The sequence below is a fragment of the Vulpes vulpes genome, chromosome 9 (assembly GCF_048418805.1).
Source record: "Vulpes vulpes isolate BD-2025 chromosome 9, VulVul3, whole genome shotgun sequence".
NCBI lineage: Eukaryota > Metazoa > Chordata > Mammalia > Carnivora > Canidae > Vulpes > Vulpes vulpes.
In genome coordinates this window covers 1,760,425-1,830,622 of record NC_132788.1, presented here as the reverse complement: position 1 = coordinate 1,830,622, position 70,198 = coordinate 1,760,425, and the positions used below count along the sequence as shown (strand labels likewise).

Sequence of the window (70,198 nt, the reverse complement as noted above, 5' to 3'; positions counted from 1 at the left end):
GCTGGCTGTACCCCTCCCCCCTCGCTGGCCGGGGGGGCGGGCAGTGTCTCCCTCAAGAGGTCCACCCTCAGGGGAAGGGTGATGATGGAGGTCAGGCGGGGCTGGGCTGCTGGGGAGGGGGGCCGGGGGTGTCACAGCAGGGTGACGCGGGGGGAGGGGGGTGCCTGCCTCTCAATTCTGGAACATAAACGACCTCGCCGCGGTGTTGGGATGGTCCACTCGCCAGGTGTGACCTTGGCTCTCTTACCTGCAGGTGAGCAGGTGGGCAAGCCTTTCTCGAAACTGCCTTGTGGTCTGGGTGACCCCCACTGAGGGTCAGCCTGGCTGAGGTGCTGGGCTCGGGGCCGCAGCGCGGGAGACTGGCCACATGTCCTCTCCCCTCCAGAAGGAGGAGGCCCCCGGGACACTGTACCCGGCCCCCAGCTCCCGGGGCGCCAGTGTCCTGGCTGCTCCTGCGCTTGCCGAGTGGCTCCCAGCTGAGGTCCCTGGGACCTTGCCCGCCCGTTGCGGTAGCCTGGGACCCTAAGGCTAGCGGCCACTTCCGGAGACGGGACATGGGAATGGGACTCTGGAATATTCGTCGATGGCCCCGCGGCACCTGGTTGATGTGCGGCCTGCTGTGGTCTGGGCATGGGAGGACGAGGTGCCCTCCCGGGGCAGAGGGCAGGGCAGGGATGCGCCCTTGGGGGCAGGGACCCCAGGGCCCTGGACACACTGGGGGTGGACAGGGGAGCGGGGCCCGGTGCACCCTGCGGAACTGTGGGTGGGGCCGGCGGGCGGTCTAAAGCCCGTAGGCGGCCTCGGGTGCATGAGCCACGCTAAAGGGCGGAGGGGAGGAGGGCGTCCCCCCCTTGCAGAGGTTGGGGAACGCGGGGGAGAGGCGAGCAGAGCTCCAGAACACCCATCCCCGATCCAGAGCCTCACCCACCTGCGGGGCCTCTGACCTCCGTGCGTCTGTCCGTGCTCCCGGAGAGGTGTCAGCACACGCTGCAGGGTCCCTTCGCCTCCCCCCTGCACGGTGTCTGAGTGCCCCCTGCCTCCGTCCCTCCGGGGCGCCCGTTCCCCCCAGGACCAGAGGGCGATCCCGGCCCTCAGGACAGACACCTTGCAACCATTTGACTCTGAAATGCTGTCCCCCGTGGGAGGGGAGGGGCGGGCAGAGGCTCCCGTGCAGGGCTGAGGGCACCCGCTGGGCCACAGCCACTAGACGTGCGTGGAACAGATTCGTCTGTCTCTGAACTCAAAAACCACCAGCCCTGTCTCCGGGTCGGGGTCACAGCAATAAACCCAGGAAGTCACAGGGCCAGGAGGACAATTCTGTTCCCCACCCCCCACCCCCACCCCCACCCCCACGCTGCAGGGCCGAGGCGGGGAACCTGCCACTGCCTGGAGAAGTGCATGCGGCTGCTGTCCTTCCGGGTGACACCAGGGTCCTGGGAGCACGACCCTGAGGGGCTTGGGGCTTGTGACCCCGAGGGCCCCGCCCCTCCCTTCTCCTCCCCTCCCCCTCCCTCCCTCTCTCCTCCCCTCCCATGCCTCCCTCCCCTTCCTCTCCCTTCCTGCCCTCCCCTCCCTTACCTTCCCTCCCTTCCTCCCCTCCTACCCCCTCTCCTCCCCCCTCCTCTCCCTTCCCCTCCCCTCGGTGGGGCTCCAGGCCCAGCACAGAGGAGGCCTCGAAGGGAGGGGGGAGCAGGCCTCAGAGCCCCCGAGGGCCCGGCCTGCGCCTCTGCCTCTCCGGGGCGTCCTCGGGGGCGTCCTCCGTCGGGCCGCGACCTTTCTGAGATTCAATTCCACATCTTCACAAGTGGGACCTAATAACATCTCGGGGCGATGCGATCAAGTGAGGTTTGCTGGATGCCCGTGTGGGGCGCCCTCCGAGGAGTGGGAAGGAGCGGAGACCCGACCCCAGGCGACCCCAGAGGGTCCTGTCCCCTGGGGCAGACAATAGCCTTGCCTCCTGTCCCCGCGGCTTCTGTCTGTCCGTCCTCCTTTCCGGAGCGTTTCTCTCACCCCATCTCAGTGGCGGGTTGTGCTCCGTGTCACGCTCTGCTCTCACTGGCCCGTCCCTGCCCCTGCCCCTGTCCCGGGACTGGCCCCCTTGCTGTGTGGACCCTCCAGCCCGGGGCATCGCCGCACAGACGAGCCGAGGGCCCAGCTCCACGGTCCTGGGTCTTGTTGGCCACAGACTTTCTGAAGTAATGAGAGGACGAGCCCGGGGTGACGAGCATCTGGGAGGAGGAAGCAAAGCGAGCGTCAGCTGGGGGCAGGGGCCTGCCCGGCCGACGCCGGAGTGTGGACGCCAAGAGCCACACAAGTGCTTCTGGACCCCGCGTGCCCTCGGTGATGCTGCGCCAGGCACCGGCCCTAAGCGACTCATCTCACGCTCCCTCGCTCTGCTTGGGGAGATACAGACCTGCCGTGTGGGTGGTGGGGAGCCGAGCAGGGAGCTCAGGGCAGCTTCTCGGGCCCGTCCAAAGGTCCCCGCCGGTCTCGGCTGTGCATCGGGACGTCCAGCGGAACATTCTCAGGTTCTTTCTCAGGCTGGAGAAACATCTGCCTGGCCCAGGGGGAGGTGGGAGCAATCAAGAAGTCTGCCGGGGCCTCCGCACAGCCCACCGCGCCCGGGCTGCCCTCGGGAGCTGACGCCCGTGCAGGGTGGGGGCACTGGGCCCAGGTAAGTGACCCATCAGGGACACGGGGTAGCTGGAAAAATGCAGGCACCCCGCCCCCTGGGTCTCTGTCTCCCTATTTCAAGCGGAGGAGAAGGAGAGGCGGTGACACCTCGGGGAACCTTCTGCAGCGTCCCGCTCGTGGAAATCGCTGAACAAACGCTTCCCGCATGAACGAACGAGCAAGACCTGCGGCTGTTGAGCTGGGTGGGACCCGAGGGAACACAGGCGCCCCTGGCGTTCCGTGGACGGTCCGTCAGGTCAGGCTCAGAGCCGGCGAGGGCAGCGCCGCAGACTCCCCGGGGCCGTGGGGACCCACCCGGGAAAGCAGTGGCCTGCGAAAGACGAGCCCGGCTGGAGCCGAAAATAAATATGAGCTCAGCAAGGCCTGCGGGGTGCGGGGTGCGGTGCAGAAACGGGGCCAGCGCCACGGTGACCGTCAGGGCCATCGGGTAGAGCCCTCCCCATCCAGCACCCGCTGGGCCTTCATACCCCCCCATCCCCTGCAGCCCTGGGAGGGGACCTGTGCCCACCCCACCTGCAGACGAGGAGCTGGGGCCCAGAGAGGAAGAGTGACAGTCCCCGAGGCCAGAGGACAGACCCGCATGTGGGCGCAGGCCTCTGTCGCACAGCCAAGCTCTGGCCCCCCAGCCCGGCCCCCCTGCCCCCGGGGAACCAGACCACCGACCCTGCATAGAGTGTCCGCCCGGACCTGAGGCCACAGGACCCAGCGGGGACGCTCGGTGCCAGGGCCTTGGGTGTGACAGGGACCCAAGCGGGAGCTCCTCCTCAGCCCGTGAGAGCCCTGAGCCCACCAAGGGATGCTGGGGCCGCTCAGGCTCGCCGGCGGCTGGCAGGGAGCTGACCTCGGGCTCCGTGTCCCCAGCAGGTCCTGTGTGCCCTGCCCCGTGGCCCCCGCCAGCCAGGCCCCTTCTGCTCTGATTTAACGGAGCCTCCAGCTCCCCCCCCCCCGGGGCCTCTGAGGGTTCAACGGGGAATAAGGCCGACCCCCACCCCCCCTGGCGTGCTTGCTCCGTGTCACCGTCGCTCCTCGCCTTGGAGCAGACTTCGGGCTCTGTCCCTCCCAGGAGGACGTCCCCAGCCCTGCGGCCCAGGACCTCTCACCCGCCGAGACGTGCCCTGAAGGTCCCCCGGGCACGGTACCCGGCGCCGGGAGCGCCCCAACACCCGTGAGCACCACAGTGGCCGGGCAGCATATCGGGCCTGCCTCGCCCCCCGGACTCCGGACGCTGGGTCTGCACCTCCGGGGACCCCTGGCGCCCGGCTGACACTCGGTGCTCTTTGCGAAAAAGCCGCAAACCACACTGACACGCCATTTGGTGAAGCAGCAGCATTCTGGGTACGCCTAAAACCTTGTCCCTCTTTCGTTATCTTACATCTCCTTTGGGATCCCCGGGTGGCTCAGAGGTTGAGCACCTGCCTCGGCCCAGGGCATGACCCCGGGGTCCTGGGATCGAGTTCCGAGTCAGGCTCCCTGCAGGGAGCTGCTTCTCCCTCTGCCTGGATCTCTGCTTCTCTCTCTGTGTCTCTCGTGAATAAATAAATAAAGTCTTTTTATTCTTAAAAAAATAATAAAAATAAATCAAAGTCTCTGGGACACCCAACAGCTTAGGTCACATGCAAGTACACATTTGGGATGTACCGTGTTGATGGGGCCCCGGGCCCTCGGCCACAGGGCGAGGAGGTCCGGTCTGCTTGGGGGGCGAGGGAACCGGTTCTGCGGGGCCAGCAGGCTGTGCCTCGGGGGGCTGGAGAGTGCACTCCCCAACCCCCAAGGGGACACTGGCCTTCCTTCCGATGGCAGAAGGAGAAGGAAAAGTGCCTTTCTAGGGCCTGAGAGACGGGCGGGAAGTGCACAGTGGGCTGAGCCACGGCTTCAGCTGGGTGCCCCTCCGCCCACCCCCCCGCACAGCCTCTGCCAGCCCCGCAGCACCCTCTGCACGGCAGCTGGAGGCCCGGCTGGAGGCCCGGCGGCCGGGGGCTCGGGGCAGACGTCGGGCTGGCTCTGGGCTCGGGTGCTGGGCCTCAGGGTTCCGGAGCGGCTGTGCGGCTGCTCAGGGCCAGGGCCACCAGGCAAGTCCCCCCTGTTGCCGTGAGGGGTGGGGGGCGGCTGCGTAGGCCGTTGCTGCCACGCCTGACGGAGCCTGGCCGTCCCTCCTGAGGGGCCTTGCTGAGTCTGGTCAGCTGTGACTGAGGGTGAAGCTGTCGTCCGGGAACAGGTGACCCCAAGGACGCTGGCCTCTCTGATTCACTCCATCCTGCCCGCAGGTGCCCCTTTCCCGGGGTCCTCGTCTGACAGCCTCGTGGCTCAGAGCAGACAAGACAAGGGACAGAGGCTTAGGCCTTCCCCTGGCCGTGGCGGCAGCAGCTGTGCCCTCCGTGGACTTCCCACCCCTGGCTTCTCTCTGGTCCTGGGGCAGGAGGGGGACCAGGCCGTCAGCTGGAAAGAGCCCAGAAAGGCCACGCATGGGAGCCCGCAGCCATGAGTGACGGCATCGCCCGAGCAGGGAATGCGACCCTCTCGTCCGTCCCCAAGCGGAGCCGTGGCGGGGGCCGGCCTTGGTGGACACGTGCCGTGGGTGTCCTCTCCGGGCAGGCAGGAGCCCGATGCCCCAGGGAGGGTGGAGACCACGAGTGGGCCCGGCTTGGTGGGCATCCCAGTCGAGTGCCCAGGTGGGGTGTGAGGGGCTGTGTAGGAGGCCGGCCCCGGAGGAGGTGACAGGGTGGACGGGGGCTGGCCACACGGCACGGAGGGAGAACTAAGAGGCGAGCATAGTGCGGCCGAAGAACATTCCGTAGGGGCAGCCCCGAGTAGGGGGCCGAGCAGCGGCGAGGTGCGGGCACGATGACAGCACAGCCGCGGTGGCCTCTCAGCGGCGAGGCACTGGCCCTGGGGCTCCTTCTGGGGACGCAGCTGGATGAGGTGCTCACTGAGCACCCCCGGGGCCGGCGGACAGTGCGAAGCGGAGATGGTGGCGGGCGGAGGTCAGCAGGCGGTGGCGCACGGAGTCCTCCCGCGTGGCCACCGGGTCGGAGGTGACCCGCCTTCGCCTGCCCTGTGCCCTCAAACCTGTCTAGGCGGTGGCGGCCAGCACCCCGACTGGCCCCGTCCTCCACCCGAGGTAGGCGCCTCAGACCTGCCTCCCCTGGTGGGCGCCCCGTCCCGGCATCGCCCAGTGTCCTCGAGAATCCCGCTCAGTTAGCTCAGGGAGCGGCCCCCACCCTCCACAGCTGGCACCTGCTGCACCCCACCACCCCAGGGGCACCGATCTCCGGGCCCCCCTCCAGTGGGGGTCCCGGCAGCTGGGTGAGCCAGGACCCCCGTGCTGGTGTTTCCTCCAGTGATTCCCTACACACTCAGCCCCCACACCTGCTCCTTGGCTAGAAATCCCCCCCGGCCCCCCTTGCTCTGGCCGAGGGCTCTTCCCCCTGTTGCAACACTTCCTGAATAGAACCCGGTTTCCTGTCCAGCTCTGGGGTTTCCTCAAAGCCCCTTTCAGGGACGGCACGCGGGCCTGCACGTCTGCCAAGTGCCGCTGTGCTGGGTGTGAGCGGCTGCCCTGGTGGCCCTGGTGACCCGCACCCCTGTGCGCCGACCTGTGGTCCTCACTGTGGACCGTGAGGAGCCCAGGGCCGGGGGCTGCCTGTCGCTAAGTTACGATGAGGTCATGCCGGAGTGGGGGACCCTGAAGCCAAAGCAGAAGCCCCTACGAGGGAACAGAGTGGAGGTCGGGACATAGGGACACACAGGAGAACCCACGAAGACAGGCAGAGATGGCAGGGATGCCTCCTGAAGCAGGGACGAGCATTGCTGGCAACCCCGGGAGGCTAGGAGGGCAGGCCACGTTCTCCCTCGGAGCCTCCAGAAGGAGCCAGCCCGCAGATGCTGCGACTGCAGACCTCTGGCCTCCTGAAGGGTGAGGGAGCAAATCACCCGCCTTGGTCGGTGGTGAGGCAGCCCCAGGATGTTGACACACCCCGGCGGGGATGTAAGGGCTGGGCCCAGCGCTGCTGGGGACTGAAAGCCTTCGGCCCTTGCTCCCACGGCTTTGCTCTGCGTGGAGTGAATATCAACAAGGTATCTAATTTAGTATTTGGTAATGTCTTTCAAATTTGCCAGAAATCCTTTTGACAGAGGCACGAGCCCGGGCGGCCGGGGACGACCGGGGAGGGAAGGCCCAGGCCCGGGCTCAGGCTCCGTCCGATCCCAAGGAAGCAGACAGGAGGCAGCAAAAACAGAGAGAAATAAACGCGGCTCCCCAGCCCCGCGACGTTGGGAACCCCCCCTCCAGCGCTCGCAGGGGCCCAGAACCCCAGACGCAGAGGATGTTGTGCAGGAGAGACTAACCCGAGGGCGGGAGCAGCTCGCTCGTGCTCAGGCTGCGCAGAGGGAACGTGGTTTGTGCGAGTCCCCGTGTTTGTTCTGAGTAGAGCAGGATCCTCACGACCCCCCGACCCTGACCAGACATTTAGCAGGTTCCCTGCCCCGTCCCTACAAAAGGGACCCCAAGCACCCCCGGACGCAACCCCGGGGGGGTCCCCTCTCCCTCGCGGGAGCTCTCCCTGTATCTCTGCTTGACAAACCTCTGTCACTTTGCTCACTTCCTGTCGCTGGAGACTCATTCTTGACTCCGCGGGACAAGCATCGGGCTGTCCCCTGTCACTTTTAGCACAATAAGCCTTAAAAAGTACACGATTAATGAAAAACTCTACCTCATTTGTTTCTCAACTAAGTGGATAATAAGCATGTAAACTGCCTAAAATCTGTATCAGCGTCTTACCACCATGGGACCTCGGTGGTAGCCCAGAACTCACAAAAATGAGGAGACACAAATCTGCCAGAAAAATGGCCACATCTACTCTAAAAACTAAGTTGTACTTCACATAAAACTGTGACCAAAAATCATAACATCACACGTGCATATACAAAAGGTGGGTTTGCGTACTCTGGGAAGCCTGACTTTTCATTTAGATCAGTTAGTTTTTCTTCTAATGTGTTTCGCTCACCCCAAACTCTAGGCTTCGCATGCGTGCAGGGCGAGTGAGGCGAGAAGTTGCTCCTGACGGCTCAGCTAGCAGAGGCTGCTCCACAGACCATCTAATTAGCGCCATTGGATGCTACAAGCAGCAAACCCGGTGTACTCACTCCAACACAGGATTCCAGTTTAAAAAAAAAAAAAATTAATTTGTAGAATCAAAGAAAAGCCTTCAGATATTCATCCTTTTGAAAAGTAAACATTTATTCCTGTGAATGCAATTCAGTCAAAAAGCTGAACATTGCAATAAAGCTAGTTGTTTGCAATGATGACACCGTTTGGTGGTAAAGTAACATTCTTGCTAAATTAAGGAGCTTAGGATAGAAACCTGGCTTTGGTTATGGTGCAAATATAATTCATAATTTTGTCGAATGAGCTATGATGGTCTACCAACCATAATGGAAGCTACAGCCATCGTATTTTATGGTATTATGTAGGTATACATAGGACGTGTGTACGCATGCACACACACAGAATAGCTGAACTATAGAACTTTTGTGGTTAAGCTCGTGTTGAATAAAAATGCATGTATCAAGGCTGCACTTTTTTTCTTTCTTCAGTACCTACCATGAATTATACTTTAGAAATATATGAGTTCTGCAGAACCTAACGCCCTACAATGCTATTGATAGCACTTTATTTTAAAAATGACATTTGAAATCTTTAGTTAAAGTATTAACTGAGGAGAGTGTCAAAGAACTTTAGCTTTTGAGGATTTTGTCAAGCACAATTATTGAAAACAAAGCCATAAATAGGAAGGTGTTGAAACTCAACTAGAAAAAAAAAAAAAAAGGAAAGGGGGAGTTTCAATCATGGAATACAAATAAATAAAATAGTAGCTTTTATTGCTCTGATTCTCCTGCCAGTAGTAATTATAAAAGCTAAAAAAAAATCAGTTTATAATGAACTTTTTCAAGGTATTGGAGAGAGGCCAAATCAGGAAGAAACTAGAAGGTATACAATCCTTGAAATATGAGAGAGTATGCTACAAAATTTCAACTCTTTAGAGGAAAATAATGTCTTCCTCGAAGTCTTTTTTTATCCACAGACAAGAAAATCAAACTCACCAGTGATTCAGATAACAGACAAGGTTTTTAACCTAATTGGTTATATGTTATGATTAATTGTATAGATATAATTAATGTGTAAAACAGAGGGTAGATACTCAAGGTGGAGGATGGAGTATTTCTTTTTTTTTTTTAAGATTTTATTTATTTATTCATGAGAGACACAAGCAGAGGGAGAAGCAGGCTCCCTGCAAGGAGCCCAGTGTGGGACTTGATCCCAAGACCCTGGGATCAGGCCCTGAGCCAAAGGCAGGTGCTCAACCGTTGAGCCACCCAGGCATCCTGAGGATGGAGTATTTCAACAGAGAACAGAAATCTATTTTTTTAAAAAAATCAGACAGACATTCTAGAAATAAAAAACACAATACCTAAAATGAGAAATTTATGTAACGGATTTAAAAATATGCTCAACAGTGCAGAGGACAGATAAATTGATAGAAAATACCCAAGATGGAACAGAGAAATAAAAGGGAAAAAAAAAAGAGCAGAATCTGAGGGCGACGGAATAATAGTAAATACTCTAATGGAAGCTGAATGACCGTGGAATCATATTATTAAATGAGAGGGTCAGGGGTGGGGGGAGGAAATCCTGCCAACCTAAAAATCTATATACACGAGTCTTTCCAAAGTGAGGGTAAAATTTATGACATTTTTGGAAAAATAAGAGCAAAAAGAATTCATTGTCAGTAGACCCATACTTCGAGAAATACTAAAAGAAGTTCTTCAGACTGAAGGAAGACAATCCGAGCTAGAAATAAGAACTGCAAAAAGAAAGGAAAAGGGGGGAAATTAGAGAGGAAGACAAACCATGACAGACACCTAACTCTGGGAAACACACAAAGGGTAGTGGAAGGGGAGGTGAGTAGGGGGGCAGGGGGACTGAGTGACGGGCACTAAGGAGGACACTTGATGGGAGGAGCGCCGGGTGTTCTACTACATGTTGGCAAATTGAATTTGAATAAAATATTTAAAAAGAACGAAGAAAGAAAGAAAGAAAGAAAGAAAGAAAGAAAGAAAGAAAGAAAGAAAGAAAGAAAGGGAAAGAACCAGATAAAAGACGAATTTTTTTTTAGGTTTTGATTTTTATTGGAGTTCAATTTGCCAACATATAGCATAACACCCAGTGCTCATCCCGCCAAGTGCCCCTCTCAGTGCCCATCACCCAGTCACCCCAACCCCCGGCCCACAGAAAAGACAAATATTGTATGTAAATAGCAGAGAATATTAGTTGTCTAAGGCAACAGTAACTTCTATGTTTGTCAGGCTTACACGACAGAGGAAGGGTTGGAGGAAGAGCAGGACACAAGTGGAATTACATTCCTGGGAGACTCTCCTGTTGTCTGTGCTGGGACCAGGAGGCAAACACCAGAACTAAGATTTGCAGAAGATTCATGAGGGACAGCTGTGAAGGACAGAGGAGCCGGGCAGCAGGGCCCTCAGTCGTGATGCTGGCTTGACCCTCGTGACAGAGCCAGGAAGGGGAGGACACGTAGGAGGGGCCTGGACTGTGACACAGCCTGCCAGCTGGGCACCCAGACGGCCTGTCAAAGGAATCCTGTGCCCCGGAGGGAGATGACATCGCCCTCCTCCATGTGCCCTCCCTGGCTGGGCGCAGCCTGGGCACAAGACCCTGGTCTCGGTCGGATGCCAGACGCTGCCTCCAACTACCTTCCCTGCAGCAGGGTCTCTGGAACCCCCAGGACATGCCCCGGCTGCTGTGCTTATTTGCTTTTTGGATGTGGCAAATGTTCTACGTCACGGGGGACCGGGATAAATCAAGGATGAGGATGCGTATTACGATCTCCAGGCAACCTCCTAAAAGGAAAACACAAAAATGTAGTCTAAGTATCTGTAAAATTAACCATCATAAAAAGCACTTGGTGAGTAATATTTTTAAAAGACAGTGAAAGGGAATAAAGGAGCAAAACAGATGGCACAGAAGAAGCAGCAAGATTAAAATCAATTTTATCAGCAATTTCATTAAACGTAAATGGGCCAAAGTCAAAGAAAGTCCTGAGCCATTAAATTGATAAGAGTGACAACCTGTACAAGATTTATTTTTGAAATTCCACATGCTGTGGTTTGGTACATCTCAATGTGTGGGGGAAAAAACCTTCTGAGGGAATACTTGTTTTTAATTGGATGAAGTTATACTCCGTACCAGAATGGAATTCTGTTGAGAAGCCACACACTTTTGCAGAATCTAAATACGGTGCAACGTTCAAATAAATCATGAATGCAATTTCTTTGACAAGTTTTCTTACAAATATATTTGCCAAAGAAATGTACCCTGAAAGGAGGCAGAAAGATAGTACCTATGAAAACATTTGGCCTGAAATATTGGCATATTTGTATATGAAAAATATGATTAAGATTAGCCTTCCTTTAGCATAAGTATTCTGGGCTTCCTTATCCCCCAGCATAGACACAGAGACTAGTTGCTCAAGGAAGCACACTGGGATCGACACAGAAGACTCAGGTGAAGCATCTGCAATTTCAAATATTAACCACAAGCAAGATCTGAAGAAGGTTGCCGTTTTCACAATGAGATGAAGAGATGAAAGAGAAAAGATACGCTCACGAAAAGAGAGGGAGCTGGCGGCGAACGCGAGCGCGGGCCTGGATGCACGTCACGGGCAACCCGCTTACGACACTGGTGTAGTATTCAGATCGCCAACGTGCAGACGTTTTATTTTGCGTTAATGAGCACGGACGTGTTATTTTTGACAGGAATGTTACTTTTTAAAAAATATATATTTTATTTATTTGAGAGGGAGAGAGCTCATGAGCAGAGGGAGAGGGAGAAGCAGGCTCCCCGCTGAGCAGAGAGCCCCACGTGGGACTCAATCCCAGGACCCCGGGGTCATGACCTGAGCTGAAGGCAGACACGTAACCGACTGAGCCGCCCGGGTGCCCCGACAAGAATTTTACTTTCCAGACTTATTCATTAAAAGAACTGTTTTGTAGATCTGCAATGCAACGTGATATCCTGTTGGCCACTACATAAATATTGCAAAACTTCCGTATTTTTATCACGTCCAGCATCTCCTTCGCTCTCAGCACTGCCCATGCTGATGACACCCGGACGCCCGGCAGCCAAAGCTCCAGTGAAGAGGGGGTGACGCTGGTGGCTTCGGATGGGCCAGCGTGTGTGTCTGAGGTGAGGCATCTGTCTCGGGACAGTGGGACGTCAGCCCCGGAAGCCAATCAACAAACGAGGTCAAGGCGACCTTGGCGGCCTGTCCCAGGCACGTGGGCCACGGAAGACGTTACCCGGGGAAGACTCGACTCAGGGTGCAGCTGCCACCAAGCCCCTCCCCGGAGATGCATTTGCTCGTTTGCAACGGTCAGCAGGGCCAGGCGGAGGGACACGCTGTCACAGAGGAAGGAAGCCGGGCTCGTAACACGGGAGCCACTCTAGTGTCGGGGCTTCCACGCTGCTGCGGTGAAAGGATTGCCCGTGGGAATGGGGTCCTGACCTAACCTCACGCGATGGCCAGACTCCCTGCCCGCTGCAGATGTTAGCAGTGACCAGTGTGGCTCCCCTGTGGGTGCTGGGGGGACCAGGGGCCAGGGTTCCCGGGTGAGTCTCTGTGGCTGGGAGGCCTGGGGTGATAAGGGCATCCCCGGGTCTCTGTTTCTGTCGGCAGTTGCATCCACACTCGAGGTTATGCTTCCACAGAGCACGTGGATGGGCCCCGGCACCTGCGAGGGCCGGGAGCACATCCCGCACAAGGCCCACCCCGTAGAAGAGGACGCCCCACCCAGAAGGGCCGCGTGTCCTGCTCAGATGTCCCCGAGCGAGGAGACCAGCTCCCCGCAGCCCCGGCGCTGCTGCCTGGAGCTTTGTGGCCGGCCTCCAGGCTGCCCAGCCCCTTCCTTCTTCTGCAAGTTGATTCTTCAGCAGAAGAGAATACCGTGGTCAGGTTTTCAGAATTTCTAGGGCTGAGACTTTAGGAACATCACACTTTACCGCTCACACCCAGCCGAGTCCAGCCCTCGGGCATAGTGGCTGTGGGTCTGACAACGAGAGGCTGTGGCCCCTTGTCCCAGCCCTGCTTCCCCGGCTGCCCCAGACGCCTGGCCCAGCCCTCCCCGGGCTCTGGGGACTGCAGGCAGTTGGCAAGCCCTCTGTGACTCCTTCCTGCCTGGAAAGTGAGCTGGGACCTTCCAAGGGTGACCTTTGACACGCCCGGTCAGACTGCGCGGGAGGCAGCGTCCTGGGGTGGAAGGTGGTCAGCGTGGGGCCACGGCTCCTCCACCCTCCTTTGCTCCAGGGGCTGCCACTCCCTGGCTTTGAGGGGCAGGACCAAGGGCCCGGCCGGACTGACCCGACCTCAGGTGGGCCTGCAGCAGGAAGACACGACGGTAAATGCACGAGGCATGTCGTGGAGAAGGGGAGCGGGTGAGTGCAGCGTGAGCATCGAAAACGTGCGTTCCCGGGCACGAGGGAGCAGGCCCGGCGTCCCCGGGGCTCAGGGCCGCAGCGCAGGTCCAGCCTGGGCCTTTTATCTCTCTCTGCTCCTTTGCAGCTTATTTGAGGAACAGCCCTTCCCGTTAGCAAAACTTGTGCGTGTTCACGGCAGCCGGTCACAGCAGAGGGGGCTCACAGGCCGTCGGACACGCAGGAGCAAGGGGACTCTTGGGTGTCACCTCCCGGCAGGGCGAGAATCCCCGCAGCGGGAGCCGTGTGGAGCCCAGTTAGAAACAGGGCCGTGGTCAGACGCGTGTTGACGGCTAATTTCGTGGTTCTCCTGAGTAAGACTCCTCTGCTCGCCGGCCAGCCTGCGTCCCTCCTGGGGCGACAGGGAGCAGATGGAAGCAGGCGCGCAGGGCGCCGCGGCGGGCCGGGCTCAGGTGCCCCGACTGTGGCCTTCGTGGATGAAGACCGAGCCGAAGGCCTGCAAAGAGGCGCCCGGGGCGGGAGCCAGAGCGAGGACCCGCCTCGCACCCACGCTTACAGGGATGCACCCGAGCGGGAACCCACAAAACACACCCCGGGTCCCCGCCCGCGCTCCCCATCAGGCATCCCACGACCTCGGCCCACAGTGAGTCACCTGTAGGCAGAGACTGAAAATAATACGAGCTTGTCGTTTTGCTGAGACTGGAAGGCGGAGCCGAGTAGCCTGTTGGAGAAACACGCCTTAGGTTACTGCTGCCCATCCCCATCCGGGCCCTCGGCCGCACAGATATTATAGTAGGTGGCTTGGAAGAAAGGAGGAAGGGAGGAAAAGAAGAAGGAAGGAAGGAAGGAAGGAAGGAAGGAAGGAAGGAAGGAAGGGAGGGAGGGAGGGAGGAGAGCAAGCCAGCGGGCGAGCCAGACCTGGGAAGAACACGACTATTCCCAAGAACAGCGAGAGGTATTATTCACTATTAGCCATTTAATTCGAAGGATTAGGGCCCGAGCACAATTCCGCACAGTCGGTGAACACGGCCTAATTAAAAACTCTTTTATAAACTGCACCATTAAAGCTGCTACGGCGACTGAGCTCGGAGTGTTTCCATTACGGAGCGCTATTATCGGCCCTAAGCAGCTTCTCTGGAACACGATCCAGAGTTCATAAACCCAGCAAGGACCTGCGCTCCCAGCTCCAGCCAATTTTCGAAACACTGTGAAAAATATAGCTGTGCAAGATGTGCTTTTTCCCCCCCAGAAAAATTGGTTGTTGCTGTTCTGTGGCAGGGACGGAACCTAGGAGCCGCGTGGAAGGGGACGGGCACTGCGGGGGAGGACCTGGCGGTGGCTGACCCAGTGGGTGGCCTGCAGTCCCCGCACCCGCCCGGTGCCCCATGGTGACCGGCTGACCCCGTCTTTCCGGGGCCCGGGAGCCCCTGCCTTGAGCAGCGGTGAAAGCAGTCGCCTCTCCCCACGGTTCCCCCAGCAGGGCTGCCACAGGTAACAGACGGGAGGGCCAGGGCGGCTTCCTTCCCCGCCGCGATGCCACCTTCCCCCAGGAGGGAGCCCCACAGCAGGGAGCGGAGGCCACGCGTCCGTCCGTCAGTCCCTCCCTGCTCCTTTGTGTAGCAAGGGTGACCTGTCGGAAAGGTGAGTCTGGGTGCGGGAGCCTGGCGTGCCCTGCCCAGCTCAGCCCAGCTCGGCACCTCACCTCCCCCGGCGACAGCCCACACGCGTCTGCTGCAGGGTCTCACCCCCGTCCACGTCGGTCGTGGGCTGCGTACCTTGGGGGGCGTTTCCATGCCTGAAGACCGTGATGTGGGTTTATACGGGCCCCTGGGTCAGGAACTGGATGGGGTCACTTGGTCAGCTTAGTGTGACCAGCCAGTCTAGGCAAACACACGACGTGGCCAAGTCAGGGTTCGAGGAGGCGATACCCTGCAACGGGCCAGCCCAGGGACAAGCAGGGGCCACGCTCTCCCTGCTGATGTGCCCCACCGCCCCCTCCGGCCCCACGGCCAAGTGCACCAGCAGCACCCCCCCCCCCCCGCCCCAGGCTTGCAACATTACCCCCCTCTTCACATCACTGCGTTTCCCCGAGCCCTGTGCTAATGGCATGACATCATCTTGTCTCTAGACCATGCTCTTAATCACCCGTTTCCTGGAATATCTGCAGTTACATAACTGTAACCCCCAAATGGCCCTTGGCCTCTTTTATTATTTTAAACACGCTCTTTTATTGAAGTTTAACTTCCACATGGAAAAGTACCAAATCAGAGGCGTGCGGCGGGGTGGATTTTGCACACAGCGAACCTATACCTCTGGCAACCACGTCCAGATAAACAAACAGGCTGTGACTGGCAATCCAGAGGCCCCTCCAGTCCCTCCTTCCCAGGAGAAACGATCCTTGCGACCTTGACCGTATCTCTAACGTCTGCCTAAGGAGTGATTTCCATGAATGCGAAGGTACGGGGTCTATTCTTTCGGGTCTGACGTCTTCTGCTCACCACTCGGTCTGTAAGATTCCGTCCTGGCAGGTTGTACACCCGCAGTTTATTCACTTGTGCTGCTTTCTGCAACTTATCGAGATGTCACAGTGCGTCCATTCTTCTGTTGGCGGCTGTTTCTTCCTAGTGCGGGTGTCTGTGTGCACACATGTGAGAGTTTCCATCGGGTGTCCACCCAGGAAAATAATTTCTGGGGTACAGGGCAGGAGCACATCCCCCTGCAGCAGGGACCCACTGATGCTTTGTAGAGCACGCGTGCTAACATGTGCTCCACATCCCTGCCAACTCTGGTACGTGCCACTTCTCATTTGCCGCTCCGTCACACGGTGGTCTGGCTTTGTGTGTCCCTGCGGTTGAGGCAGAGCACGTTCCTTGTTTGTGGTGATCTGGGTGCCCTGCTGTGCGTAGCCGATTCAAGCATCTCACCCATTTTTCTGTTGGGCTTTCTGACTTTTTCTTATTGGTGTAAAGGAGTACTTTACACGCTCTGGATTTGAGTCATGGGTTATGTGTATTGCAAATATTGTGCCCCACTCTCTGATCTTTAAAATGACTGTCCTATTGTTTTGTTTCTTTTTTTAAGATTTTATTTATTTATTCATGAGAGACACACGAGAAAGAAGCAGAGACACAGGCAGAGGGAGAAGCAGGCTCCCTGCAGGGAGAACTCGATCTCAGGACCCTGAGGTCACAATCTGAGCCAGGGCAGATGCTCAACCACTGAGCCGCTCAGGTGCCCCTATTGATTGGTTTCCATTTTCTTCACCTTTTGTACCTTTTCTCTTCTCTCTCACCTTAGTGTTAATTTTCTTTATAATTTCATTCTTTCTTCCATCAGCTCCTTAGCATACACCCCTTTACTCTTCTTTTATCTCAGGGTTTATCTTAGGGTTTAGCAAATGGAGCCTTCACTTGCAAAATTCTAAAATAAATAATCATTTTCAACACAATGCAAAGACCTGACAATTCTCAGATTCCATTTGCTTCCTTATTTTAATTCTACATCTACTTTAATCTCGCAGGAAATGATTAGTGTTGTCGTAAACAAGCAGCACTCAGACTGACTCTTGCGTTTATACTTTTATTCCTTCCTTCATTTCCGTGCTTCCATCTGGGATCATTTCCTTCTACGGGAAGGATTCTCTTTTACATTATCCTTCATTCATGTGTTTTGATCACAAGTTCTCTTAGACTTTATTTGAAGATGTCTCTGCTTTACCTTTATTTTTAGAGGATGTTTTCACTGAGCACAGGATTCTAAGTTGGCAATTATTTTCTATTAGAACATGAAAGATGGCATTCAATTGTCTTCTGACTTCTATTATTTTTTTTCCTGTTGCGAAAGCAGCTGTCAGGTTTAGCTCTTTGAAAATAATGTATCTTCCTCACTACCACCAACAGTTTCTTGTTTTCCTCGTTTTTTAAAAAAATTGGAGTAAAGTACACATAACATAAAATTTGCCATCTTACCGGTTTTGAAGCGTGTCATGCAGCCGTAGGAAATACATTCATGCTGTTGGGCAGCATCGCCTTCCCCTGTCTCCTGGGGATGTTCATCTGCAAAACTGAAACCTCCCTGAACACCAGCTTCTTATCATCCTGCCCAGCCCCTGGCACCCCCCATCCCGCTTTCTGTTTCTATGAATTTGTCTCCCCCAGTGCCTCATATACATAGATTCATCCAATATTTTTCCTTTTGTGTCTGTCTTGTTACACTCAGTTTAATGTCCTCATGGTCCAAACATGCTGCAGGGTCTGTCAGAACGTCCCTCCTTTTCAGAGCTGAATACTACTCCATTGTATTTATATACTGTGCTTCCCTTTTCCACTCATCCGTCGGTGGATACCTGGGTTTCATGTCTTAGCTATCGCGAGTAATGCTGCTATGAGCATGGATGCACAAGTATCTCTTTGTGATCCTGCTTTTAATGCTTTGAGTTATGTACCAAGGAGTGGGATTGCTGGGTCATATGGTGAATGTGTACGTAACTTTGGGGGGAAACTGCCAGACTGTCTTCCAGAGCTGCTGCACCATTTCACTTTCCAACTCTCCATGCTTGAGGGTTCCAATTTCTCCACATCCTCACCCCAAATTGTTATTTTCTGTTTTTTGGGGGAGTATCTTTTAAAATAGTAGCCACCCTCATGGGTGTGAAGCGACCTAAGTTTCTTTTAATATTTTCTTGTTGTCCTTGGTTTTTAAAAGTTCTGCTACATATGCGTAGCTGTGACTTTCTTTTTTATTTGTTCTACTTGGGATTTGTAACATTGGTTGGTTTTAACATTGATGCTTTTAGTGTTTGGGAAATTCTCTGCAGTGTGTCTGTAAAGCTGTTCTGCTCTATCCTCTCTCCTCTGGGACTCTGGCTGCAAGTGCATTTGACTTTGTCACCATCTCCATATGTGCTTTTTCTGCATTTGTCATCCTTTTGCCTCTCAGTGCCTTGTTCTAGCTGTTTTCTATGGGTCCATCTTCCAGTTCACTAATTTCTTTCATCGTGTCTGATTTGCTATTAAATTCATTGAAAGATTATTCAATTTAGTGATTTTATTTTCCAGTCCCAGCACTTCTGTTTTATTCTTTCTCATTAAAAAAAAAAAAAAAAAGTGTGTCATAGTGCCTATAACTGTATCTTCTCTAGATCTGCTTCTATAGGTTGTTTTTATCGCTTGGCTTGTAGTCATTTAGCATTGTCTCTGGCATGTCTGGTAATTTTTGATTCAGCATTTGACATTATATTTGAAATATTTGAGGCCTAGTTTGAGATTCTGGATTACATTATTTTCCTCCAAAGAGATAGTTGTTGGCTTCTGGTGATTGGTTAATGGGGAGGGAATTTTGACTAACCCCACTTGGAGGTGAGCTGAGTGGGTCTCTGGAAAGGTGGACCTATCAGCTTCAGCATCAGCTGAGGTTTTAGCCACACCGATCCTCTCTAGGAGACACATCACTCCATTTATTACCCCAGCTTGTGGGGTTTTCTGATGCTTCAGCCACTCAGTGGGGCATTCTGCTCAGCTGTCAGTCTTTGGGGCCAGTGTTAGTGAATGCCTAAAAAGAAGAAGAGCCAAGTGTTGGGCTTATTTCTGTGGGGTTTTCTTCTGTCCAGGACCTTGACTTCTTGGTTACACCGTGCCTTGGCAGCAATCTGGTATCTCTAAACTGATTTTTTAAATGTGTCTTATCCAGATCTTTACGAATGATTCTCAGTGGCAGTGGTGAATGTAGTTTACCATTATAGAAAGTGGACGTCTCTCCTTTGACCTTTTCAGGCCTATTTTGGCACAGAGGGGTGATGAAAATGAACTTCATTTCTTCTTCCTTTCTTCCCAAGCTAGTGACTTACTAGACCATGAATGGCAAGTATTTGTCAAGCCTAATCTCAAGGTACTAGAGGTAAAGCAAATAACGCCTTTCCAGCCTTTTCCTGTGGAGCTTTAGGAAGCAGGGCGAATTCTTTGTGATGATTTATTTTTTTTTTAAATTTTTATTTATTTATTTATGATAGTCACACAGGGAGAGAGAGAGAGGCAGAGACACAGGCAGAGGGAGAAGCAGACTCCATGCACCGGGAGTCCGACGTGGGATTCGATCCCGGGTCTCCAGGATCGCGCCCTGGGCCAAAGGCAGGCGCCAAACCGCTGCGCCACCCAGGGATCCCCTTTGTGATGATTTAAAGAAAGTTTTAGATTATATGATTTTGTTCTGTTAAAAGCGGAACAATAAATCCAAGTGATAACCCATTTTGGACTAAGCCCAATTCCTGGCACAGAGCTGGTGCTCAGTCAGTGTTGCTTCCTGAACACACTTTGACTTCCTGAAGCACCTTCCTGGCTCTCCTCCAAGCTTGACATTTCTGTCTTCCATCTTCAGAAACTCTTGTGAGAAGTTGGGAATTGCTTAAGTCTCAACCCATTCTTCAGACAGTCACAGAGAGTTGAAATATGAGCGGCAGCCCAGAACAAAAAAAGGACCAGAGTGTACACATCCCAAATTTCTCTTCTCTTATCTCATTTTGATAAGTCATAAGAAACCACGTTTATCAAAAGCCCGGAAGAGTTACACTGGATGCAGACTTTTTCTTTGCTTTCTTCTTTAACTTGAAATTTAACAATGAATACAAAAAAAAAAAAATGAAATATGTCAGGAATGCTTCTTTCACAGATAAATTGCAGAGAAAAAATACATGGAAGGGAAATCTACGGATTGAAACAGACTTAAAAAGCATCAACCAATCACATCGTGTTAACCTTATCTGGATTCTGATTTAAACAATATGTAAAAAGAATAAATTGACATTTTGTGAGGCAACTGAACATTTGAACACTGACTTGATATTTGATATTAAGAAATTTTTTAATGTAACCACAAAACCATTATTGAGCCTGAAAATATGACTTCTTATCTTCTAGAAATACATGCAGAGACATTTACAAAAGATACTTTATAATGTCTTAGATTTGCTTCTAAATAATAAGGAGGAAGGAGGAAGCCGGAGGAGGTTTGGAATAAAAAAAAAAAAAATTGGCCATGAGCCAATACTTGGAGCTGAGTGTTGGGTACATGAGAGGGCACATTATAGTAGTCTATGGGGTTTTTGTATATGTTTGAAATTTTACACAATAAAAAGCTAAATATATATATATCAATAATAAAAAAGTATATCTAAGATCTGTCTTTGGATCAACTACCACTTTGCCTTATCTCTTCTCTTTTCATTCTTTGCATTTCCTGAGTAAACAATTAGCTTTTGCTCTAACTCCCTGTGGAGAGCATGGAGTCTGCTGATGTTGTCTCAGATAATCAAAGTCCTCATTTCATTTATCTCTTTTCCCATTAAGAGAACGAATCTTTCCTCCCAACAGGCTCCCCCACACCTCAGGAGTCAGGGAAGGCACAGCGACGATTCGCCTGTTGGCCAAAGAGGTAGGACGTCGCCGTTGAGTCCCCAGATGATCAGTAAGCAGCCGGGCACTGAAGCGGCCGGCCCTGGCTTTTTGGGAAGAGTGAGGGACAAAATAAATTCTCCTGGGGTGGGGGGGAGGGGAATTAAAATTCCTGCTGAAAAAAAAATTCCTGCTGAGAAGGTGTTCCAATAGGGGAAGCCCTGCCCCTCACCAGCCCTCCCTGGTTGGAGAGTCCCGAGCTGAGGCCCAAGTCCGGGCGGTCACTAGCCGTGACCCCTGCGGGAAGCACTTCACCTGCCTAAACATCAATTTCCGTCTTTGGAAAAAGAAGCTGACATTCTCCCCCTGCCTCCTTCCCTGAACTGAGGTCAGAGGAGATAAACCCCAGGAACGAATACAGAAAACTTCAGGCCACAGCATCATGTGACGGGGAGGGACCAGGACATGGATCCAGAAGCCCTGAGTACCTACAAGTGGTGCATGAGAAACACGGGCCTCTTAGGCAGAAGACGTCCCCGTGAGCTAAGAAGTGTGTGGTGTCTGAGTCCTTCCAAGGTGACACTCGGAAGAGCGCACCCTTCGCCCCACAGAGGAAACCCAGGCCCGGGTGCTCCCCCTTAGTCCCGCTCCCCTCGGAAGCGGCACCGTCACAGCGGGGCTCGTTTTGCTGACACCTCCCCGCATCGTCCTCTAGTCTGATGATGACAATGTTGTGCCCAAGATCGCGAATCCAAGAATCCACCAAGGAGCCAACACCGATGCAAGCGCACCAGGGTTTATTAGCCAGCTCGAGCTTGGGTCCAAGTGTACCCGACACAGCGGGGCAGGGACCTGGACCCCGAAGTGGGTTACAGCTGGGTTTTTTATAGGCTGGTCTAGGGGATTTTCAGAAGTGGGGGAGGAATTTCTCAAGTTCTGTTTACATTCTGATGTGGGGCTTAAGGGCATTGAGCTCTGCCCTCCTTCTAATATGGGACTTTCTACCGCGGGCGTGGGCTCTGTTGTCTTTCTGATCCGGGATTCCCTGCCAGGACATTGAGGACTTTCTGCAGTTTCCCCGTCAAGCTCAGCTCTTCTTCCCAGGGGCCTGAGATGGCTGCACTTGGGCTAATGCTAACAGGTGGGATGGCCCTTATTTTTCTCGGCCTCCACAGACAACCCCACCCCAGTGGCCTGACACGTGCCCCAACCGACACATGGACCACGGGGTCTGACACGTTGTCTGACACGTGGCGCCGACTCAGCGAAGAGGAGACTGGGTGGAAACCCCCCCCCGCCTGGCACCTCACCTCCCCCGATGCCGGAGGCTCCTCCGCCCGCCCGGCCCCTAGGTCCGCAGCCGCCTCCTGAGCCCACGGGCATCGGGCATCGCTCGCTCCGGGCAGCAAAGGCCCCCCGCGGTCTGCGTTTCCCCGCCGGGAAGACGGTGCGCGGGAAAGAGGCGGGCACCTGAGTCTGCCCGCTGCCCCGGAAGCGCCGGGAGCCAAACCGGGGCCCTGGACCGCGGCCCCCAGAGGCTGGTGGCACCAGACGGGTTTCTGGCGTCCGCGGACGGGATCGCTGCGGTGAGACACCAGAGGCACAAAGAGAAAAAAGGAACCAGGAGCAGGTGGCCCTCTTCCCACTGCCTGACTATCCCTTCCCCGCCTCAAGAGGCAGCTTCCGATGGGGGGGCGGGGGGGGGGCTGCGGCCTGAGACTCCCGCCACGGCCACACTACGGGGCATGAGCCACTTTCCCGGCCACGTCAACCGCCTCACATCTACACCCACGGCAGGACCGCCCGGAGGGACCTGGGAGGCTGGAGGCTGGAGGTGCCTCCTGGGGTGGGCAGCTGGCAGGAGGAGGGGCTGCCGTGGAAGTGACCCAGGGCTTCTAGGACTTTACTTGCTGTTTCTGGAAAGAGGGTCATTGTACATTTTCAAGCTATTCAGGAGTGGATCCCATTCTTCCTGTGGGATGGCTGGGAGGTGGGGGATGCCGTCCTGGCTGGGCCTGGGGCTGGGGCTGGGGCTGGGCCTGGGGCTGGGGCAGGGGCAGGGGCAGGGGCTGGGGCTGGGGCAGGGGCTAGGGCTGGGGCAGGGAATGGGGCTGGGGCAGGGAATGGGGCTGGGGCAGGGCCTGAGGCTGGGGCAGGGCCTGGGGCTGGGCATGGGGCTGGGGCTGGGGCTGGGGCTGGGACAGGGGATGGGGCAAGGGCAGGGAATGGGGCTGGGGCAGGGGTTGGGGCAGGGGCTGGGGCTGGCGCAGGGGCAAGGAATGGGGCTGGGGCAGGGCCTGGGGCTGGGGCAGGGCCTGGGGCTGGGGCTGGGACTGGGACTAGGGCAGGGGCTGGGGCTGGGGCTGGGAATGGGGCTGGGGCAGGGGCTAGGGCAGGGGCTGGGGCTGGGGCTGGGGCTGGGGCTGGGGCAGGGGATGGGACTGGGGCTGGGGCAGGGGCTGGGACAGGGGCTGGGGCAAGGGCAAGGAATGGGGCTGGCGCAGGGGCAAGGAATGGGGCTGGGGCAGGGCCTGGGGCTGGGGCTGGGACTAAGGCAGGGGCTGGGAATGGGGCTGGGGCAGGGGCAGGGGCTAGGGCAAGGGCTGGGGCTGGGGCAGGGGATGGGGCTGGGAATGGGGCAGGGGCTAGGCCTGGGGCAGGGAATGGGGCTGGGGCAGGGGCTGGGGCAGGGGCTGGGACAGGGGATAGGGCAGGGAATGGGGCTGGGCCTGGGCCTGGGGCAGGGAATGGGGCTGGGGCTGGGGCTGGGGCAGGGGCTGGGGCAGGGGATAGGGCAGGGAATGGGGCTGGGCCTGGGGCTGGGGCTGGGGCAGGGGATAGGGCAGGGAATGGGGCTGGGCCTGGGGCTGGGCCTGGGGCAGGGGCTGGGGCTGGGGAATGGGGCAGGGCCTGGGGCTGGGGCTGGGGCAGGGGCAGGTGCTGGAGCAGGGGATGGGGCTGGGTCAAGGAATAGGGCTGAGGCCGGGAATGGGGCTGGGGCTGGGGCAGGGCCTGGGGCTGGGGCAGGTAATGGGAATGGGGCAGGGGCTGGTGCTGGTGCTGGGAATGGGGCTGGGGCAAGGCCTGTGTCAGGGGCTGGGGCTGGGGCAGGGAATGGGGCTGGGGCAGGGCCTGGGGCTGGGGCAGGGCCTGGGGCTGGGGCAGGGAATGGGGCAGGGCCTGTGGCAGGGAATGGGGCTGAAGCTGGGGCTGGGACTAGGACAAGGAATGGGGCTGGGGCTGGTGCACGTTAACCCCTTCCAGGGATGCGTGGGGGAGAGAGCCGTCACCCCCGGCCTGGGGCAGCGCTTCCTCGGGGTTCGGCAGCGTGCCTGAGCGTGTCACCTCCAGATGCAAGGAAGGGCTCCCTGAAAAATCATGTGTGCGAGTGCGCACGTGTGTGCACGTATATATAGTACGGAGTCACTGCTCACGACAGGGTAAAGGCAATTTTTAGAAGGCATCTGCTCCACATTCTCAGTTCAGTTCAGGGGACTCTGACTAGAGATGATCAAGTGACAGACAAGGACACAGGGAACCGCTGAGGAGCAGGTGGGAGCAGCAGCACGGGAGGTCGGGCAGGGGGAGGACGAGCCCAGGTGGACTCCAGGGGCACCCCGGTGCCGGGGGCGGGGGGGCAATGGGCGTAGGATGGCGGCTGCTGGGCAGCCCTGAGGGGCGCAGCGGTTTAGCACCTGCCTTTGGCCCAGGGTGTGACCCCGGGGTCCTGGGATCGAGTCCCACATGGGGCTCCCTGCGTGGAGCCTGCGCCTCCCTCTGCCTGTGTCTCTGCCTCTCTCTGTGTCTCTCATGGATAAATACATAAAATCTTAAAAAAAAAAAAAAAAAGAAAAAGGGTGGCCGCTGCCCCTGGTGACACCAGACAGTTGCCTGCGGGCTCCGAGCGGGACTGGGACCTGGAGATGTCCTGCCGGGACCTGGGAACAAATGTGAAATGACACAAGCAGCTGTGTGTATCCTGCACCCCCGTTTTTCCAGAAGTTTTAAACTAGGACCAGACCCCAGACGGGAGAGCCGCCCGCGCCCGCCCCCGAGCTGCACCTCCAGCCCTGTTTGAAGACGCGTCCACGACGAGATGACGTGTCCCCAGCCCTGCCCTGCCCTCCTCACCCCTAGAGAGTCTTACAGGGGGGCTCCCGCTGCTGCAAACCGGAGACATGGCCCCGGGACACCCCCATCCCGCATGGGGGCCCCCCAGTACCTCCTTCTCCTCCTCTACAGCCCCTCTGAGGACACCTCCTCTGTGAAGCCCTCCCTGATGCCCCCCGGGCCCTTCCCACCTGGGCTGCCCCACACACTCACACACTCACTCACACACACACACGGCGTCCAGCGCCCATCGTGCCTCCGCTCGCTGAGGCTGCAGCCCCGGGGAGGAGCAACGCAGGGTCCCAGCAGCGGCGGCGGCACCTGTCATCACGATTCTGAACACAATCAGGATGGACAATTGTGGTGACCTCCCCGCCGGGCGCCAGCCGGTGGGCTGGTACCATTTCTGGAGGCTTCTCCTCGGCTCTCAGTCCTGCCCAATAACGCTGCCCCATGATGCCCCCGGTGCAGCCTCGGTGAGGAAGGCGGTGGCTGGCGCTGGAAGTGACAGAGGGACACAGGGCACGCAGTGTGCCACGGGGAAGGGGACAGATGGCCTCATACCCGCAGGGAAGGAAAACAAGGTAACGACGGCGGAGGGCAGATCACACGGAGCTGTGGCCCCGCTCGCCAGAGGGGGACACGTACCCCCAACACCGCAGCGGCGGGCGGAGGAGGAGGCCGCGCGGGTCCTGGAGGCCGCCGGCTGCGGTCCATTTGCTCGGGGCCAGTTTGGGAGAGATTCTGGGCATCACAGGTCCCCAGCCGGTGGGGGGCGAGGGTGATCCGTGCAGGTGGCAGCTGTGTCCTGACGGAACAGGCCCTCACCCCCACGCCGCCGTCCGTGGAAGCCAGAGGCCCAGAGTGGGGGCCCAGCGTGGCACTGCCCTCACCAGGGAGCCCGCCGTCTCCCCAGCTCGGCCTGGACGCCCACTGAGGCCTGCGGAAGTCCACCTGGCGTCCGGGAGCTCGGGAACTTCGCTCAGTGAGGCCGGCGGGGCCCGTGTGGGACCCCGAGACCCCAGAGGCGACCGTGCTGCCCAAGGACGTGGCCGGGACGACAGCACTGTGGCGCACGGTGTCCACGTCAGGGCGCAGCTGCTGCCCTTCCGAGCCTCGGTGACCCTCCCTGCAGAGCAAGAGGGCTGCGCCTCCGGAAGCTCCATGGTATGATGCTCAGGCCCGATGGAGGTGAGGGACCTACAGCCCCGCGGGTCCCCGGGCTCACGGGAGGTGGGGGCAGGGCTGGGCAGGAGAGGAGCCGCAGGGCGTTTGCACAAAGCGCAGCGGAGACGAGGGCACATGAGGGGTGACAGGGGGATGGGAAGGGACAGTGCAGGTCCCTCTGCGGTCTGTGCACCTGCAGGTCCCCCCGTCTTACTGTGGCTAAGCCCGAGCAGGGGCTGGGGGGCCGCGAGGCCCTGGGCGAGGAGCGGCCGGTGCCCGTGTTCTGCAGGTAGGCACCCCGCACAAACGCCCGTGAGAACCCAAGTCCCCCAAACTGCTGTGCGACCCCAGCGACCACGAGGTAGGTTAGCAGCCCGTGCGAGACCTGACCTCCCTGGGCACGGCCTGCGGGGCGGGGGTCCTGGACACTCCTGCCCACGCGCTGACAGGTTTGCCCATGGAGCCAAAGCCCCCCCCGCCCCCGCGCGACGCACTCCGGTGCCTGCCCCGGCCCTGCCGCCCACCCTGGGGCCGCGCCTTGCCAAGGGACAGCTGCCGTCCCTCTCTGCCGCTGCCAGCAGGACCGGACCTGCCCCCGGGGCCACCCAGGAAGCACCCGCGGGCTGGCCGGGGGCCCTGAGCTTGGCGGGGGTTTGCGAGGGGCTGTGCCCCGGGGACGGCAGCCTCATGGGGAGAGCTCACCTCTGAAACCTCGACTCTCTGGCTCCTGTCGCAGTTCCAGAGGGGTGCGGACCCCAGACCCAGGAAGCCGGGCGCACTGGAGGCCCAGACCTCAGCCCCTCCAGGGAGGCAGACGCGGACGAGCCAGGTGTCCACGCACGAAGGATGTGACAGCCAGGCCCGCGCAGCTTCTCGGAGGCGGCGTCCCTGGCCCAGCAGAGCGCCACCCTCGGGGGGCCACAGACCCCAGAGGCACAGGGGACGCGGGGCTGTCCCTCCTCCTCCTGGCAGCCCTGGGCGGCCGCCTGCCCCTCACTGTCCCTGGTGCACCGTGGCCGTCGTGCTTGTACGCCCAGCAGAGAAGGGCCAGGGAGGCCCAAGCGAGCCGAGCCGCGCCCGTCCCTCTGCTTCACAGCGGGTGCGCTCACGCCTCAGCCTGGCAGGGGCTGCGGGACGCACGGGGACATCGCGCTGTGTCCCCGCCAGCCCGTCCCTGCAGCCGCGGCCCCGCACCAGGCCACAGCCCAGCGCCCAGGCCTCCCCGGGACCTGAGCCCCGCCAGGTGCCAGCACTGCCCTCCTGGTGCCTCGGAAGGTGCCCCCGAGATAAAGGAGGGCGACGCTTTGAGCACCAGGGCCCGGGAGGCAGGTGGAGGGGTCCCCGCATCCCTGGGCTGGTATCGGGGCGCAGCCGGGCGCTGCTGGCAAATCCGTCCAGGGCTTGATGAAAGAGACAGCGCCACGGGGGCCAGGGGCTCCCACACAGCTCCGCGCGTCTCTCTGAAAGTGTGTTGTTTCTGTAGAAATAAATACAAGGGGAGAAGACAAATAAATAAAGCAAGTCAACGAGGGGAGAGTAGGCACCCCCCGGGCTCGGCCGCCTGGACGCGCCCCCCTGGTCCACGCCGTGCGGGGCGGCCGCGAGCTGGGGAGGGGCGCCCGGCGGCCCAGGAGGGGAAGGGCGTGGGACCCCGCTCCCGGCAGGTGCCACGTCAGGGCGGGCAGGAAGGGCTGCCGGTCTGCGACGTGCAAGCTAACGGCTTCCCACCAACGGTGGCCGCGCGCCTGTTGTTCTGAAATCAGCGATTTTCCACCAACAATAGCTCCAGAAATAGCGCGGGGCTAACAGACCGCGTGCACATCATTGCCTCGAATCACCGGGGGGTGCTACCCCGACGCGCGTGTCACGGCTTGCACGGCCAGTCCCCGTGAGGTGTTTTCCTTCTTCTTCACTTTGTTTCAGGAATGAGACCCCGAGCGCGTCTTCCCGCGCTGCCCCCTTGCCCTTGTGTGATTGTCTCCTCTGCCACCCCACCTCGGGAGCCAGAGACATTTTGGTTTTTTTTTTATTTTCTTTTTCTTTTTTATTTTTTGCCAGAGACATTTTGAACCAGGATACCTGTTCCCGGACTGTCTTCTAGATCGTTCTAACTTAGGACTCCTGCTAACCCAGCGAGAACACTCTCCAACACGGGTGTTTCCATCGTTGTCGTATTTCTGCCTCCAGTGGGCATCCCTCCTACTGTTATATCCGCATTTATCTCCTATGATTATTGGCTGTTTTCACTTCTTTTTTGTGTATCTCTGTGCTGACTCTGCAGAGCCTTTTGCCACCTGTTTTCCTGGGATAACTTGCTGCCCGAGTCGCTTACACAAACCCTCACCCACCGGGCTCTGTCTGCCGGGCGTGTGGAAAATAGTTCCCCGGATTCTTAGTTCGCCTTTGACCTCGTAGGAGACGTGTCTCCTGTTTTGTACTTCATGCGGGCACAGGCATCAGGACTTGCCCTTGTGATTTCTGGGGTGGGGGACACACAAAACCAGACTTTCTTTTCAGCGTTGTTTGGTTCCAGAACAGGTGCATTTGGGGTTTTAGGTTTTTTTTTCTTTTTAAGATTTTATTTATTTATTCATGAGAGACAGAGAGAGTGAGAGAGAGGCAGAGACACAGGCAGAGGGAGAAGCAGGCTCCATGCAGGGAGCCCGACGTGGGACTCGATCCCGGGGCTCCAGGATCAGGCCTTGGGATGAAGGCGGCGCCAAACCGCTGAGCCACCGGGGCTGCCCTGGGTTTTAGGGTTTAATCCCCTGATGGATCCGGTTGTACTAAGTTCTGAAGGTGTAGGACTCAAACTACCTTCCGCCTCCACGTGCCGAGCGATTTGCCCCCAAATGTGTCAAGGCAGCATAAACCCCATCCTTCTCACTTGGTCTGAAAAGCCACCGCTCCGCTCAGAGCCGGTCTGTCTGTCCTCCTGGCCCCGCGCCACCCACACCCGGTATTCACGACCAGCGCCCTAAAGACAGTTAACTTCCTGGCGGGTCACTACTCCGACATGGCTCTTCTCTAGGATTGTTCTTGTGAATTGGAGGCCCATGGTTTTTCTTCTTCTTCCATTTTTGGGGAGTAATCTTTGAACCTGTAATGAGTGTGGTTTTACCTGGTCGTTGGGAAAATAAGTAAGTGCGGAAATACATGCTCAGGAACACAGGGCTCTCTGACCTTCCCTGCATGCCCCCACCCCCTGCACGGGGCCTGAGGCGTGGCCTTGAACCCCAGGAGTCCAGCTCTGTGGACCTCTGTTCTGCACCCATACGCGGAAACATTCGAAACTGAAACATTTGTCAGTGATTCTTCTTTTACGGGTTTTGCTATGAGGCATCTCCCCATCCAAGAGTCACCTTGTCATTGGTCCCAGCCCGAGGTCTGTGTTCCTGGGGCCCTGGTCTGGGCAGAGAATCCAGAGGTGGCCCACCCCTCCTTCCCTCCATCATGCTCCACCTGCCCCGCCTTGAGTGTGTCCCTCCTTGCATCTTGCTGACCCCTGGAAGGTGGGGGCAGCACTGAGCCATGCCTGTGGCCCTGTCCCTTCCTCCTTCTGAGAGATGGCATCCACCATCTCTCCCCACTCCCTGGTGTCTGTCCCTTGACCTGCCGTTGGGTGGAAGGTTGACTTCAGGGAGGTGGCACTCTGTGTGTCAGCGTCTCATCTTTGGATCTTGGTCCAGTGATCTATTGCTGTGCAATCAGCCAGCCCACGCTTGGTGGTTCAAACGACAATGTATCGCTATCTCTCGTGATGCTGTGGGTTGCTGGGCTCAGCTGGGAGGTCCTCGCCGGGTGCCCCTCAGGAGGTTGCAGGAGGATGGTGGGGGAGCAATCTGCAGGTGGTACTGGGCTAGATGTCCAAGATGACTGTTCCATCCCATGGCTGTCCCCTCAGCGGGATGCCGAAGCAGGAACACCAGGGGGCTTCTGGGCTCTCTCTCATGCCTGGAAATTGCTTGGAGGCCACGGGATTCAAGTGGAGGCTCCGTGGTGCCCATGGCACCTGAGAACTAAGTGCCACAAGTTCCCTTGGGGGCCCTGACCAAAGTCCCAATATAAAGCTTGGCACTGAGGGAGAGGGACTGTGACTTTCACTGACAGGAAAACAGACCTGGACAAAGAATAGTGGCTGTGGTAGTCTTGTAGTTCTGACACAACCTGAGGAGCATTCCACCTGAGGAGGAATGGGGAAGGCACTGCAGAAAATTACCCAATATTGGACTCCTCACCAACTTTAGTGAGTGGGAGAACACTTAAATTCTATATTATGTTTCTCACACATGAGTGTCAGGAGCAATGAATACCTGTAACCATTTTAAGTTCCCATAAGCACAGAGATATCATTAAGAATGGATGGATAGATGAACAGATGGGCAGATGGAAGGATGGATGGATGGATGGATGGTGGATAGATGGATGGATGGAAAAATGGATGGGTGACTGGATTGATGGATGGATGGGTGAATGTATGGATGGATGATGGATGGATGAATGAGTGGATGGGTGGATGATGGATGGGTGGATGGATAATGAATAGATGTATGTATGTATGGATGGATGGATGCTGGATAGATGGTTGGGTGGATGGGTAGATGGATGGATGGATGGATGGGTGGATGGATGATGGATAGATGGGTAGGTGGATGGTGAATAGATGATAGATAGTTGGATCCCGGGTTGGATGGATGGATGGATGGATGATAGATAGATAGTTGGATGGATTGATCAGTAAATGATGGAAAGATGGATGGATGGATGGATGGATGGACGAATGGATGGGTGGATGGGGGGGGATGGATGGGGGAATGGATGGAAAAATGGACATCTTGAAACATGATGTCACTTCTTAGTATGAGTTTCCTTATCTTAAAAATGAGAATATGACCTGTTCACTGTCCCATGGCAAAGTCCAACTGAAAATTACATGAAATGATGCTTGGAACAAAATCATTTCAATAAATATTCACTTCTTTGCTTTGCCCTTCCGGGGCTCTGTTTGTCATGTAGAGTTAATGTCCTCCTTTCCACAATATGTGCTCTCAGAGCAATCCAGTAACTTCTTGTGCTCCGCAGACCAGCATTTGTAGGGCCGTTTCTTCAGTTTCCCAGGTCAGGGTCTTCTTTCCTTACCCACAGGTCTATACGTGGGGCCGTGGGGCTCCAGTGAAACCCAAGGAGTTGGAGATCAGTCAAGTGCATGTTTAGTTATTTTTTTCCTGCCGCTAGTTCTGTAGGCTGGATGTTATTCTGAGCACCTTGGCCCTGGAAAGTAAGGTGATCTAACTTGGGCAGAGTCAGGAATGCAAGGCATAGCACCCCGCTAGCTGCCTGCGGGAGGTCGGCAAAAACAAGCCGATTCAGGAGACCTTTTCCCGCGCTGAGTATCAAGTTGTCTTGCATCAGTGTTCACTGTGATTATGCAAAACAAGTGAAGAGAGCAAACATGTTTTAAACACGAATAGAGATCAAATGAACTTAAGGGTTTTAATAGGATTCTAGCTCATTAGGTGTTAGCCGAGGCTGTTTGAGAAGGCATCAAGCCATGGAAGCTTGTGAAGCCTCCTTAACTCTTCTGTGTGAGCTAGAGCAGAGCCTGTCACACTGCGGTGTGCTCTCGGGTCCCTGGGGCTTGTTTAAATGGGAATTCTGACTCAGGGTGTTGGGGTGGGGCCTGAGAGTCTGTATGCATCTCTAACAAGCTCCCGGGTGAGGCTGTGCGGGCGTTTGTGGGCCACACAGAAAGGATCTGGAGGCGCCTTGCCCGGCGTCTCCATCACCCATGTGGATGCCAGAGCTGTGAGAGGGACCCACGGGCAACTGTGGAAGAAGCCTGCTGGTCCTGATTGAATTGTCTCCTGCTCTGTTCTCCCCCACACCTCCTGCCCCTCTGCTCCTGAGGCTGCCCCCCCTTCCCTTCCTCTCCTCCCGTTACAGCGCCCCGCAGGATCTCTGGTCTCAGCGAGATGCTGTGTCACTGAAGCGCTTCCACCGCTGACCAGAGGACGGCCCAGGGCCATGCCAACCCTGAAGCCCACAGAACCCGAGTCGGAAGGACACCCGGTGGTGGTCCAGCCCCGCCTCTGTGTGCGTGCAAACCATTGCCGGGCCTTGCTCTGTGGTCTTGGAGCTGGTGCGTGTGTGTCTGTGATGGGAAGCTCTGACTTTCCCTCAGAGTAGCAGTGATTATTGTCAAAGAAAACCTAGTGCTGGACAGTAAAAGCTTTAAAGCTGTAAAAACACATTTTATTCAGGACTATTGCAACTTGGGGGGAAGAGACCTTGGGATGGACCTGGGCACAATCCCAAATACCGCAAAGGCAGGTGGGAATTTATATAGCCAAGATGCTGGGCAGGGTCCGTGGATGGAAAATCACCAATTCTGGCTAAAATGACCTAAGAGGATCCTTGCTGAAGGCAGGCCGGGAAAATCAGACATTACCTGGGGGGCGGCGGGGGATGAGGGCCTAGTCTAGATCATGGAGGGTGGGGGTTCTGGTGACACTGACTTAGCAGGGCTCCTGCTAAAACTGGGTCTTCTAGGAAGGGCACAGGTGGTTCCAGAAGGTTGAGGAGCTGATCCAAGTGTGATTGAACTTTGTCACCACCCAAGGCAACCGCCTCGTGCACACAAAAGAATGCCCAGGAAGCTGTATGCAAGCACACGAGGTTGTCAATAACTTTGAAGTCAGCAGTGAGTGGCCTTCACCCCCTTCAGAGCTTAGCGGGGCGACCGCAGGCCTACTGTGCGCCCGCCAGACGCCAGACGCGCCCAGCTCAGCGCTATGCAGGACGAAGGCCCGGCGGCCTCGGCGGCCCCGGCGACCCTCCTCTCGTCAGCAAACACAGGAGGCCGTCAGGAGAGGAGACCTTCTCTTCCTCCACGGTCTCCGGTCCTGGACGCTGAGCTGGTTCGGAAGGAAGGAACACACCCAGCCGGAGCCCCGGCAAGGAGCCTCGGGAGCGGGCCAGCGCGGCCTCGGCCTCCCCGCGTCTCCCTCTGTCCGCCGGTGGCTCCCGGTCCCCTCCCGGTCTGTGGGCGGCACCCAGGCTCCCGGGCCCCTGGCACCCTTCCGCGGCTCCGCACAGGGACCCGGCCCGCCCCCTGGGAGCTGGCGCCGGCCGTGCGGGAGAAATGACGCAGGGCTGCAGGGACAGGGCGCAGGGGACCTGGCACCCACCCGGGCTTTGAGGTGGAATCAGGGAATTTGTGATGTTAGGAAAAAGCAGAGCGCTGTCGAATTTGGAAGAGGAAAGACTTTTCTCAGATCTGCTGGCAGGGATATCATAATCCGGCCAGAAAGGAGCTATAAATGGATTTTCTCTCCAGACAGAAGGGGGTTTCCATTTCCACGGCGGTGCGCGCTCCCCCCTCCCCACGCTGCCGCTACAGCCGCGGGACTTGGCTTCTGCCCCAAGGCCACCCTGCAGCTGAGCTGAGCCCCCACCGGCCCCACCCCAGGGCAGCCGCCCAGTCCTCTGTCCCCCCGCCTGGTACCCCAAGTGCTCAGATGCCCCCCAGCACCCCAGGCTCCCAAGTCACAGGGAAGCGACTGAGCTGGAAGGTCCCAGGGGGGCAACTAGTGAGTCGCTGGGCCTCGTGGGCCTGACCCTTCCACGAAATGAAGAGGCCAGAGCAGGCGATGGGGGGAGCCGGGCTGCCTCGAGGGCGGATCCTCTGGCGCTTAGGAGGAGGCTGCCTTCAACGCGACGGCGCCCCGCGGGCCGGTGACCTGTGGTGCGCGGGAATCCTGAGGTCGTTTGCTCCGACCCCGGACGGTCCCGCCTCAGAGGGCGCCTGGGCCATGTGTCGGCTGGGCTCAGCTCCTCTGCACTCTTTTAGGATCCGTGTTGATCTCAGAGGCAGCTTCCAGATGCTTCCAAGCGCCGTGCTCCTCTTTGGGACGCCGCGTCTTCTTGTTGCAGGCGGTGTCCGCGGCGCGGGGAAGCAGGGGGCAGGTCCGGGTGGGGGCCTGGAGGGCGCGGCCTGAGGCCAGGGCTCGGTTGGAGCCTTCAGACCCTTCTCAGCAGGTGGCTGGTGGGCACCGGAGGCCGCGACCACCCCCGCCGTCGGGGCTCAAACAACACGCATTCAGTGCTCCCAGCGCCCAAGGTGAGGGTCCTGGCGAGACCACCCCCCGCCTGCAGGCACTGGGCCTCCCGGGCGCTGGGATGCAGAGACGGGGCAGCGAGGCAGAGACCGAGGGCCGGGTCCCTGTCTTCCTCTTCTAACTGGGGCGCTACCCCCACCTGACCCCCGCCCCCAGCCCTAATCACCTCCACAGGCCCCGCCTCCCTAGACTGTCAGTTTGGGGGGCAAGACTTCAACATTTGAATTTTCGGGGAGATGCAAACACGGGGTCCCTAAGTGTGTTCTTAGGAAGAGATACCGTAGGGTGACAAAGCGTCAGAACTGTTGCTCCCAGCGCCCTCGTCCAGGCGATCACGAGGCTCCGCACGGGTTACTTCTGGAAATCCCGCCCGAAGCAGGGACGCGTGCCGTCCCCAGCACACACGCTTGCACACTCGCATACACACACCCCACCGTACAGATCACAAAATTAATTACATGCCAACCTTCATGTTCCTGTGGTTCTTCTGAGTCCGTCCTATCTTACCGGTCACACCCCCCAAAATGACGCACGACGGTGGGCGGCAGGGGAAACTCCCAGTGATGGAGAGTCTATCCTGAGTCTTTCTGCCCCTCGCACCGGGACGTCCACAGCCACCTTGTCCTGCCCCTGCCTCCACCGCCTGCTTGTCCAAGCCGGAGGTCTCCTCTTTCCCTGCAAACAGGCTGGTTCCCGTCCTGCGCTTCCCTCCCACACCAGCCGCCCCGCCATGCAGGGCCCACCTGGGTCGCCCGCGACTCCCCTCACCTGCCGTGCAGCTGGGCCCCCCCCAAAGACTCTCTTCCCCTCCATCCCTCCCGCCCCACCTGGACTGGCCTCCTCCTCTTCACTGCCCTCAGCTGCCCACCTGCTTGAGCCCCAATCACTGGAATCCAGGCTCCACTGGGGCAGGGTGGTCTGCTCTGCCCCCGGAGTTTCACCAGCTCCCAGAATAGTGCCAAGCAAGTGGCAGCTACACAGCAATTGTGTTAAATTAATTAATTTATTCCCCACTTTCTGAGCCACAGACGGGTCCCTTGGCAGGTGGAGCTCTCGACCTCCGGGATGGTCCGCCGTCGAAGACCATGTGCTTCCCCCTGGGATCTCAGCCCCGGGGCCAGACAAGGGCTCTGAGGTGGGTTGGTGACGTGCGGCTGGAGGTCTGACTGTCGCCCAGCAGGCCCCCCCCCATCAAAACGGTGGAGACCGGGGGCCGGCTTGGTGTGTGAGGACCGGCCTGCTCGTGGACATCAAGCCCCAGGCCTCCAGAGGGCCTGGGGGGACCCGAGCCACGACCGGGGCCAGGACAACAGGAGGGCCTTGTTTGCAGGCACCCTCCCCGGCCGGGCTCGGCAGGCAGGCCACCCCCCAGGACGGGTGAGCGGGACGGTCCCGTCCACGGAAGGGGACGATAGAGGAAGCTGGGCGCCCTGCAGGCGGCTCCCAGGGACAGAGGAAATCCCGCCTGCCAAGTGGGCGTCCTGAGGCCCACATCATTCCACCGAGGCAGGCGTGGACCGGACAGGCCTTCCGACCTCGCTGCAGTCCCCTCCTCCTGCAGGCGGGCGTCCCTCGGGGAGAGCCACACCAACCGCAGGGGCCGTCCTCTTGGCCAGACCTTGAACCGTCTCTTTTCCTCTGGAGGCAGCAGGGTGCACCCAGCACCCCTCGCCCCACCCCAGCATCACGGCAGGTGTAGCCCCTTCCGGGCCCCGCCTGGGCAGCCCCAGGCCCGTGCAGCCTCTCCCGAGCCCCGTCCCACCACCCGAAGGGACTCACACCTCCGGCCTGCCACCGGGGCTTTCCTGCTTTGCAGCGTATTCCTAGAACCGAGGTTCCCGTCTCGGGGGCTACTGCTTTCCACGGCATCTCTCAAAGGCCATTATTCTCTATATACACGTTTACGGACGGCACGTCTCTCTGGCTTTTCAAGCCGTGGCTGTGGAAGGGGCCCTGGGCCGTTCTGAGAGCGCGACAGACACTGAGACCCAAGCCCGTGCTCGGCCACGCGGGCTGTAGATGCTCACGCCCTTGTAGCAGGAGGAGAACGTTCGGCAAACTGGCATTAAAATTCTCAAAACAAACTTATTAGTTAATGCAGCCTGTCACCATGACAACCAAACAGCACAAAAACAAACCATTAGCACACGGATTTATTACTGTGGAAGGTTTAGCTAATACCATTCCAGAGGTATATTATTTTCCACTTTCAGCTCTAATAATAAAAAAAAAAAACTCTAATTTAAAATCCAGCATGACAGCACAATCTGGCACAAACATCCACACACAAAAGCACAGCCTCAAGTGCGTGGGGGCTCACATGTCCGCGTGCGGGCGCCCTGACCGGGCGGCGGGCAGAACATGCTTTCAGGCCCCACGTGCAGGTGCGGGAAGCACAGGTGTGTCGCCGTGTCGGCCATTCTCCTCGACAGAAGTGGCACAGAGGCATCAGTTATAACCAAGTGTGGGAGAGGCCACCGGCACGGCTCCCGGGGCGCACCCGCCGCCTCCTCCGGGCCCTGTGAGGTTTCCTCCGGAAGAGGACGCGCCCAGAGCAGGTGTGCGGGTGCCATCCTGTCCCCATGCCGTCGCCGTCGCCGTCGCCGCCACCACTGCTGCCAGCTCCGCCGGGCTCCTCCCACCTGGAAACACCCTCTCCGCTCTGCTTTGGCTCAGTCCGTTTGGGTGTCACCATCCGAGGCATTTCTAGGCCAGGCTGGGGCCTAGAGCGACCTAGATTGACCTGATTGCTCCCTGGGAGCTCTGCAGCTTGGGCTCTGGCTCCTGAGCTCCACTCGGCCCTAGTGGGCCCTGGGTCAGCGATCAAACCCTGCAGAGGGGAGAGTCCAAGACGTCTTCCAGGCACCCAGGAGGGGCGGTCGGGGAGGAGCTGGTAAAGATGCCCCAGCGTGAGTTAACTTGAGGTCACGGCATCCCAGCCACAACCCCAAGCACCGGGGAGGGGTTCTGGGGTACATGCAAGGGTAGATGTCCCTGGGGCCCTGAGGGCAATGATAGGATCAAGAGGGTGGGGTCTGACCGCACCACCTTGGAGAGGCCCCGTGGAAGGACACAGGTGCTCATGCAGGCGGGCTGCGGAGGCACCCGGGATGGCTTTGCCCCAGCCAGGGACACGGCCATGGGGGCCCAGGGCAATGGGAGTCAGGAGCAACGCGATCTTGGTGATGAGGTCCCATCTGCACCCCCGCCTCTTTGATTTCGGGCTCTGACTGGGAAGGTACAGAACACGCACAATAGCGTATTGTGTTCAAGGGGAAGAAAACATACATGTCGATATTTTTACAAGCCCGAGTCTAACAGAGGACTTACGAAATATGAATAATTACAATGGAATGCCACAGGAGGACTGCGCCAGCCTCCACGTGCAGTGTTTTACAAGCGTTAGCTCACGCGGTCCGCCAGCCGTCACGGGGTCGGGGCTGTCGTTACCCCGACGAGAGGGTAAGAGAGGCGAAGAGTGAGATCCTCCGTCCCAGGGCTGCCGAGCGGGGAGCTGGTGTCTGCGTCTTTGCCTTCAATGCTGAAGCCCGAGCTCGACCCGGCAGAGTGGACCTGGGGGCCAAAGGACAGGGCAGCAGATCCACCCAGTGCCCCAGCCCCCCGGGAGGGCTTCGGGTAGACCAGGGGCTCCTGAGGCCATCTGGCACACCAGGGCCGGGGACGATCCAGGTGGTGCTCAAGCAGCAGATCCTTAGCCAGCTGCAGCAGGCGGGCTGGCCCTCTGTGCCTCGCCCTGGCAAGCCCAAGGGCCAGAAACATACCTGCTGCCCATGCTAACCTGCACCCTGCATCTTGTCTAATGGGGCCAGGAGAGACCAGTCCCGGGGTCCTTCCCTGGCACAAGCAGGAGGGGCCGACGTGGTCCCTGGATGCAAGACCAGCTGGGTTTGAGTCCCACCATCCCTCCCTCTTCCTCCTCCCCTTCCTCCTCTGAGCTGGACAGTGGGCCACCCAAGGGCACTATTGGGCACACGCTGAGGACCCAGCCAGTCTGGGTTTGGGTGGAAGAGAAAGCAGAAGCCCTGGCAGCCACCCACACCACTGTCTGAGAGGGAAACGGCTGCAGGCAGATGCAGGGGGGACCCTGGTGCCCTGGAGGCTGGGCTGACCTTCTGCACAGGGTCTGGGAGAGCAAGGCAAACAGAAGACTCTGGAACAGAGCTCCCCTCCTGGAGATTCCCCCTCATTAGGGGCCCCAAAGGATTGCATTTGCATCTGCCCCACCCCCCCACCCCGCCCTGGCAGCTGAAGGTATGAGCAGGAAAGGGAAGTACCCCTACAGGTAGGCGAGGGGATGAGTAGGGGAGGGGACTGTTGGGGATGGGGAGGAGCAGGGAGGGCTGAGTCCATCCTTCGTTGGTCATCTCCCCAGCATCTGCATGGGATCCCTGGAGAAGGAACGTCCTGGACCTACTGGTGGATGAAGAGGGGCACTGTGGGTGAGAATCTGGATGAAGCCGATGGTGAAGGCTGGAGGGCCTGAGACATGTTGGAAATGGGTGGATGAGACCGTGTCCGTTATCCTACCGAAGAGCAGTATTTGAAGGCACCTTTCTTGCAGGTGCTCGTGCTGGTGGAGGGCCTCCTCCTGCCGACCCTCCAGGGCTCTGTTCTGTCGAAGAGTAAATGGTTATTCATAGATCATAGGGTAATTTCAAACGCATGAAAGAATGGAATTAGCCATAAAGCAGACCCGTTGTGGTCAAGAGCAATTATCCAAGAAGAATTCCACACCATTTTCTCAGGACGGTCTATGACGTGCAAACTACTGGATTTTTGTCCAGTTCAAAATCAGTATCACTGGTAGAAATAACACAAAATAAAGGCAACGAAGACCGGAGCTGCACATGGTGAAAGTTGTTGAGGGGAAAAAAATGGAGCGAAACATCATCGTTGACATTGAAAACTATGAAATCAGACCAGGAAAGATGAGAGTTGGTGGAAGTAATCAACAGAAAGCAAAGTAGCAGAATGGAAAAAAAACGTGTTAACTTTGTCGAGGATTGAGATTGACAGGAGAATAAAAAAAAATTCCTAGCAAAATTTAGATCTGTACAAATTATCCAAGAAATTGGGCTTTGGAGAAGTAATGGCCACAAAAGAAAACCCATTAGCACGGAAGATAACAGTCGTTGAACTCAGACATGGGTAAAAAAGAAAAACACACACACACACACAAACAAAAACAAAACAAAAAAACGCCACAAAAATGGATGAGTCAGATCATTACTGAGAAATAAAAATGGAAACAATTTGGTTAACAGCAATGTGGGTGGAGAATTGATCCAAATACTAAACTGGTTTAATGGAATTAGCTTCAGAAAATACTTCCTTGATGAATGTCAGCAGCTATTGGTGTGATTTTGATTAATATGATGGTTCATGAAACTTGGAACAAAGACTCTCAGAGTGAAAGTGTCTGCGGCGTCGACATGGAGACGCCCGGATGGTCCACCTGTAGGGGCCCTTCCCGGGCGGTGGGGAGGGGGGGCGGCCACCAGCCCAGGGGCCACCAGTCCACCGCCTCCCACAGCCTTTGCAGAGACGTGATAGTCGGGCTCTACCGGAAAGAACGTCCTCTTCCTTCCAGATCTCTTCTCAAGCTGTGAGAACCCAGGCCTGGGGCTTCAGGTGGCCACGGTGGCAGCAGGTGCAGACACCTGTCCAAGGACTACGTCCATCCAAACTGAGAAAGATGGAAGGGAAGAAGCCAGGACAGGAGGGGAGATACGGAAAGAACTGCCCACTGCCCTGGCCCCTGGCTCCAGCCACCGCGCCAGATGCCACCAGTTTCTGCCCTGGCCGGGGAGGCGATGAGTACTAGAAGCAGGTCTCCACCAGCTGCGGCCCCTGAGCCTGCGTAGTACGAGAGTGGACCCCCCCGTCAGGTCATGAAGCGGGTGTCAGGGAGGAAAGGACGGGGTGGGCCAGAGGCGTGAGGTGCTGGCCCGTGACCACAGAGGTGACCGCTGCCGAGATGGAGCCCTTCCGGGGAGGTACCAAGCACGGCTCGTGGTCACCGGCACAACAGGTTGAATCACGGTGAGGGTCATTGATTTGGAGACAGTCCAGGGATCTGGACCTGGGAGGGTGGACATGGGACCGCCGGGCTTCAGAGTCATGCAGGACGGCGTGTGTCCGGGTGGCTCCCCTGGTTCCTTGGGAATGGGGCGGCTCGGCTGGAAGATCTGGAGATGGTGGCGCAGCCGGGTGGGGGTGGCATGGCTGGGTGGGGGTGGCACACCGGCTGGCCAGAGCCCCCGAGCCGGGAATCCACAGCCTGGGGCTGATGGCCAGGGCTTCGAGGGCCTCAGGTTCCCTCCCCAAGAGGCTGCACCAAACCCCCTCCCCAAGCTCACACTTGCAAGTCTTCCTCGTGGCACCTCGGGACGGGACTTTACTTGGAAATCCAGGCTTTTGCAGACGGCACCGGCTCAGACGAGGCCACCCGGGGGCGGGGTGAGCCCGAATCCACCGGACCACGGCCACCAGGAGAATGGAGGCGAGGACATGATGGTCGCAGCAGCAAGCAGGAGCTGGGGCGGGGGGTCGTGCAGCGCGCCCTTCCCGTGGCCTCAGATGGAGCCAGCCCCACCGACCCCCGGACCCTGGCGCCGGGCCCCTGGAGAATACACCCCTGTTGGCCCGCAGCGGCGTGCTCGGTGGCCCAGGGAGGCGTGCGCTCCCCGCGGGCTGCCCAGCCCCGGCGTCCTCCACAAGGGAGGCGCATGTGCGTGTCCACACCCCCCGTCCACGCTGGGAACAGACCCAGTGCCCTTAGACAAGGGCATGGACAAGCCAGCTGTCCGTTCACACGGTGGACAGCCACCCAGCGGTGGAAGGAGCAAGTCCCTGAGACGCGCGCCGTGGAGGGAACCTCGCCCGTCAGGCGTCTGAGCGGGAGGCGTGCTGCAGGATCCCAACCCAATCCAGGTCTACACTGCCACCCGACCGGCGGGGAGAGGTCGGGTCGGGGTAGTGGTGGCTGCAGGGGCAAAGGGGCAGGAGCACTTTCGGGGTGACGGGGATGGGATGTTCAGAGTCTTGGCCGGGGACTGGATACCTAAGTGCCTACATCTGTCCACACTCGTCCAACTTAGTGTACGTGGCGTGTGCAGTGTTCACCTGCCGAGTGGGCTTCGAGTCTGCAAGCCAGACACGGGAGGCGAGTGGTGCGGAGGCGGCCCGGGTCAGGCGGGGGCAGAGGAGCCGAGAGCGACAGGGAGCTGTTCACGGGGAGGCACAGTTTCTGGATCTTTCCTCTTCTCCTCCACGCGGTGACTCTCCGGGGGCTCCCGCGCGATGCCAGTCAGCTTCCGAGGCACAGAAACGCGCATACGCGGTGGACGAGATTGCATCTCGCCTTCCAGGGGGAGACCCGTCTGGGAGAGACACGCGTCCAGCACGCCAGGCTGCGCTCGGGTCAGGAAGGGAGCCCCACGGCCCCAGGGAGGGGGCGGCGAGGGGTGCTGGCGTGGCCGGGGCGCCCGGGAGGCTCCCCCATGAGCCAGGACCCTGCCTGAGCCCCAGGCGTGGAGGCGGGCCCTGCCGGGGCAGGTGGCGGGAGGAAAGCCAGTGGAGGGCACGGGGGGCGGGGGGCAGCCGTCCCAGAACCGAGGACCGACAGGGCCGCAGGGGCACCCGCTGTCTGTGGGCGCTGCTGGGAGCCCGTGGGGAGGATGGGGCGGGGCTCCCGGGGCATCCTCTCAAGGTTCCTAACAAGCGCATCTTGGGCTTCGGGTTTTGTAGGTGGGGTCTTGCGGGGCGGGGGAGCCTCGCCGGGGGTGCCCTGCTCCTCGCTCCACCTTCTTGGCCCCGGTTCTCAGCCCCATCACGCCCTGCACCTGCCACCTGCCGCCGCCCTGCAGCCACTGCCTAGCATCTTGGGTCCCCAGGGTGGGCCTGGGTGCTATGCCTGGGTGCTGTGCCCGTGGCCCCCGTGGAGATGAGGGAGATGGGAAGGGGAGACTGAGAGCCGCTGGGGTGGGGCGGCGGGGAGAAGCAGAGCAGGGGTGGGGGCGACAAGGGAGCCCAGGACCCATCCAGGAGCCCTGCCTGGTGCGCCCCGCCTGGTGCGCCCCGGGGGCGCCTATCCCCACCCCGGGGTACGCCGTGTGACGCCCAGCCCGTGCCCCCAGGACCCCCGGAGGCCTCCACCTCACAGCCCTGTCCGCAGAATAAAACCCAAAGCCCTTGAGTCCCGGAGCCCCCGTGTCTGCCCCTGGCCTCCTCTGGGGCTGCTGCCTGCGGCCCTGCACCTGCCCGGGCAGCTCCCAGGGGTCCCAGCAGCTGGACATGAACCCCACGCTTTCCTCTGGAGCAGACGGCCGGGGCACACTGAGGTCAGTTTTACAGGGTGTCAGGGAGCCCCCCCTGCCCAGGACTGTGCCCACTGTCCCCCTGCAGGCTCCACCCTGTGCGTCGTGTCCCCCCCAACCCCCGGCTTTGGTCCTGCCAACAGAGCTTTGCTGCTGGGTGTGGCCAGGGAAGCTGGAAGGGGGTTCCGTGGTCTCCTTCCCCCCACAAGGCACATCCCCCCCAGGCACATCCTCCCCCAGGTACATCCCCTCCAGGCACAATCCCATCCAGGCACATCCCCCTCCAGGCACATCACCCCCTGGGCACATACCCCCCAGGTACATCCCTCTCTAGGCACATCCTCCCCCAGTTACACCCCCCCCCAGTTAGAGCCCTCCTAGGCACGATGCCCCCCAGGCACAGCCCCCAGGCTCTCCAGCACCCCCCCCCCCACTCTTTGGGAGGCCTGGGTCCACTGTCCTCATCCCCACCCCCGCCCCGGGAAAACCAGACCAGGTTGGAGAAAGTAAGCGCTTGCAGACAACCCACGCCCGGGGCCACTTGTGCTTTATTCTATTTTAGAACCTGAGCATCCTTCACTCCTGGCAGGATTGCCCAGATAATTCATCACTCAAGACAACTCTCATTTTCATTTAGCCAGAAATAAAAGGTGTCCCCAAGTCACTGGCTGTAAAATTGGACTAATGTCATGTGGGGTGAAGGGAGCGGAGGGCGTCTGTGCCGTCTTGCCTTCCTGTGATTGGTAGGCCGCTGGCAGACTTCTCCGTCCTTAAAAACTCTCCCTTTTCACGCCAGAGAAAACCCAGGGCTGAGAACTGCGTTCCTGTAGGAAAAAGTGGTGCAGAGTCCGCTGTTTTCACGGAGCGCCTGCACCGAGCTGGCCGGCTCGCCCCCTCCCCGCCCGGCCTCTGGCTGCTTCCGAAGAGTCCATGTGTCCACCGGCCCTCTGAGGGGGGCACGGGTGGGGAGCACCAGCCAGCATCCTGGGGAGGCCAGCATCCCAGTGGGCGCCAGCATCCCCGGTGGGCACCAGCATCCCCGGGGGGGGTGGGCAGCATCCCAGGAGTCACCAGCATCCCTGGGAGGGCCAGCATCCCAGGGGTCACCAGCATCCCGGGTGGACACCAGCATCTTGGGGGGCACCAGCATCCCCAGGGGGCGCCAGCATCCGGGGGGGCCAGCATCCAGGGGGGCCAGCATCCCAGTGGGGGGCAGCATCCCGGAGGTCACCAGCATCCCGGTGGGGGGCAGCATCCTGGGGGGCGCCAGCATCCCGGTGGGGGGCAGCATCCCAGGGGGGCCAGCATCCCGGTGGGGGACAGCATCCCGGGGGGAGAAGCATCCCGGGAGGCACCAGCATCCCAGTGGGGGGCAGCATCCGGGGATCACCAGCATCCAGGGGGGCCAGCATCCTGGGGGGGCAGCATCTCTGGGGGGCACCAGCATCCCGGTGGGGGGCAGCATCCTGGGCGGCGCCAGCATCCCAGTGGGGGGCAGCATCCTGGGGGGCACCAGCAAACCTGGGGGGGGCAGCATCCCTGGGGGATGCCAGCATCCCAGTGGGGGGCAGCATCCCCAGGGGGGCCAGCATCCCGGGGGGGGCAGCATCCCCGGAGGGGCCAGCATCCCGGGGGGGCAGCATCCCAGGGGGCATCAGCATCCCAGTGGGGGGCAGCATCCCAGGGGGCGCAGCATCCCGGGGAGACCAGCATCCTGGGGGTCACCAGCATCCCGGGGGGAGCAGCATCCCCAGTGGTCACCAGCATCCCCAGTGGTCACCAGCATCCCGGGGGGCAGCATCCCTGCTGCCGCCCGTCCTGCTCCCAGGGGAGCCCAGGGGCCCACTCCTCCGGAGTCAGCAGCGCCACGAGGACCCCAGTGCTGCTGGCCCCCGGGCTTGTAATCCCTGGGGTGACCTGAGGTCTTGGCGGAGGGGCGACAAGACCTCCTGCCTGTGCCGCCAGGCCGACCCGGCCCTCCAGGTGCCACCAAGTCAGGGCGGGGAGCAGCTCCAGGTAGGGCGAGGAGGTGGCCGCTCTGTGACACGGGGTCACGGGGGACCGGCCGTGGGCAGCCCGCCTTGGGGACCCGTGCTTCCAAGAGCGCCCTGGGTTGCCGTGGGGCTCGGCAGGGAGGGAGGGTCTCCCTGTACAGGTACTGGGGGCTCCCGGGGCCAGGCCTGGGGGGATCCCAAATCGCTCCCACACATTCCACAGCCAGAACTTGGTGACATGCCAGTCCCTAGGGGACATCACAGGCTACTGGGAAGTGTAGTCCTTAACTGCACAGGCTGCTGGGAAGTGTAGTCCCTGACAGCACAGGCTGCTGGGAAGTTTGGTCCCTAACAGCACGGGCTGCTGGGAAGTTTGGTCCCTAACAGCACGGGCTGCTGGGAAGTGTAGTCCAGCTGTGAGTGGGGGCGGTGGGGCTGCCATCCTCACCCTCCCAGAGTGGAGCACCCCGCGTGGGGAAGGGAGGAGGCCCGGAAGCTCGGCCACATAAGGACCGGATGCGAGAGCCCAGGACACCCGTCCTGAAAAAGGAAACTCGAGAGCACGTGCATCTTCAAGTGTTTGAAAATCTGAAGCCGCTTGACTGTGTGCAAATCCGAAGGGCAGTGGCGGACACGGGCACGACGCACACAGCTCTTCTGAGCCTCCACAAGAAGTAACCGTGCACGAGCAGGCTCTCCCCGCGTGGCGCAGGGTCTCACGGTGGGGACGGAGCCCACGGGCCACCAGGCCCCACGCCCACAAGTGCAGAGCAGGAGCTTTCCCATCACGACTTCTTTGAAGGGACCCTTGTCGGTGCATCCGTGTGTCCTTGATCCGTCTGGTTTGTCCTCCGCGATCCGAGAACCTCTGTTCCCCGCGCTCCGAGCAGGAGGCTGCAGCGGGGCTCCGGCGGGCTCAGGCGGGCAGCAGAACCAGCCGGGCGGGGGCGACGAGGCCCGCCTACCCCCTCCGCAGAGGGCAAGGCCGGAGCTTGAAGCGGGCCCCACATATATTATTACAGCAAGTTGCTGCCCGGGGCGGCCGTGGATGTGCGCGGGGAAGGCAGGCGGCCGAGTGCACGGATGCCCGGGTCCCCCGGGCGCGCTCAGGGCCCCGTGCAGGCCTCGCCAAGACCAGGGCCGCTGCCGTCTCCCGCCGGGGGTTTGATGCGAAGAGGCGGCGCTCAGAGGGCAGCCTTGGGGCTGGCAGAGACGCCCCGGAGCTCGCGGGCCGGGCCACCGCGAGGCAGAGGTGGCCGGGTCACGGACAGGGGCACCCCATGCCCAGACGGGCCCTGGCACAGTCCGGCCGCCCTGGGCAGTCCCCACTCCCTACTCAGGAGGCCACGAGCTGCAATGCCTCCCCACCACCACGGACTGGGAGCAGGAGCCATGCCCCTCCCTCGGGGTCCCCGTCCCCCCCGTGGAGCAAGCCGCACCTAAGTGTCCCCGCAGGAGCCATCGTGCTAATTCCAGGCGTTTCCCTCCTTGGGTACATTTACCTCTAAGACCAACTGCCCCTGGGCAGCGCAGCGGTTGAGCGTCTGCCTTTGGCTCAGGTCATGATCCAGGGTCCTGGGATGTAGCCCCAGGTCAGGTTCCCCGCTCGGCAGACAGCCTGCTTCTCCCTCTCCGGCCGCCCCGCTTGTGCTCTCTCCCCACCCCCCCAAACAAATGCCCGAGACCGGCTGCCTGCAGAGGGATCACAGAAGTAGGCCGAGCCCCTCCCCCTGCGAGGCCCGTCCTCCTGGGCACCAGACCCAGTCCACCTGGCAGGGACCTGGAGGGCCGCACACCTGGCGGGCAGCCCGGCTCCGCTGCTGAGGCCGCAGGATGGGTCTGCGGGTGGGGGGGGGGGCAGCGGGGGGACCCCCGCCCCCACCCCCCTCCCAGCCTGCCCCCCCCAGGGCAGAACTGCTGGCCGTGGCCTTTATCTCCCCCTGGAGCACACATTCCTGAGTGGCCTTAATGCACAGACTCCGGAGGGCGACAGGACTGTTTATCCCGACCGCGGGTCCTTAAGCCATGGTTCTCTGTAGCCGGCTTCCAAACCATTTCCTCCTTTCCTGCTCCTACCAGGGAAATGTAAAGACCCCCCCAGGATGGGCTGCGGCCTGGAAGGGGAAGGACCGTCAGGGGAGCCGGGGCCCGCGGGAAGAGGGCGACTAGACGCCGCCCGTCCCAGCTCCTGCTGCAGTGGACCCCCGCCCACTGTCCCCCGCCCACTGTCTCCCGCCCCCCCGGGACGCATTCCCCCTGGACCCACGACGGGAACCACCTCGGGGCCGGGAGACACGGGGGGCGTCACCCACTGCCAGGCCTGGTCCCCAGCCCACCCCATGCCCCCACCCCCGCCAGGAGGCGCCAGGCCTGCGGGCTCCGGGTGACTGTGGCTGGCCCCCAGCACCGCTGATGGCCTCAGAGACAGCGGGTGACGGCAGGTGCCTTTCTCCCCTGATGGAGGCAGAAACCCTTCTAGTATCTCAGCCCAGAGTGAATACAGCGGTCCCTGGCTCAGAGGCCACCCGGGGCACAGGTTCGCGCAGCCAACGTCTCGAGCGCCTGCTGCCCGCCAGGCCGTGGGACCCCGAGCTGAGCCGTCCCGCGCCCGGGTCACAGCAGAGGTCGCCGGGGAGGCCGACGGTGCAAAGCAGCTCACCGGCGCAGGGCCGTGGGAGCAGGCCCATGGGGCTACAGGGCGTCTGGGGGTGCCTGGCACAGAGTAGAGGTTCCCGGCTCGCCCTGTGCAGACGATCCTGGCGGATCCCCCCGGCTTCTGGCCCAGAGGCCCTGACTCAGTGGCGTCGTGAGGAGCTGGGGAGACACGGCTCAGCCTGTGAGTAACCCCTCAGGGCAGCAGGTCTGCTTTGGAGGCTCTGCTCCCACGGACGAGGCCCGGATGGGTCGGGCTGACCCCGGGGCTAGGTCCTGGGCCCGTCTGGGGTCTTCCTGAGGCCCTGATCATGGTTTGGGGGGATGATGTGGTGTAGACAGGAGTGTCACCCTGCAAGCAGTGGCCCAGTGCAGGGTGAGCTGGCCTAGTATGTGGGCACCTGCGGGGGCCTCTGGGGAAGGGGGCCGCTTGCCAGGCGTGGGGTGGGGGCAGGAGGCCCCGAGGTGGCAGGGTGCAGTGCCCAGAGCCGGGGCACCAGGGCCATGGGGACGTGCGGCTGCGGGTGCAACACCACAGGACCGCCACGTCCTGCTAAGCAGCAGGGTCTGCACCCGGTCCTGCTTGCCTGGTGTCCGCTCCCCGCACCGCCTGCGACCTGCGAGTGCGCCCGGCCCAGGTCAGCAGGGGAAGGGACCGTGAAGCGGGGAGACCTGCGAGGAGACCGGGTGGGTAGGAAAAGGGGCTACGGCACGTGTGGGGGACGGGTGCTCAGGGACCAGGGAGGAGGAGGTGCCTCCAGGTGGCTCTGATGGGGAGGCCGGAGTGGAGCCTCCGAGGGTCTGGGAAGCGCTTCAGGGCCGCGGGAGCCACTGGGGCAAAGGGCCTGAGGTGGGTGAGGCCCCGGCTTGAGGGGGCACCGGGGAGAGGGGCTGGGGGTGGCTGGAGCCAGGCCAGGGTCCTGTGGGTCGTTGCCAGGTGCCGGTCCAGCTGGGCGCCGATGGGGAGCCCAGGGCAGGCGGGAGAGTCGTTCTGGCTGAGGCGGCACTGGGAGAGAGGAGGGGGGACAGCGCAGACCTCAGGCGGCGGGGCCACCCCGAGCCCCAGTCGCCCCGACCTGCTCGGGGCTTGGGGTATTGAAACTCCGACGGCCATTCACAGGGCATTTTGGAGAATTTGTTCCCCAAGAAAATGAAGACGTTTGAGGTCGTCCTCCAAACAACCGAAAGTCAGCGGCGGTAGGGCGCGCGGAGGGGGACAAAACAAGCGCAGGTGGACGGTGCGTGGGGAGACGGCTGCGGAGGGCACCAGGCGGCTGCGTGACCCGAACACTGGCCTGGGGTTCCAGGGTGCCCGCTCCAAGGCCACAGGGCCCAGGAGCCCCGGGACTGACCTGCAAAGTCGGGGTGTGGACCCGAGGCTCTTTGGCCAGTTCTGGTGTCCACAGTCATGACCCTGGGGTTTAAGAGGAAGCGAAGTCCCAGCACCTCAGTTCTGGACCCAGGTGCCACAGTGGGTGTGAGACGTCCTTGGTGCAGTGATGGCACGGGGGCGGGGACGTGTCACCTTGAGCTCTACATGGCTCCAGACCACAGATCCCACGGCCTCCAGAAGCCAGGTCCCTAGAGAGGCCTGGGGTCCCCAGGACAGGGCCGGCGGCAGGCAGGGAGGGCACCTACAGGGGCTTCCTGACTTGAAGGTGAGCTCCTGGCCCCAGGGAGGGCAAGACAAGGTGCCGACGGGGAGACAATACACTGGTGGATGGGCGGGGCCCACCGGACCGAGGAGCCAGGGCTTAGCTCCTGCCTCACCTCCACACCTGCAGCTGCCATGTTCCAGAAAGGACAGAGCCAGGGGCATGCACTGACCACGGGGCGTGAACTGGTCCTGAGAGGCCCAACCACAAGGAGCTTTCCATGGAACCTGGGGCACACAGAGGGCACACCCTGGATCAGCCTCAGCTCCAAGGGAGTGACCTGCGGGGACATCACCTCCAGGGGACATCACCTCCAAAGGAGTCACCTGCAGGGACGTCACATCTGGGGGACATCACCTCCAAGGGAGTCACCAGGGACATTACCTCCAGGGGACATCATATCCAAGGGGACATCACCTCCAGGGGACATCACCTCCAGAGGGTGTCACTTCCCCATGACATCACCTCCAGAGGCTCTCTGGGTGGTGTCACCTGACTAGACCACAAGCTGCATCTGTAGCATTTGGACAAAGTGGTCCTTTGCTTTCAAACACCAGGATCTTTCTTATGCTCCCAGGTTTTTCTACAAGTGCACCTTGACTTATGATAAAATTGTACTATTGTCCTTGACTCCGAATCTGCCCTTTCCTGTCCTCACAGGCCTTGGAAAAATCCTCCCCTCTTGGAAGGTGATTAAATGTTTCCAGCACTGGGCAAGCAGGGAGGTGATGAACAGACTCCTGGTCTCCTCCGCTGTGCTGCCTCTGGCTGCCTCCCACCCCAACCCCTCTCCTGCAGGTGCACTGGGCATCCTGCCACCCCCGACCCCTCCTCTTCAGATGCACCTTTCATCCTACAACCCCCCACCTCTCCTCTGCAGATGTGCCCTGTATCCTGCCATCCCCCACCCATCCTCTCCAGGTGCACCCTGCATCCCTTGTGTCCTGTTTCCTCTGCTTCACTCATCCCTACCTCCCACGATCTTGCTGACAAGCCGATGAAGACAGCCCTGCTTCCAGCATCAGAATCAAGACGGACGAGGGCGCCTTGTCTGCCTCTCTCACTGAGTCCTGACTCGGCAGACATCTGGACACAGCTGGAGAAGGTAAATGGCAGATGCCCTTGTCAGCTTGATAGGGAAATGAATAAGGAGGGAAGTGATGAATGCACTGCTCCGTCTCATCGAACCTGGCTCGTGCACACCTGTGTGCAGTAGTATGTTTCAGACTGGCCCAAGAGCAGAAAGTCGGGATGAATCCGTGGGAAGGAGGGTGTCTCTGCACTTGTCCCTGCACCCACATCCACACAGCAGCCCACTTGAGCCCACTTGAAGTGGCTGTCAGCCATGAATGGAACAAGTCTGCTCTTTGGTGCACACACGGTGCCCAAGCATCACAGTGAGGAAGGGGTTAGGGAGACATAGTTACCTTTTAATTTTTGAGAAGAGATAATCAACAGAGAAATTACTCCAAAAGGAGAATGGATGGGATTGCTGAAGAGGTTCTGTGCACGTGATTTTCTGCCTCCCAGCAGGGTTCTCACCCCCACATGTTCTTCCACAAAGATAGATCTCTGCTGGGTCAGGAGGCAGGTGAGATCCCATATTCTTAGGTGGAATATACTCTTACCCTACTTCTTAGTTGATCTCCAAAGTCCTAATCCCCCTTTCCAGATACTCATTCTCCCAGACTCCTTTGCAGCAGGGATGGGCATATGATATCCCTTTGCCAAACAAGATGTAGGCAGAAGACTGCCTGGGGGAGCTTCTCCCTCCTAATAAGAAGTACAGATGCAAGAATAGAGTTCCCTGGTACTACTCTTCTCCCTTGAAATATAAATGTGATTCCCGGACCAGTGGAAGCCATCTTGCAAATATGTGGCATAGGCATGAGGTTGAGATGTTTTCATAGCAAGAAGATCAAAAAATCCTGGATCCCTGATGGCATTACTGAATTGCCAGATCAATCTTGAGACTATCTAACCTTGAATTCTTGTCAACATCATGATAAGTATCCTGATGATTCACAGCATGATGTTGGATTTTCTGTTACTTGCAGCTGTAAATCCTAACTGATGTCTCATTTATAAGATACATTCCTATACAAGTGCTACTATTGATTTAGGGAGGAGTCAGTAGAGACACACTGGGGAGCCAGAACTCCTAGCCTGGCCCTTCAGTCACAGGACCTCCCCCTGCAGATGTCAGCAGAGGACACGTAGGGTACCTGGACTTCTACCCCCACCTAGCAGTATTGAGGCAGTGCCCCCACTTCCCCACAGGACCAGTGTTACAGGAAGTCAGACAAAACACACTATTAAATAAGATCCAGAGTTTCATAACAGTATACGAACTGCCCAGATTTCAATAGAAAATCACTTGTCATATTAAGACCCAGGGAACATCTAAAACTGAATGAAACAGGAAAGTCAAGATATGCCAACAATGAGATAACAGAGAAGCCAGAATAATTTGATAAGGATTTTAAAGCAGCCATCATGAGGATAATTCAAAAAGCAATTAAAAATATGCTTGAAAAATAATGAAAGAATAGAAAGTTTCAGCAACCAAAATAGGGAGTAGCAAGACTAAAATGTAAGATCTAAAGAACAAGTAGAAATTTTAGAACTTGAAAAAATAATAACTAAATTTAAAGATCAGTGATAAGCTCAACAGATGAATAGGGAGACAGAGGAAAATTAGTGAACTGGGAAAGAGAATAATAGGAATGACCAAATCTGAACAAGAGGGAGAAAATGTAATGAAAAAAAAAATAACAGAGCCTCAGGGACCTGTGAGACTATAACAAAAGATCTAATACTTATGCCATCAGAGTCCCAGAAAGAGAAGAGAAAGATGATAGGACAAAAACAAACAACAACAAAAGCACACAGGAAACACAAAACAACAACAGCAATGAGAACAACAAAAAAACACTTGAAGAAATAATGGCTAAAAACTTCCCAAATTCAGCAAAGGACCCAAACCCACAGATTCAAGAGATTGAACAAATCCCAAAGAGAATAAACCACAAATAATCGATATAAAGACATCATAATCAAACCTACAAAAACTAAAAACTAATTTAAAAATGTGAAAGCTGCCAGACAGGAGCGAAGCATTACCTATGGGGGAAAGCATTCAAATGACAGTAAATTTCATGTAAGAAACCATGGAAGGCCAGAAAAAAAACCAATTTTTCATGTGCTGAAAGAAAACAACTGTCAACCCAGAGTCCTATATCCAGAAAAAATAACCTTTGGGGATGAAGGGGAAGTCAAGATATTCTCAGATGAAGAAAGACTGTGGGAGTTTATCGGCAGCAGAGGTACATTGAAAGAATGACTAAACAAAATCCTCTCAACAGAAAGGAAAAGATAAAAGAAGGAAATCAGGAAAGGAGAGAGAAGAGATGAGAAAATAAAAAGAGTAAATATAATTCTCTTTGAGTTTTCTAAATTAAGGTTGGCAATTTATGCAAAAGTTATAATTGTCTGATAGGGCTCTAAATTTATACAGGGGAAACATTTAAGACAACTATATTATAAATGAGGAGGACAAAGGGATGTAAAGGGAAATAAGTTTTCTGCATTTAACTCAGACTGGCAAACTAATGCCACCAGACTGTGACGTTTTGTGTGCATAATATAACATGTAGAGCAACCACTAAAAAAGCTATACAAACATATACACTGAAAGAAAACTATAGATAAATCAAAATAGGATGCTAAAAATGTCCAATAAACCACAGAAATACAGAAGAAACCAAAATAAAAACCAAAACAGACAGAAAACAAAAATTAATATTGGAAACAATAGCCTTTGCATATCAATCATTACATTAGATGCAACTGGTCTCAATGCACCAGTTAAAAGACAAAAGATTGATAAAAACTCACGACCCAACTACAAGCTGACTGCAAGTCACTTCAATATAATGATATAGAAAGGTTGACAGTAAAATAATGGAAAAAGTATCATCTAAATATTAATGATCTAAGTATCATCTAATATTAATTACCTTTGTAAGTGGGGGTGGGGGGGGGCTACATCAAGATTAGGTAAAGTGGATTTCAGAGCAAAGAAAAATACCAGAAACCAAGAGGGACATCACATAATAATAAGTGGCAAATCCAGCAAAAAGACACAGGAATCTTTAATGTGCTCGTTCCCGGAACAGGGCTGTATAACATAAGACACAAAAACTGAAAGAAATGAAAGAAGACAAACTCTTAATTAGAGGTAGAAACTTCAAAACTACCACAACTCGACTATGTCAGCCAGGATTTGGAAGAACTCACAACATCATAACAACAGATACAACAGGTCTTTATGGAACACTCCACTCAACAGCAGCACAATGTGTGTCCACTTCAGGTGCCGAAGGATCAGAGAGCCAGACTGACCACGTCCTGTGCCATAAGACAACCTTCACCAACTTTAAAGGAACTGACCATACAGAGCATGTCCTCTGAACGTGATGCAATCAAACCAAAGATCGATAACAGAAAGATAACAGGAAATTCTCCAAACACACTCCAAAATAATCTATGGGTCTAACATGGAATCTCAAGGGGGAATTTAAAAATAATACTTTGACCTGAATGAAAATTAAATTACAACGTATCAAAATACGTGAGACAGAGCTAAATAAGGCATCATGGAGAGGGAAATTTACAGCAATAACCACATACATTAGAGAAGAAGAAAAGTCTCAAGTCAGTAACCTGACTTCCCACTTCAAGAACCTATAAAGCAGAGAGCAAAATAAACCTTACGGAAGCAAAAAGGAGGAAATAATGAAGAGCAGAAATCAATAAAATCAATGCCAGAAAACAATAGAGAAAAATAAAGCACATTTTTTTTTAAGAGAGACAAAAAATGTGACAAATCTCTGGGAAGACTGACTGTGGTACACAGCATAATGGTCCCCCCAAAGGTGTCTACGTCCTAAACCTCAGAGCCTGTGATATGCTGGTTTACACGGCAGAGAGGAACTAGGTTTACAGGTGTAACTAAGGTTGCTAACAGATAACCTTAAACTGGAAATATAGGAAATATACAGCGATTGGATAATATTCCAAAGAAAATTGAATTGACTATATTAATATAACACAAAAAGGATTTTGAGAGCACAGAAAATTATTAGTGAAAAAGAGAAACATTTCATAATCATAATTTCACCAGTTAAATCATCAAAAGGAGAGAAAAATCTTAAACATATCTAAAAACAGGGCTTCTAAACTCATAAAACAAAAACTGTTCAGACTGAAAGGAAAACAGACAGATCCACCATTTCAGTCCGAGGGGTCGATACTCCTGTCCCAATAATTAATAGAGCGATCATGACCCCACTCCAGCCAGCCTTAAGCGTCAGCTTGCTAGGAGGTGACACAGTCCTTGCTTGCTGACCTAAGGCCGCTGATCTGTAACAGAACTAAGTTACTTTCTCGGAGATTTGCAGACCACTGGCCTTGAGGGAATAAAGGACCAGAGTGTCCCAAGGCCATGGAGGCCAACGGGTCTGTGGAAGGCCCCTTAAGCTTTCAGATTAGCTCAGTAATCTTTTAGCAATGATTTTTTTTCTTAAGTTCACAGAAATGGCTTTACTGACCATCCCTGCCCCCCCCGGCCCCCCCCCCCCCCCCACATCTGTAGACCTTGCCCTCCTTTGCAGGAAGAACAGGATACTCGGTACAATGTTCTCTGGGCACCAAGGCACTAGAAATTCTTGCACAACCTCCAAGCACAGAGACCACTCTGTGGTTGCGATCGCCGAGTCTGCACATGATCAAGAAGTGTCACAGAGCATCGCACTCCTTTAACTGATTAACCCCCTTTAAAGTCTCTGGGCCAGGCTGAAACCTGGGAGCTGGCCTTTGGACACGAGTCTGCCTTCTCCCCGGGGGGCTGGCCTCCTGACTGGCTCATATTCCTTTCTGATCAGAGTTCGTCTCTTGAGTGTTGGCCTTTAGAGTGACGGGCAGCTGAACTTGGCTTTCAGTAACACAAGTACACTGACAATCAGGAAGGATAAAAGACCTGAAGAAATGCACAAACCAGTATTACCTATTGGACACTTACAAAACACTCCACCCAGTAAACTGTCATACATATTGTGTTTATTGCACATGGACTATTTATCTGGACAGACTGTTAACATTTACCAATATTTTAAAAAGTATTCAAATCATGCAAGTATGACTTCTGATCACTATAGACTTAAATGAGAACTCTACACCCTCCTCCGCAAAATCTGAAACGTCTCCAAACACTTGGAACAGAACATAAACTTAAATAACCATTGGGTCAGGGACGCCTGGGTGGTTCAGTAGTTGAGCGTCTGCCTTGAGCTCAGGGTGAAATCCTGGGGTCCTGGGATCAAGTCCCCCATCGGGCTCCCTGCATGGAGCCTGCTTCTTCCTCTGCCTGTGTCTCTGCCTTTCTCCGCATCTCTCATGAATAAATAAATAAAATCTTAATAAAAAGTAAAAAAAAAAAAAAAAAAAAACCTCTGCTGGTGAAAAAAAATCTTTAAAAAATAACCATTGGGTCAAAAACCACAGAGAAAATTAGAAAATATCATAAACTGGATAAAAATGAAAACAAAACATCAACATTTGTAGAGCACAGCTGATGCAGCACTTAGAGGGAAATTTATAGCATTAAATGTATATATTAGTAAAGAAGAATGGCCCTCAATTAATGATCAAAGCTTCCAATCTGAAGAGCTTCAAAAAGAGCAAAATTAATCTTGAGGAAATAAAAATAACATCAGCAACCCAAGCAATCAGTAAAAATATAACAAAATAGAGATGGTAAATAAATTGAAAAGTTGATTCTATGAAAATATGAATAAACATGGTAAACATCTATTCAGATTATCTGGGAAAAAAGGAAGTCACAAGTTGTTTATATAAGGAGTGAATGGGGAGACATCACTACCGACTCTACAGACATTGAAATGATCCCTCAGAACAAGGGAAAATCAAGACAAGTGCACGTGCGACAAGGCGCCAACAGCCATGTCACTGGTTTGGTTCCTCTTTTGTCCAGACAAGCAGATGGTGGGTGAGGGGATGTGACACGTGACATGGAGGGGGCATGGGGTGCGGTCAGTGTGGACTGGAGGGTGGATGGGGGCAGAGCATGCTGGGCCCTCGGGGTCCCACAAGCCAGGGGAGGCTGAATCCTATAAAGATGTCCGAGCAGCTGGCGCCAGGCTGAGCCTATGCAGTGGCCACCCAGAGTGGGGACAGTCGACGACAGCCAGCTGGATGGTGGGCGACATCCAGGCAAAAGGACAGGTGATTGCCTCCTCGACAGTGGCCTGCGTGCTGCCCTGGTGTCCCCCTGGTGCCTGCATGTCCTCGGTGTTGTGCCCTAACGCCCGTGTTCCACCAGCTACGCAGTCACCCGAGCCACACGTGGCCTCATCTACTTGTTCCTCGCGTCATAAACCTGGTAGTTCCACGATCCTTGAGCGACAAAAAGTGGCACGTTTCTTTCTTGTTTGAAATAAAATTAAATGCTGTTTGACATTCCCTGTCCCTGCCCTTGTGGGTCCAGGAACATGGGGAGCCCTCGTTCCCATGGCACACATACGCCATGCACGTATGTAGCACACGCCCCACGCGCACTGGCAAGGATGCTCCTTGAGTGGACTTTCCTCAGGCTGCTCTGAGATGTGGTCACCGTGAAAGGGGGACAGAGATGGACGTTCATGGATCCAGAAACCCCCTGATGGTGCAGGCCTGACGGTGCTGGCCACCACGTTTCCTAATCCGGAGACCCCTGGGAGGAATGAAGACACGTCCAGGGAGGCAGAGTGACAGGTGGCGCAGAAGAGGCAGGGCCAGGTGCCAGTGCCTGAGGCTCCGATTGCATGATACCCAGAGCCACCCATGCTGCCCCCAAGGTCGTGGGGACAGCAGGGTGTCATTTCCCGTCAGCCAACGGCGTGAACGTGTCCAGTCTTGGCAGGGACTGTTGTACACACCGTGGCCCTGAAAACCGCCATCCTCTTTTCCACAAAGGGGAGTTGGTCAGAAGCCAAAGCAAAACTCCAACAACTGGATTCTGTGGCGGCTGGGGCGGGGTGGGGTCCTGTGACACCGGGCTCTGCATCAGGTGGTCCAGCTCTGAACAAGTGACTGACACGTTGCAGACGCTGAGCACACGTCTACTCAAAGGACAGAGTGTGGAGCCCACGTGCGGGAAGTGGCGCGTGTCCAGGATGGTGCAGCGGGGGAGGCGGGAGGTGAGAGGCCTGGCTCAGCTGCGGACCCTGCCCCCGAGGCCGTCGGTCAGTGTTTCCCAAACTAGGTTCCAGAGAACACCGCCAAGTCCCGTGACCCAGGGCTCAGGGTTAGTTTGCTGGTGGCTTCCACCCCAGCAGCTGCTCTGTGGGTGCCGGAGAGCCTCCTCTGGATTTTTCCAGAACGGGGCCGCCTGTGGCCCCAGAGAGGCTCTGAGTCCCCAGGGGTAGGGGACGGTCTCCAGAGTCAGAAAGAAAATGAAGGACATGCTGTGAACTCATCCAAAATTCCAGCCGTGAGGCATCCCGGTGGGATGATGCACGCACTCCCAGCCACAGTGGCACCACAGCCCCGTCCCACTGCTCACTTGGAACGGCGAGCTGGGCGGAGCAGCTGTTATAAGCAGCGTGTCCCCAGGGTTCTCTTCGCCACCTCTGCCGACCTCCACGGGGGTCTCCCTGGCGGCCCGGCACCACTGTGGCCCTGGGACGAGTGTCTCTGCTGTGGCCAGCGGGCCCTGGAAGCCCGGGGGACCCGGGCAGTGGCCTCAGAACCGTGGAGCACCGGTGGCGTCACGCTGCTCCTGCGGGGGAGCTGACGGCAGGGGGCGGGGGGGACACCCCGATGCTGCTAGAGGTGGCGGCGCGATGGTTCTCACAGCCTATTATTACTGAGCTGTGACTTGCGTCATGAAGAGCCGGCCCCCCTGCAGGGAGGACCCGCACTCTTGGAAGCTCGGCCGGACTGGCAACACACCTGCAGGCCATGCAGAAACTTCTGGAGGCGTGAGAGGGAGCCCAGCCCAGAACGTGGGAAATGAGGCCACCGGCAAGGAACAAGACACCGCTGTCTTCTGGCCATAAGTAACACTGTCTGGAAGGAACAAAGGAGACACGCGTCAGAGTCCCCACGAGGATCCCGGCCGAGAAGGCACACGGAGTCACCGAGAATCAAGGAGCTGCCGCCTTAGCGGCCTTGACCCAGGACCACGGCGCCCCGGGGGGGGGTCCTCTCCGCGCGTGCACTTCCGCTGTTCCTCTTGGTCTTCCTGCCGGGACGTGACGAGCCCGTGTCTCGAACCTTAGTCACACTTTCCAGATACAGCTCTACGACGGCCGAGTGTTGGACTCTTACCCTAGTCTCTCCACTGTATCCTAATTACACTCCCTTTACTACTGCTAATAAATTCACTAAAATAACCCAGAAACGCAGCCAGATTTTTATCTTCTACAGTAAATTCAATTGTTTTCCTGCTTTGATTTTATTGCTGTTATTAAGCGTTTGCCCAACGTCCTAGAGACCCAACGAGATGAGAGCTTCAGGGTGTCGTCTGACGAGTGCACACCCGACACGCGGCAATCCCGCTAGTAAGGGATGTCCCCGCGGTGCCAGTTACTGTCACTGTGTGAAGCCGGCTCTTCTGTCCGTCTGGAAACGGTGACATCTGGCTGCTCACACAGGGCACGTTGGACTTTCCCTTCGCTCGGTTTCGGGCTGCGGTTGAGGGGCTGCGCGATCGCTCGAGCTGAGGCAGGACAGGATCGAGATTCTGGGGACGGTGGTGCGGCTGTGTGGGGCCCGCGGGGGAGGCTTTCTGAGCATCCGGTCCCCTCCCACGGCCCCGGCCCGAGGACGGCATGGTGGTGCGGAGGACATGGGGCTGCATCCATGCAGACAGGAGCCTACCCAGAGGGCGGGCTCCTCCTGCAGTGACCAGTGCACCTGGGAGGAAACCCTGGCTGCTGAGCCCCGTGCGCAGGGCGGGAGGCTGGCCCACGGGCAGCACCCGGACCGCGAGCTGCTGATCGGGCCACCCGGCCCCAGGGCCGCTCCCCGCTGGCTGGATCGCCTCCTAGAGCAGCTTTGTCCACAGCTCGGCTGGTGCAGCTGAAGAGGGAGGCGGCAGCGCCTCGGCCCCGAGGGGCGGTGATCATGGAGAGCAGAGGAGCCTGGCTCCCAACATGCCCTCCTGTGGGCAGGTGCGCAGGTGAGCAGGTGCGTTCCGGAGCGCGAGTTGCAGTCTGGCCGGGTCACTGAGGGGCAGCACTGGGGCTGGGAGTTCAAGGGCTGTAGCTCGGAGCTCCCAGGATGCCCCCTGGGTGGAGCTGACGACACTTCAGGACCACAGCTGCCCTACAGGACGTGCCTGGGTCACAAGTACAATGAGTCGCGAGTGAAAGGATGGAAACGGATGCGTCACACAAACACCAAATGGCAGCCTCAGGAGGGTGGGGGCGGCCACACTCACAGCAAACAGGACAGACTGGAAACAAAAACACCTGCAGGAGTTGGCGGGGCACCGTGTAACCATCCACAAGGACTAGGGGGTTCGGGAAGCAGAACTGGCAGGAATGAGGGACAAGAGACTTTCCACAGTCACAGCTGGAGGTGTGGACACCCCCACGGCCCGTGAGGGCGGTGACAAGATCACAAGGACGTGACCCGAACACACGGAAAGCCTCCCAGACCCACCAGCTTTCCGCAGGGCTCCGCCGACCACAGGAGCCACCCCATCCTGAGCACACGCGGAACCTTCTCCAGCACAGACCACAGGCCCGGCCACAGGCAAACCTCCGTCAACGAGACAGGATGGAGACTGTGCTGCGTTCAGGGACCGATGAAATGGGGTGAAAGGAAATTGGGACACTGACAGTGCACCCTAAATAACTAACGGGTCAAAGGATAAACCGGAAGGTAAGTCTCTAAATGCTTTGAGATAAGCGTGAGGAGCCCACGTGCCCACACGGGTGTGCTGCAGTTCAGTGGTATGGGAAGGACACACATGCTCCAAGTGACCCTGTATTAAAAAAGAATGATCTTTTGGGGCCTCTGGGTGGCTCAGCGGTTGAGCGTCTGCCTTCAGTCAGGTCATGATCCTGGTCCTGGGATCGAGTCCTGCATCTGGCTCCCTGCATGGAGCCTATCTCTCCCTCTGCCTGTGTCTCTGCCTCTCTCTGTGTCTCTCGTGAATAAATAAATAAAATCTTTAAAAAAAGAAAAAGAACCATCCCAAGTCTTTCAGACTTCCATCTGACGACACTGGAAAAAGAAGGCACAGCAAACGTAAAATAAAGGAAGCAGATGGAGGAAGGTCGGAGAAATCAGAGTGAAAGTCAATGAAGCAGAGAATTAAAAAAATACAGAAGAATCAATGAAACCAAAGCCAATTTCAATAAAATGATAAGTTGAAAAGTTCAATAAAGCGAACTGTTTAGCCAGACTGACCAAGGAGGAAAGTGGGAAGAGTCCAAGCTACTAAAATCAGAAAAGAGGAGACACAACTACCAATCCTACGGAAACAAAGGTTGTGAAGGAAAAGGCGACAGGGAAGGTGAGGTCCTGCTTCATGGGGCCCCACTCACGGGGGACCCAGCCTCACATGGGCCCTGCATGCCCAGCCCTGAGCCTGTCACAAGGGGCCCCAGCTCCAGGGACCCAGTCCCATCCCTCATGCTTCAAAGTGTGGCTCTGTCCAGCAGGCTCTGGGGTGGTGCTCGGGCTCCCGGCTCTGTCCCCACTGCAGTGCCCACCCCATCTGTCAGCCCTCTTCCCCAGGCGGGAGTGGGAGAGGCAGGGTTAGGGTGCCCACCCTTCCAAGCGGGGTCTGGACGGGATGGTGTCCCCAGGCCCACCCCTGTGACTCACGCAGCAGCAGTGCCTGTGAGCCGGGACCTGCCGGGAGCTTATTTTAGTTCAAATCATCAGTTTTCCCAGTAACACCGGTGGGGACGCAGGTGTGGGCTGGGGCTGGGCCTCCCACAGGGGCCCCCAGCGTGGACCTCAGAGAAAAGGCTCTCATCTTTCTTGGGTTGAAACATTGAAACTAGAGCAGTGGAAGCCCCGCCCCATGGGGGGACTTGTCTGTGGCACCCCAAGGTCAGAGGCTCCTGGGAGCCATGGAGGACTCCCCCAATGGGCAGCCCCTCTCTTGCCAGCGGGGCCTCCCTGGAAGGCAGGGGGCAGGCTGAGGTCGGCCACAGGGTGCCGATTCCCACCGCAGCACCTGCATGGGCCTGGAAGTACCCGCAAGCGCCGTGCCATCGTCTGTGCTGAACGCGGTGCCTGACATCCCCAATTCTGCCCGTCCTGAGCATCCTCTCCGTCGGGGAGGCCCTGGCTCTGCAGGGGTGGGGGGCTGGGTTGGAGCCCCCGCGGGGCTGGGGCCTGTGGCCAAGCAGAGGCAGGGATAGTGGTGCTGAGGTGGGACAGGGGGTGGGGAGGGGTGAGGGGGTGTGACTGGGGGGGGAGGGGCAGGGGCTGGACTAGGGTGTGGGAGTGGGGGTAGGGTGGGCAGGGAGTGCTGAGCCCAGGGTGGGGGGTGGGAGGCTGAGCTGGGGCAGGGGTGGGGGGAGGGGGTGCTGAGCCGGGGTGGGGGGTCGGGGGGGCTGAGCTGGGGCAGGGGTGGTGGGGGCCAGGGGTGCTGAGCTGGGGCCGGGTGCTGAGCTGGGGCCAGAGTGGGGGTCAGGGGGTGCCGGAGCAGGGTGGGGGTGCCAGCTGCCCTGCCTGGAGCCCCGGTGCTGGGCGGCACTTGCAGCCCTGGCCTTGCGGGATCCCAGGAGGTTCGGAGGGACCGTGTCTGGGGCCCAGAAGGTGCCTCTGAAGCTCTGAAGCCGGGTCCGCTGTGCTGTGCTGCCGGGCCTCAGGGCCAGGGTGCCTCAGGGCGGGTCCCCAGGATCTGGAGCCGGCGGGGCCCCCCGGTCTGAGGCAGCGGAACTCCCAGTGGAGCAGGAGGCAGCAAGGATGGGAGGCCGCTGCCCGTGCCATCCTGGTGGCCCTCAAAGCGATGACCACGTGCTCCTGCAGCCGGAGCATTATCGCTTGATGACACCTGGGCCCCACAGTGTCTCCTGGGCCAGAGGCCACTGCTGCCCTCTGTCCTCCCAGGTGTGTGTGGGACGGAGAGGAGGGATGGGGAACCGAGCAAAGCCCAGCCTTGCCATCCTCACCCCTGCTCGTCCCCCACCCCCAGCACCCTGAGCCCAGAAGGACGGCCCCCCGAGGAGCCATCGCGGACACTGCCTTTCCCTCTGCTCCCCTTCCCACGGCTGATTTCCAGAACCAGGGGCTGATGCTGCAGCTTTGCTCCCAGTGAACTTCTGGGGCTTCCCAACCCCCGAGGAGACGAGGACCTAACAGGCGCCCCCGGGGGGCAGGCGGCCAACGCCAGGACCTCTCCCTAAGGGGAGGAGGACAGGGCACCCCGCGGATCAGGGGAGGCGCTGTAAGAGCAGTCTCCTAAGAAGGCGCAGCTGGCGTTTATTCCGTCCTCTCGGATGGCGGCAGGGACCCGCACCCCGTCACAGGAAGCAGCAGCCCACGGGACCCTGCCCGAGAACCTGGTGACCCCGGCCCCCGGGGTGGCGGGGGGGTCGGTACATGGTGACTTTCCTTCTGAAAGAAGGAGGCTGCAGACTCGGCGAGGTCAGCTCGGAGAGGGGCGGGCGGGAGGGCCCGGCCGTGGACCCACCAGGCCACCTTGTCCCACCGCTGCCGGGAGCTGGGCGGCTCCGAGGCGGGGTAGGAAGTCAGTCTGGTGACTCACGAGGAACGTCACGTTCCTAAGGAGTAGGGTAGGCAGGGCCCAACGACGCGGGAGACCAGGCTTGCGCGGTCCCCAGCGGGGGCTGCTCCGGGAAGGGTCTGTGTCACGCACGTTTGCACGCGCACGCAGGGCAGGGCCCTCCCTCGCTCTGTAAGGCCCTTGCCTCGCAGGGTCCGGTGAGCGGCTTCCCCAACCACAAGGCCACAGGGCCCCGGCCCGAGCCGGCTGCAGCGGGGGGCAGGGGGTGCTCCCTGGATCAGCATCGGGGGAGTCAGGCCTGGGGGGGCCCTGGGGGCAAGTCCCTGGGGCGAGCAGGATTCCCATGGGGGGGCTCTGGGGTCCCCTGATGCAGGCCTGATGGGACTTTATCCCAGAGTGAGACGGCACAGCCAGCATTTGGGGTGCAGCTCCCGTCACCCAAGCCGCAGCCTTGCAGCTCACGTGCCCGTTTTGTAGGCAGGGGACCTGAGGCCCGCAGTTGAGGGGTGGGGACCCCAGGGGCGGCTAGTTGGCCGAGCCAGGCCACTCCCGGTCTCCCGGAAGCTGCGGCGAGTTGCCCTGAGCTCGGCAGCCTGCTCTCCGGGCCACGAGCCGACCTAGGTGCCTCGCCGCGTGGTTTGCACGCAGAGCAGGGGCGCACCCGTGACACTTGGCCGGAGATGGCGGGGAAGGGAGCTGCCCCTCGGCCCACACGCCCTGCAACCGTCTGTGGCTGCCCCGGCTCTGGAACCTTCCGGATCAGGACTCCTGATTGAAGGTGCGATGCTCCCTTAGGCCCAGAAGCACATCCTTGACGAGGCCACACGGGGTGGTGGCGGCGCTTGACACGGGAAAGCGCGGGGATCAGGGCGTGTGGGGACGGGGCTCGGGAAGCCGCCCCGGGCTCTGTTCGGTTGGCAGCTACTGGGCACGACGGGTCGTGCTGTGGAGACAGGACACCTGGGCCAGGAGCGGGCGGCCGGCTTCTTGGCATCGCCCTTCTGGGCAGGCCAGCGTCGCCTCCAGGCACACGGGAGAGGCCCCGGGTGTGGGGGGAGGGAGGCAGGGCCCCTCCAGCGAGACAGGCAGCTGGCCCTCAGGGCCGCAGGGCGGGGGCCACGGAGGGGCCACATGGAATATTCCGGGGCCTGTTCCTCACGTCCTTAGGGAACCGTGTTCGTGCTTGGCTACCTGGGCCTGCTTGGCACCAGGGATCCTTGCCCCCGGGGACGCGGGGGTCCCTGGGCTGCCACAGACCATGGGCTCCAAGGCAGAGCCGACCGCGGGGGGCTCCCCGTCACCCCGGGGTACCTCCCACCGTGGCCATGGCTGTGCGGCCGCCTCACCGAGTCCCGGTGCTGTCTCTGTGACACGCACCAGAATGCCCTGGGGTGTCCGACGGCCGGAACCCCCACCCTGACCCAGGTGACCGGGCACCCCAGGCGGGGGCAGGGCCGGCCTTGCAGGCGAGCGTGGGGACGCCAGGACGGACTGCAGCGCAGGGCACACGGGGCTGCTCGCCACCCCCACCCCCTCTTTCCCTCCCTTTCTCCCTTTTCTCTTAACTTCCCCTCGGTTATACAGTCGCCCCGGATGGAGTTCGTCAGGCCCTGGCACTCGGAGGGTCGACCCAGGGGTCTGCAGGATGCACCTGGTTGTGAGCCGCAGGCAGCTGGACACCCCCACCTCCCAGGACGGCGGCGCAGACCTTGACTCCACACCTGGACACCTTTCTTAGGGTCCACGGTCCACCTGTCAGAGGATACCCTTGGACGCCAGGGGGTGGGAGCTGCTGCGGCCCCTCTAGCTGCTGAGGACCCCTGTGAGCCATACCCTCGACCTCCGCGGACCCTGGACCCCTTGTGAGCCCTGGACCCCCCGCAGACCCCGGAACCCCCACAAATCCTGGACCCTCGTGGACCCCGGACCTCCTGTGAGCCCTGTGAACCCCGGACCTCTGTGAACCATAGACCCCCCACAGACCCCAGACACCCCCACAAATCCTAGACCCCCCACGGACCCCAGACCCTATGTGAACCCCAGACCCCCATGAACCCAGGACCCCCCATAGACCCTGGACCCCCCCCATAAACCTGAGACCACTGCAAACCCTGCACCCCCTGCAAACCCTGGACCCCTGTGAACCCCGAACCCCCGTGAACCCTGGACCCTCAGAATGACATTTGAGATCCCCACCCCGTGAGCCCCACCAGCCACACCTCCAGTGCTTCATGCCCAGTCCCTGACCCCCTGCACCCTCGGCGCCTCCCCCAGACAACAGAGTCAGGGGCCCCACCTGCCCCTGAGCCCTAGGACCTCCCCACCATGGGGTCAGGGGCCCCTCTGACCAGCCCAGGGACCCCAGGCACGTCCCCACGAGGACCAGGTCAGGGCCCCTTCAGCCCCTGGACCCGGGGCACCTCCCCCCCACACGCGCTCACCGGCTGCGGGGAGCTTTGGGGCCCAGCGCCCGGGCGTGCTGTGCCCCGGGTCTCCCGCTCCTCATAACCACGGAGGGAGGTGGTGTCTGACCGTCCAGTCCCTGGAGCCAGCGGCATGGGGAGCGAGCAGGAGATGGGGCTGGGGGGCTGCACGGGGGAGGGGGCTGCAGGACGGCCCGACACCAGCTCCAGAGGCAGGGGCAGGGGATGGAGACGATGAAGGATGGACGCCGGGGCGGGGCGGGGCAAAGGTGACTCGGGAGACTCGGAGCCTGAAGGAGGGCACCTGGCCAGGTGCACTGGCCCTGCCCCCCCCCCCCCCCCCGGCACCCAGTCCCTGCGGAAGACGCAAAGCGTGAGCACGGACCCCAGGACCACCCGCTGCTTGTCCGGAAACTCCACTTAAGCGGCTGATTTCCTTCTGTTAGGAGGTGCCCCTGGCTCCGAGCATCTGACCCCGACCCGCGGCCCGCAGGGTCGCTCGCTGTCCCCACAGGTCCCCGGGTCCCTGGAGCTCTCCGTGCCTGCCCCCCACCTGCAGGGCTCCTCCCCCGCTTCTGGAAGGCTCTCCCAGCCCTCCCCCGCCCCCGCCCCATGTCCCCCAGGGCACGTAGCAGGTGCTCAGCGCACTCCGACTGCGGCCCGTGTGCCTCCTCCTCCCTTGAGCTGGGCCTCAGCAGCCCTCCACCTGCACCCACCTGGGCAGCCGCATCCTGCTTCCACCGCCTGCCGGCCTCGCGGAGGGCCCGCCCCTCAGGGCCACTGCCTGGACCCCCGGGCTGGCAGGGAGGGCGGCTGTGCTGTGTCCCCCCACCGAGCAATGGGCACGCCCTCGGAGCCCACACCCGTCCTCTGTAGTGACGGGGGCCATGGACACAGGGGTCCCCTCCAGGATGCGCTGGTGGCTCCGCTGTGCCCTCTGTTTTCTCTCGGGTCCCCTCTTTCCAAAGCACCCCTGGGCTCTCCCCCACCGTCCCCCAGAGGGTCCAGGGCCCGGTGGGCACTGCCCCTGCAAGGCCCTCCGTGCCACCCGGCTCCTCACGGGGGCCTCTGGCCTCCCTCACCGGCCACTTGCCAGGGCCTGGGGCTCGCCTGTGTCCCTACCCAGTGCCGGAGGGGACTCGCTGACACACCTGCCTGGGCTGAAACCACCCCGGACTCCTTCCTGCAGGAGGAGCGGAGGCCGCGGGGGCCGAGGTCAACCCACCGGGTCGCCCGCAGCCTGGCCTCCCTCAGCCAGATGGGGGGCCTGGCAGGGGTGTGGGGGGGCTGCTGGTCAGAGCCTCTGCTGGGATGTTTGCAGCTCCCAGAAGCTCCCTTGCTTCCCAGGACAGGCCAGCTCCCGGCTCAGTGCCGGGGACCCCGTGCAGGAGCCGACAGGCAGCTCAAGTGCCTGCCGGTCAGGCCGCTGCACCCACAGTTCGCCACACACTGGTCTGGAAGGTGAGGCTAGCGCCCGCCGTCAACAACCTTACAAGAGATCCTGCTCCGTAACGTGGGTGGGCCGCACCCAATCAGTGGAAGGCCTTCATGAGAAGGTGCCGGAGGAGGGAAGGCGCCCTCAAGACCGCGGCCTGGGTCCTGCCTGGCCTCCGGCCACCGGCCTGCCTCCCGATTCAGGGGGGCCGCCCCAGCGCCTTGCGACCCAAACCTCCCTCCCAGCAAGCCACGGCGGACGCCCTCGGCCGGCGGAACGTGAGCTGCTGCGTGGCCCCGCTGGGTCCCAGGGCGGCCACCCCTGTCCCAGGAGGAGGCGGGAGCACCGAGGAGCAGGCTGTGGGGGAGGAGACAAGGGGGGGCGGGCAGAGCCCAGGGGGCAGTGGCCTGTAACTGCAGCCCCCCGCGGGGCCTGTGGCTGGGGGCTGACGGGTGCGTGTTCGGGGGGGGGCAGCCTGTGGGGTTGGGGAGCACAGGGCGTGGACCGGCTCTGCTTGGTGGCACAGGTCTCCCTGAACGTCCGCTGCATGGCTCCAGCACAGCCTCCCCTTCCGCACAGCATCCTCCTCCTCACCGGCCTGTGCCCACCGCCCCCACCCTTGGGTGCTCCCCCCAGGGGCCAAGTGCCCAGCAGGAGCCAGAGCCATGCAGGTGATGCCCCTGAAAGAGCACCGTCCCCACGTGGGGCTAACCAGTGGCACAGTGACGGAGCTGCCCTCGTGTCTCCCGAGTCCCTGGACACCCCCCACCGCCGGCGAGGACCCCCCAGGAGCTGCCCTGCCCTCCGTCTGTCCGCCGTGTATCACCCGACCTGCTCCCAACTCCCCACGTGTGTCTCCATCAGTCAGGGTCACAGATGATGTCGCCCAGATGTCCTGCCGGCCCTGGCGACCCCCACCCCGAGGGACCCCTGAGATTCTCGGAAATGTCCGGTGTCACCGTAACTGGAAATTGGCCCGTGATCGGGGGACTGACAGCACCTGCTCGCTCCGGGCTCCTAGGAGCTGACGAGGCAGTGGGCTCGCGCGGTTATTAAAGTGCTGACTGCGGATCCAGCCCTCGTTCTTCGGTTTGCTCCAGAGGATTCGGGAGACCGGGAGGAGGGGGAAGGGGAGGAGCGGAGGGGGAGGAGAGGGAGGGGAAAGGAGGGGAGGGGGAGAAGGAGGGGAGGGGGAGAGGAGGGGAGGGGGAGAAGGAGGGGAGGGGGAGAGGAGGGGGCACAGTGGGAGCGGGAGCAGCAGGATTCTCTGCCACAAGCCGCGGGGCGGGAGGTCTGCGATCCGGGCCGCGCCCGCCGCGTCTCCCCCGCTGACCTGGCTGCTGTGAGCATGTCCGGAGGCAGAGATGCGCCTCTCGTCCGCCTCCTCCTGGAACGCGATGGTTTTCCCGGGAGCCCGAGCGGTCAGCATCCCAGGGTGCCGGGGGATGGCTCTTGGCAGGCGGGCGGGCTGTGGCCGGCACACTCCGTCACCCGAGGGCCCCCAGTGCTCCGCGCCAGCCTCCGTCCCGCCCCGGCAGGGAGGGTCTGCAGGTGTCCAGCCCAGGGGCCCACGTGACGCGTGGTGTGCGTGGACCGGCTGCGTTCGCAGGAGCGCCAGGCTGCCAGGCCCGTCCACACCGCGCTCCCGTCCTCTCTGTGGCTGCGTGACAATCCCCGGGCGGCCGCGCCACGTGTCGGATATCTCTCCCCCTGAGGATGGGCATTTGGGCTGTTCCCGCTTTTGCCCACCGTGGATGGCGCCGCCGTGAGGTGTGTGCGCACCTGTGGTGTGGACACGCGCTCCCGACACGCTGGGGCAGACACCCGGGCGTAGGACACTGTCACCTGCCACCCGGACCGGCCTTCGCGAGGACGCACACTGCCTGCCTCCAGGGCAGCCGCGCCGTGTGCACACCCGCCGGCAGTGCAGGGGGCCCCTTGTGTCCCCGCACACCCCCACACCTGGTCACCTGGTCCAAGTCATTCTGGTTTAAGCCCCTTCATGGTGACATAAGCACGGAGCTGTGACATGGCCAGAAGCCGCTCCCTGCAGCCGAGCGCCCACGGCCCCCTGAGCTGCCCCCGCAGCCTGGTCACCGCCCCACGTGCTCCCTGGGTCACTCCCTCCTTCACAGGGACGGGGACAGCGCCGAGCACTCACGTGTGCCCAGCTGCCCGCGGCCAGCAGCCCCCACCTTTGCTCGTGGGCCCGACCTTCCTCATCTGGAAAGTGGGCACAGAAACGCTCAGCCCTCGAAGGCGGGTGTGCAGCGCGCCGAGGGTGGGCCGGGTGGGCCGGGCGCCTGAGCCGGTGTGGCTGTCGCAGCAGAGAAGCACCTGTTACCTAGGCGGCGCCCAGCACCTGCTGCCCTTCAGCCGCCGAGGTGTCAGCACACGGGGCTGTCGGGTCTCCAGGACCTGCTCCCCAGCTACGGCTTCCCGGCGGGTCAGAGGCCGTGCGAGAGGCCGTGCGAGAAGCCGGGCGAGCGTCCCCACGTTCCCAGGACATGCGCCCGTCGTCCCCCCCGGGTGCACCAGGCGCCCCGGCTCCCACGTGAGCAGAGCAGGGGTGGCCGGTGAGGCGCCCGGCCTTTCAGCCTCAGTGGGCCCAGGCGCCCCCAGCCCCCAGCCCCTCACCAAGCAGGGCGGGGGCGGCCCGGGCGTGGACATGGGGTGACGAGGCCGAGCTGCGGGTCGACGTGCATCAGCGCAGAGCACCGAGAGGGCGGCCCTGCCGCGTTCAACGCCTTCCCCACGCAGCGCTGCACCCAGTGCTCCTGCGGCGCCGGACGCATCTGTTCTTGCCGCGCTTCTGCTTGTGTATCTGTAAGAATTAAAGCCCGACCCAGGAGTGTTCAAGGGGTAAAGATGTACGAGTTCATCATGAGGGACTAGAGGGGGCAGAAAAAGTCAAGAAATGGTCGAAGATACGTGAGAGTCCACCACTTCCGGAAGGGACAGGGACTTCTGCACGTCGACTACACAGGGACGGGTCTCTCCGCCAGACGCGGGCAAAACACGCAGCGGTGACGCGGGGAAGGAATCCCAGGGCCGAGGGCGGGACGCGAGGCCCCGGCTGCCGCGCACAAAGCCAGGAATGAAGCCGGGCCACGCGGTCACGCCGGGCGGTCACGGAGCTGTGCTGAGGGGGGCCGGGGCCGGCGCGGGGCCGGGCACCTCCTGAAGGCGGCAGCTCCCGCTATGGCCCGTCTCTGTGCAGGGACCCGCAGGGCTCCGTGGGGTCAGGGCAGGGGTCGTGAGCCTCTGCGGTCCAGGCGAGGCGGGAGGCCCGTGGCCACATGGCCCCTCTGGCCGGTCGTCCAGGCCGCCCTTCAGGACAAGCAGCGCAGGTGGTGCCAGGCCCTGATCTACGCCGCGGCCCGTGCCCACGTGTAGGGACGGGGGACTGTGAGGCACAGCGATCTCACCCCCGGCTCCCCCGCGGTGGCCTGGACACGCCGAGTCTCCTGCACGCACAGTGGGGGGGTCGCGGTCCTGCCGCCGGCCGGGGCCTGGAGCCGGTCCTCCGGGTCGCGGGGGGCACTGAAGGCCAGCGCGTCGTTCTCGATGAAGGAAGAGGAACCAGGGTCTCAGGCTCTCACGACACAGGACAGGATGTGTGGGAGCGGCCGCCGTCAGCTGGCAGCGAGTCATGCCGGCATTATGACAGCTCGAGGGGTCCAAGGAACAGGCAGCCCTGACGGGTGAGGGATATTGGAGGAGCACAGCGTGGATGGTGGCAAACTGGCCTTTCCAGCTGGGGCACAGTGGCAGTGGGGGTCCCCCCAGGGACGGTGTCAGTGGGGGCCTCCCCAGGGACGGTGACAGTCGGATCTTCCCCCAAGGACGGTGTCAGTGGGGGTCCCCCCAGGGACAGTGACAGTCGGGTGTCCCCCCGGGGACGGTGTCAGTGGGGGTCTCCCCGGGGACGGTGACAGTCAGGTGT

At 59.0% G+C, this 70,198-nt stretch overlaps 2 long non-coding RNA genes across 2 annotated transcripts; one reads left to right on the top strand and one right to left on the bottom strand.

Annotated features, from left to right (window-relative positions):
• The first annotated feature begins 15,529 nt into the window (after positions 1-15,529).
• LOC140594045 (uncharacterized) lies at positions 15,530-22,530 on the top strand. The gene is made up of 3 exons (XR_011994575.1): positions 15,530-15,655; positions 20,563-20,623; positions 20,972-22,530. It is a non-coding gene; the product is annotated as an uncharacterized lncRNA (long non-coding RNA).
• A 32,185-nt stretch (positions 22,531-54,715) lies between these two features.
• On the bottom strand, positions 54,716-67,908 carry LOC140593811 (uncharacterized). The gene is made up of 2 exons (XR_011994101.1): positions 67,253-67,908; positions 54,716-59,019 (listed from the first exon to the last, which is right to left on the bottom strand). It is a non-coding gene; the product is annotated as an uncharacterized lncRNA (long non-coding RNA).
• Positions 67,909-70,198: the final 2,290 nt, after the last annotated feature.